Below are 72,089 nucleotides of genomic sequence, written 5' to 3'. Positions count from 1 at the left end.
AAATTTCCAAATCACATTTATAAAACAAGATAACGAAAAAACACTTATTTTTTTAAGGACTTCGAATAACCTAGTTTGGAACATAATCAAATTCAGAAATAATTGACATCTATATTTGGTTTCATTAATACAAACTAAGCATTACACAAATGTCATTATTTTGACATTATTAAATTAGTTTTCTTCATATTTGGCTTTTCAGTCCGTCGAATAAAAGTAACAACCGCTTCCCTTCGTTACCGACGTTTCGGCTTATATTTTGAAGCCTTCTTCACTGGATCAAAGGATGTTGTTCTTTGTCAAGCTGAAAAGCCAAATATGAAGAAAACTGAAATTTGACAGTCGTTGCGAAAAAATTATTAAATTAATTAAAGATTAAATTTTTCACAACATAGTTTTTTTCACTCGCAATATTAAAACGATTTTTCATTAGCTGCTAATAACTAATAAAATGCAGAACCTCAGCTCACCTTGATATAAATTTCATAATGTTTTGATAAATGTCCCTGGATGTAGCAAATGCTCTTACTCACAGCTTCAATTCATTTATTTTTTTCAATCACAGAGAGAAATCTCGATTTGAAGAAAAAAACAAAAAATAAAAAGATGTCAATTAACTTTTACGAAAAAAAATATGAATTTCGATTATTTTTTCGAGATGTTAAAACTTTGCTCAAAATTATGCAAAAACTCCCAGAAATAAATGTAAATAATGTTTTCAAAAACAAAAAACGAATCAACGCAAAACCTCACAAATATTTTTTTTCTAAAGCTTTCAAGTTTTCAATCAATTGAAATTTAATTTAAAAAACAAAACAAAATCTGACAAATAAAAAAAATCATTTTGAGAGGATATGAAATCTAACCTGAAGTTATAAAAAAATAAGCGCAGTTAGTTTTTGAAAACAAAATTGATCTTCTGCACATATTTCAAATAATATGAAAATCGACAGAATGTTAGAGAAAAAGGAAAAACTAACAATAATAACACATTATTATCTTTGAAAAGACTGCGTGAAAACTCGAAAATAAACGTTAAAAACTTTTTTTATTTCATGGAATTATTCAGCTCAATTTTTCGGAAATTCCATTTCTTTTCGATAAACATTTTTGAATTTAAGTTTTTGTCAATATTTTTCGAAACACCTGCTGCAAAGCTTATAAAATAAAAACTGCTATTGTAACTTATCAAAGAAATTCACAAATATTCAAATATATTGTGAACTCCAAAGGCACAAAAAAGTACAGATAAAGATTTATATTTTTATCAAAACGCATTGCATTTCTTATGCATCGTCATTCCCCACCAAGAATGGCCAAATTCATCCTAGGTAGAAATTCCCCACAGGCTATGAAACACTTCTATAGAGGATTTGCAGCAAAGCTAAAAGACACATGCAGTAAGAGCTAAAAGAGTTTTTACCTTCAAAATCAACATTTTTATAAAACTTATTCCGGATTCGGATGAGAAAAAATATTTCCAACAATTTGCTGTACAACTTTCCAATATGGGTAATTCTCTACCAACTCACACGAAATCGGGAAAAGTTGCCCCGACCCCTCTTCGATTTGCGTGAAACTTTATCCTAAGGGGTAACTTTTGTCCCTGATCACGAATCCGAGGTCCGTTTATTGATATCTCGTGACGGAGGGGCGGTACGACCCCTTCCATTTTTGAACATGCGAAAAAAGAGGTGTTTTTCAACAATTTGCAGCCTGAAACGGTGATGAGATAGAAATTTGGTGTCAAAGGGACTTTTATGTAAAATTAGACGCCCGATTTGATGGCGTACTCAGAATTCCGAATAAACGTATTTTTCATCGAAAAAACACTAAAAAAGTTTTAAAAATTCTCCCATTTTCCGTTACTCGACTGTAAAAAATTTTGGAACATGTCATTTTATGGGAAATTTAATGTACTTTTCGAATCTACATTGTCCCAGAAGGGTCATTTTTTCATTTAGAACAAAAATTTTCATTTTAAAATTTCGTGTTTTTTCTAATTTTGCCGGGTTATTTTTTAGAGTGTAACAATCTTCTACAAAATTGTAGAGCAGACAATTACAAAAATTTTGATATATAGACATAAGGGGTTTGCTTATAAACATCACGAGTTATCACGATTTTACGAAAAATAGTTTTGAAAAAGTTACTTTTTGCGTTTCTCTTTGTTTCGTCGTCCGTGTCTGTCGCGGGTGACCATGAATGGCCATGATCGATGACTACTAACTTTTTCAAAACTTTTTTTCGTAAAATCGCGATAACTCGTGATGTTTATAAGCAAACCCCTTATGTCTATATACCAAAATTTTTGTAATTGTCTGCTCTACAACTTTGTAAAACATTGTAACACTCTAAAAAATAACCCGGCAAAGTTAGAAAAAACACGAAATTTTAAAATGAAAAATTTTGTTCTAAATGAAAAAATGACCCTTCTGGGACAATGTAGATTCGAAAAGTACATTGAATTTGCCATTAAATGACATGTTCCAAAATTTTTTACAGTCGAGTAACGGAAAATGGGAGAATTTTTAAAACTTTTTTAGTGTTTTTTTCGATGAAAAATACGTTTATTCGGAATTCTGAGAACGCCATCAAATCGGGCGTCTAATTTTACATAAAAGTCCCTTTGACACCAAATTTCTATCTCATCACCGTTTCAGGCTGCAAATTATTGAAAAACACCTCTTTTTTCACATGTTCAAAAATGGAAGGGGTCGTACCGCCCCTCCGTCACGAGATATCAAAAAACGGACCTCGGATTCGTGATCAGGGACAAAAGTTACCCCTTAGGATAAAGTTTCACGCAAATCGAAGAGGGGTCGGGGCAACTGCTGTGTGAGTTGGCGGAGAATTACCCATATGTGTTTAATTTTTCTATGAGAAAATTGTAAATTTAGTAAAAGATAGTTATTTGGACTTTTTGGCAACAAAGTCTGCCAAAACTCAATAGAAATTGTTGAAAAAACGTTAACACATCTGTTGTCAACTATATTAATGCTTATTTCATTGATCTTTACCGGGAAACTTATTTTTTCGTGTTCCAAAACATGTTTTTTAAAGAAAAAAATCACAATTTTTTGCGTGCCCAAAAATTGATGTTCATTATTTTAAAGCAAAAGAATGTCTAGTCTTTTGCAACCAGTTTCATAAAGTTCGATGCAGGGAATCATGAGAAATAATCGATTTTGTTCTTCAATCCGGCAGAAAGGCATACGATTTTAGGCAAGTAACCTCATTTTGGCGCCACCTACATTTGAAACACAGACGCGCTGCATAACCTCAATAACGTCATGGAAAAAATATTTTGTAAAAATACTAAAATTTCACCAAAAATCCCATTACAAAATAACAAAAATGTATGAACTGAACTCCCGATCCTAAAGTTAATTAAAAATACCAAGCAAATGTCATACTAACTATTTGCCAGACCTATTTTTTTTTAAATAAATGAAGTATCATAATAAAAGCAGCAAATTTAAAATTCAAAACTAGAATAAAATATTCAAGATTTAGGATACTGTGACCTCAAAAAAAATAGCTCGTGAAAAAAAAACAGATAAAGCAGTGTAAAAGGATGATTCTGAAAATCATTTCATGATGACAAATTTATTTTGAGATATTTAGTTCTTAAAATATCAAAACAAGCTAAAATTGTTATTGGCTAGGAAACCTTTTATGTTAGGAACAATGTAAAGATTCTAAACAATGTTTCCATAAACTGATGAATCCAATATTAAAAGAAGCCCTTATTTCTTAATGTTTATTTGATTGATTTTTTAAAAAGAACAACATAATTCAGTACCACTTTTTTTTTTTTTTGTTGAGCCTTGATACCACTGCGACCAATTAGAGGAATATTGTGGTGTGACCCTTTTTTTATAGCAAATCAGGTTAACCCAACATCATGGAACGATGAGAGGCAGCTCCTGTTTACTGCGTGTTGTCCCAGTTAGGTACGACTTGTTTTATAAAGTCTATCACCCTACTAGGACGGAATATATTGATATTGGAGTTTCAGTACCACATTTTTCTTTTTGAGTTATCATCTTTAAATGGGTATTACAACTTTTAAAAATTCAATCAAATGACTGCAAATCAATAGACATCCAATAGAAAATCCAGAAACATTTTATTTGATTTGATTTGATGTGATTTCATTTTGATCAGAAAATTTAAATAATGAAAATTTTCAAGTATCTGTAAATATGGTATGTTTTAAACTATCTATTCTATTATGTAATATTATTTCATTCTATACTCTTAAAAAAATTAATCGCAATAGAAGTAGAATTACACACTTTCTGACATCATATATGTACTTATCCTCAGATGTAACATCACCATGATTTTTTTTATCATGTACTTTTTGAAGTCAAAAAAAGTATTAAAAGTGACTGTTATTCAAAATAAGGCAAATGCAAATTTATATTAAATCTTTGCACCAAAGTAATTTTACACCTAATGTCTTTTGATATTCAACTGAATGTTTATATTGATAGTACAGTAGTTGTTCGGTAACTGGGCTGAACAAAAAATAACGAGGGGATTACCAATGCTTAATATTCAAATGATGAAATTTAAAAATAACAGTGAATCAAATTTATTTGCAAAGCTTACTTTTGATATTTCTTTGATTGTGACTTAAAATTGAATAAAAGTTTGGAAATTGATTTTTTTTTAAATTAAGTGAACGTGTTTTTTGCATCCATTAACCCCTCGGTCATTTCAGTTTGTTTTGGTTTGTTGACGTTTGTCTGCTTTTAACCTGGGCTACGGCCCAGTTATCGAGCGCCCAGTTGAAAAACAGTCCAGTTGAACAACGCCCAGTTACCGAACAAATACTGTAATTCAAATTTTATGCAAACAACGAATTTAACTGCAGCTATTTTATTTTTTATTTATTTGGTTCTCATTTATTGAGAATAATGAAAAAGAGGTCAAGTTTGACTTAGTTCCTTGAATCACACAAATCCAACGCTCGCCTTTGCGTAATGTATCCCACAACACATCAAACCAATCCCTTCCTAGTTCCAGCTAGCTTTCCGACCCTTCAGAAAAGAAGGTTGTCCTGCAGAACACAAAAAAATCCCCATCGAACATCGATGCTTCGATCGAAATTTGATGTTTCCGTAGCAATCCATAATGCATGACCGCGCGGTGAATAATTGATTACATGCATTTTTATCTCACCCAAACTCCGCTGCCTTATCCGTACCTTTCCCAATGCTCTCGTAGCGCTTTGGGCTGAGTGTGTGTGTGTGTGTCCTGTGCGTATGTCACTCTGCTGGGAAAAAGGATTTTTTCCCATTGCTAAGCCCGGTGGGACTTTCCCCCACGTACTTGTCCTCCTTCCCATCCTGATTTGCCTGGAAAATTGCCTAGTCCCGGGGTCGTCGCTCAATTCGATTACCAGTCCTGACCATCAAACTCTGGCAAAACCAGAACTCACAGTACGTCACACGATGAAGTTGAGAGGGGGGGGGGGGGGGGGGATCTGTCCTCTCGAAATAAACTATGCGAATTATTCGAAATACCACTATTCTATTTCACCGTTTAGGTTACGACATCAAACGCCAAACGAACCGGTCCCGACCTGGCCCAGTCGACGACACTGGAATGCTACCCAGGACTGTCACCGGAAGGCCGGAGAACCTGTATCGTTGAAATTTGTTGTTGTTGTTGTGTGTGTGACTTCACGCTTCGTCGAGTTTTCGATTGGGGACATCGGTTTCCAGCCGATATGTGATGTTCAATGCAGTTTGGACACGGTACTGACCACACCAGCCCGTGACAGATAGAGATGTTCAGGAGGACCTGCTGTCGAACGGGGGGGCTGCAGGTGGCACCGGAAGGGTTGTGTACTGTACGTTGTGTGGAAAAGTGCGTTGAGCTGCGCTCAGCGAGTTGCTGAACAGCAGAGTTGCCATGCACGGCTATCACGAGCTCAGAGTTGGCAACACTGCTCATATCATACCACTGCGGTAGTACATGGGCTCTTTTCAAACTTTTCAAGTGCACCAACCGTGTTGAACACTTTTATTCTGATATAAAACTGCACACAAGCACACACTCACACATGCTTTAAATGGCTAATTTTATTTTATGTAGGTATAAATTTCACTTTCACTGAACTTTTCCCGGCAGACGAAAAACCTATAAAGGCCGACCTTGCCTAGAGGTAAGCGCGCACTATAGTGAGGCTGTGTGAGTCTGTCTGCGTGTTCAACATCAGCCGGCCTCGTTTTCATTAGGAAATGTGTTGGGTTGACAGGGAGTATGGTTTGGGAATGGTGGTGAGGAGTACGTTTCTATAGGATTTTCGTGCATTTTGCTGTATATTCTTCACACATCTAACCGAATGAAAGCAGCATCCACGCAGAGGTTTAACTGTGAGTGAAAAGACGGTAAGGTGAATGATAAATGTTTTCGAAAGATTTAGCATCAAAATTACAAATCTGGAGCAACATGAGAAAACTGCTCGAACTAATATCATCTTTTCTTTCTTTATGTAATCCTTCCATAAAACTCGCCAACAACAGAAAAAAAAACCCGATTTAATATCACCAGAGGTGAGCCTTTCTTACAAAATGATGAAACTCCGACAAATTATTTTTTCAATTTTTTTTTTTTCAGAAACATAATGCAGTTTATGGCGCATGTTTTTGAATGGCTTTTGTTTGAAACTGAATTCTTTTAATTTGATAGTGTTATTTGTAAAATAGTCCAAAAAATACTTCTTAAATTGTCTGACCACATTTACTGGTCGAAAATTGTAAATCAAAAAATAAAATTTTAGTCTCCGACCCCATGGCTACAAATCTGAAACATAAAAATTGTGGGTTTTACGAGCGGTTTTCCAATGATGGAAGACACAAATTTTTAAGAGCGGATACAGACATCGCACAAGTATTGCAGAAAAAGAGCTCTCAACAATCAGGCTTTGAGTTCTGGGTTTCAGGGCACAATTTTATAAAATATTCTGAGAAAAGCGTTTTTCCAAAAGCAAACCTTAAACATTTCTTTTGTAAGAAATGCAAAAAGGTAAATTGTGTATAGAACCTAATCAAAAAAGTGTCGAGAAATAGAATTGTATCTACTTCATTTTAAATACATGTTTTGCTAAAATTTCCTTCTTTTGTATTGTGACGAATAACCACTTTTCGGCACTCTAAATTGAAAAAGGAAAAACATTTTGTCTATTATTGTGCCCAGAAAAAAAATACTCAAAGCTCCACAAGCGGAAAACTTTTTTTGTTATTTTAAACATCTCAAAATTTGAACCAATTTAAGGCGAACTTGGTTCAACCAATTAGTATCTGTGCCTAAATGTTTTTCATACAAAATTGACTTTTTGAATCCATAATAACTTTTCAGGAACGAGTTTTACAGCTTTGGTATGTCTTACAAAGTTGTGGCACATTGAATAAGCAATGAGAATCTCACTTTTGGGAATATTTGGAAGCAGCGAAACGAGCAGAGGATGCATTTTTCCGATTATTTCCATACAAACTTCACCTTCGAGTATCAATGTATAATTTTGGCCTTAATTGTTTGCAGAATGTTTAAATTTTGCACAACATACATTATTTTACACTCGCTACAATTTTCAAAGAGCAATTCTCTGCGAAATCGGTATTTTTCTTAATTTTTGTGAAAGTTATTCCTTTTTCTTAAATTAGTGAACATGTTTGCCAACCTTTGAAAAAAATAGTTTTGAAAAGCTGAGAAAATTCGTTTTATTTTGCTTTTTTGAACTTTGTTGATACGACTCTTAGTTGCTGAGATATTACCATGCAAAGATAAAAAAAAACAGGAAAATTGATTTTTACAAGTCTTACCCAAACAACCCACTATTTTCTAATGTCTATATCTCAGTAACTAATGGTCCGATTTTCAATGTAAAAATATGAAACATTCATGAAATTTTCAATGTTTTTGAAAACAGTATCATTATTTGTTAAATCAAGACTAACATTTCAAAGGGGCGTAATATTGAATTAGTAGGACCGGGAAATTGTTGCTTTAATTGAATGGAATCCAAACCAATCACAGACAGAAATCGGACCCATTAAAAAAAAAAAAAAAAAAAAAAAAACAAAAAACAAAAAAAAAGGATGTCAGATATTATTTACAAAAAATATTATTTGAAGCCCAATTATTTTTCAAAAAATTAAGGTTTGTCAAAAAAAGAAGTTAAGATTCCCTGAAATTTATGGAAATATTGTTCTCAAAAAATAGAATCAACGCAAAACCACATAAATTTATTTTTTTCAACAGCGGCTCAGTTTTAAATTTAATTTATTTTTATAAAATTACCTAAATCTAAGAGAACTAAAAATAAAATCTTTGTTTTACGGAATTATTTAGCACAGTTCAATAAACATTTTCGAATCTAAGCTTTTGTCAGCTTAATTAAAAAAAATCTCAAAAAATGAAATTTAAAGAAATAAAAATTGCTGGTGTAACTTATTGAACAAATTCACATATACTCAAATTTATTGTGATCTTCAACGGTTAAAAACAGTAACAACAATTTCAATCATTTTTTAAGGACCATTCCTTAACCACGTGAACCACGTGAAAAGATAAAAATAAAAATAACTAATTTTTTACTCCACAACCTATGAATTCACTCACCGCTCTCCATTGACAATTCGACGCGTTTCAGTGGAGGAATGACTTTCGCCGACCGCCACAACGCCACCGCCATACATTGAATGGCGCGGGCTTTCACATGTGAACCTCTGCAATTTATGCACATTAGAGACAGTTGGAGTTGGAGGGGAGGGAAGCATGATTGGCTGGCTTTTCTCCAAACAGCGAATCCAAGAGGGGTAGCCATTTGGGGGACGAGACAGGAAATCATTTCGGATCTTTATATGTTAAGCTGGGCGTTCAAGTTTTGCGTTTGAAACTCGTTCACTCGGTCCTGGTACGGAACATGGGATTCTGAACTTGGGAGAGGGAGCAAGTGTCGAAGCCCAGGCTTGCAAGGGACATTCAATCGCTTCACCATAAAATGTGTACCGGAGGAATGCTGTAAAGGCAATAAATCAAGTATAGAGTGGAATACCTTTGGTTGGTGGTGGGGTTTCACCTCCTCCCATCCCAGTCCAACACGTGCACATAAAAACGGTTGACGTGTTTTATGGTCGCTTTCAAGTGTGTAGTAAAAGTTTTTGGGGCTGCTCGAAAATTGTGCGTTCGATATCTTCCAATTGTATACCGCCAGGAGTGTGTATGTCTACCTGAGCGTTTTTGGACGCACAAACCTGAGTTGCTGGATGCTGTTTACTGTTATGCAAATTTGGAAACCACCATCCCCTAACGAACACACACACACTTGTACACGGATTTGATTTCAGCGGGGAAACTGCCGAAGAGAAACGGCCTGTTCCTCACCGTCGTCCTCGTTTGGTGACAGATTTACATGGTTCGGTGAAAACTATAAATTTAATTTTGTTGTAAACCATTATTTAGAAGGGCTGATGAACGAGGTGCGATGTTTGGGGGAAAAAGGTGAAATGATGGTAACACGCTGGAAAGGATAGATGGTTCAACTTTGCGAAAGTATATTGAAGGGTGAATAATGTTGGGCAAAGTGTTTTGTTGTAAGATTTGCGGTTTAGGTTTCAGGATAGGGGATAAATGCTGTCAAATGTTTGAAAAGTATCATTTAGGAAAATATGATAATTTGCAACAAGGAAACTTTCCCAATGGATTTATTTGTGGTATTAGATGAAGACCCAATACTATAAATTCACTTGAGAAATTGTAAAAAATAGATTTAAATAAAAAAGCTTTTTTTACCACTAAACCTACGTAGCATTCATCATCATCGTCATCGTCATCGCCACCACCAAGAGTAAAAAGCAAACACTTACAAAAGCTCTGTTCAAGAGTAGAACATCAACATCCACCCACGCGCTGCCATCTGATTCAATTTGGCTCAACCGAGCGCGGATGCATAATGCATCGTTGCATTTTGCAACGGAACTCATCCTTGCTCTTCCCTACTCTGTAGTGTGCATCGCCGCTGCAATTTGCGCGCCAACAAACCGCTAAGAGCAAATCTCGAAAAGTGGATGAGTGGTCTGCACACACTCACATGCACACACTGACTGACTGCAGACTGGACAAGGTTGGATTAAAACCTCGGAAAAGCTTTAAATCGTGGTTACAATTTGCACTCTACGGCGGGGGAAATTCCGATAGAGTCCATCGCTTTTAACCCTCAAGTATCTTTCGAAAAAACGAAAAATTGTTGTTCTAAATAAATAACGCAGTTAATGATTTAGCTTAAAAGTTTTTTTTTATTAGATAAAGGGTTAAATTACAATAACCTACAAAAAAAAGGTGATTTGCACAACAGCCTATACGATTTGTACACCTTGATGGAATGTGCAGACATAATAGAATCAGAATGCAACACTCGGAGGTCAGCTTTGTGTAGTCCGAACCAAACCATCAGCCGTGCCATTCTGTCTGAGGGCCCGTGTCTGTCCAATTAGCATCGTTAGAGTAATGCAAGTTCGAGAAGAAATAACAACGAAAAAAGAAAAACTTTCAGTTGTGACGCCCAGGTCAGGTTCATTATGCGTCAAGTATTTTTGGCCAGGGGGAAGAGGTACTTCCATGATGGGTCAGTTTCACTAGGAGTAAAAATAGGGTTGTTATTGTTCAAATAAAATAATAAAATGCTTATTGTAGAATATGAATCATACTTTGAATGTATTAAAGCATTCACAATTTAAAGACAACATCATTACGATAGTTTTATCTGTTTTTTTTTCATAGGGGGAAAAATAATTTACAAAAAAACATAATTGATCATTGAAGCTAAGAAAAAAAATTAATTCCAATATCATGCCTAGGGTTAGCGATATTTCCAGATTTCGCGAACAGCGTGAAATCCGTGAATTTTGAAGACATACGCGAAATGTCATGAAATTCATATTTTTTTTTTTTTTGAATCAATTCATTGAAATAACAACATAAAAAAATTTCATCCGTGTAAGTTGGATCCATGCGTTGTTATAGTAAAAATCATATTATCGGAATTTTAAATTTTCAATAAAAAAAATTCACTACTATTTTATTTGGAGAATACAATTTTAAAAGAAATTAAAAGATTCATACTTGATTTTTCCAAGATTAAATGAATAGTATTTTTGATCTGAAAAATCGCCTTTTAACAATATTTTTGACTTTTACCGATCTGAGTCCGATATTTGATTATTTGGGTGGGCAGTTTGATTTTCGTTTTCTGTTCTGGTTTTGATTATTTTTTTTGTAGATTTCGTTACAAGTAAAACTGATTTTGACTCTTGTTTTTTTAATTTAGTTTTTGACAAGTGAGATGATAAACTTTAAAAAGATTTTTACTGCAAAAAGATCAAGTTGTTTTAATCATTTTAGCTGGACAATCAAGATTTGCTATGAATTCAATAAAATGGGAAAAGATAAAAAAAAGCAAATTAGCGAAAACTTTTCAGATTTATTAGTTGAATATCAAAGTTTAATTGAAGTTTAAGTTTATGGTTTGTAAATGTATGAAAATCTTTATCTTGAGAAGGGAGTTTCTGATCGATTTGGAGTCTTCGGCAAAGTACTAGGTTTGGATTAGGACTTTTCGAAAAAGGGTACAAGGAAAATAATTTTCCTATTTATTATTTAACTTTTTAAAACTAAAAGTTGAATTCCTACAATACAGACATCTCTCGAACCTTCGTGCGTAATAGTGCAATATCTGGTTAATTTTTACACGGCGTGTTTTCTAGAACATCCTTATCAGGTAAAAATAGTCATCGCCACTTTCAAATGTGTCTTATAGGAAATTTTCTCAGCTTTCCAATGCTTCTAAAAGCGAAATGTTTCATCGGGAAATTTCTGAGATATCTCTATTTTAAGTTTTTTGGTTTTAAATTCCTTTATTATTTATTGAAACTTTATACTAACAGTTCAGAAAACTTATCAAATGATGTGTTTCATGAGTCATTTACTCATCAAAATGTTTGCACATTTTGATGATTAAGACAAGAAACAACTTTGTAGAAGGTTGCAAACCGCTAAACATTTTGAAAATTATGTTTTGTCTAAGTTTTGAATATATGGGATTTATTCAGAAATTGAAATCATAAAACAGTGTAAAAATGTATTTTTTACAAGAATTATTTGATAATTACATATTTTTTGTGTACAAATATCACGTGTCTACTCTGATTTAGCTTGTTCATCCGAAACATTGGCAGGTTTGTGATTGTTAATAACATTATTGAATTTTTATGAATAAATTTCATATTTTCTTTAGCAAACATTAACCAGGAACATAAATACAAATATGATTTGAAATCGAAAATGTACTACATATTACTGAACTGCCCATGTTCGCATTAATGTCCCATATGCAAAAACAGCAAGCTGAGAAAAACGCATTTGAAGTTTGTCCCATACATAAGGTTACGTGTTATGTTTTCGCAAAAAAACTGATTTCTAGAACAAAGTACTGTATGTTATAGGTTCTTTCGAAAGAGCACACGATTTTGAACCAAACCATCAAAAACTCGATCTCGATGAAAATGCATATGGGACATTTATGCGATCAGGGGCAGTGTAGCAAGCTTCAAAAATAAAGATTTAATTTTATAAAATGTTTGCTGTAGAAAATGCACTTAAAAGTAGAAAACTCGAGTCTTCCAATTCAGAATTCTGAAAACACCATCACAAACATTTATTTTTGTTTGAACAAGTATTTCTCCTAAAGCTAGCAACAGTAATTTGCAGTATAATTTCGAGTATAAAACATGTTTTGTGTCCATGCAACTAGTAAGTGTTTGATTAAGGAAATATGATATTTATTCATAAAAATCTTGTAATACCCTATCGATCTCAAACCTGTAGAAATTTCGGTTGTATCAGCTAATTCCAAGCTGAATCAGAGCAGACCGGTGTTATTTGTACACATCAATTATGTAATAATCTATTTGTTCTTGTAAAATAGTAGTTTATGCAACAAGTCGTACAACAAGTCAGCACGAGTCGTACATTTATCCAACGAGGTTCACCGAGTTGGATAAATACGAAGAGTGCTGAAAAATTCAAGTTTTGTAACGAGTTCCATACAACATTTTTTGCAATTCTTAAAAACACACACTGAGTGAAATTTTTTGTCAAATTTTCATAAATTTTGTCAAAAATCGTTTAAATCAAAAAAAAGTTGAAAAGTGTTACTTTTCAAAAACAAGTGCTGAAAAGTTCAACTTTTCAGCACCCATTTGAGTGCTGAAAAGTAGAACTTTTCAGCATTTATTTTGAAAAGTGTTGCTATTCGATTCTGTTATTTTTGGTACAGAAAAGTAGGCTATTTCATCGTTCAAGAATGACAGGAAAAGTAAGTAGTTTCACGACGGAATTGCAAAAATAATATTTCAATACGGTTTTATTATTTTATTATTTGAATAAATCCCACATATTCAAAAATTCGGTTAGAACTTAACTTTCAAAATGTTTAGCGGTTAGCAACCTTCTACAAAGTTGTTTCTTGTCTTATTTTGCACATTTTGGACAGTAAAATACACATGAAACACATCATTTGACAACTTTCCTGTTATTTAAAAGTTTGCAATAAATGATCAAGGATTTTAAAAGAAAAAACTTAAAATAGAGATATCTCAGAAATTTCCCGATGAAACATTTCGCTCTTAGAAGCATTGGAAAGCTGCGAAAATTTCCTATAAGAGTAATTCTCTACGAAATCGGTCTTTTTTCTTTAATTTTAATTTTTGTATTTTTTAATCCGACTGAAACTTTTTTGGTGCCTTCGGTATGCCCAAAGAAGCCATTTTGCATCATTAGTTTGTCCATATAATTTTCCATACAAATTTGGCAGCTGTCCATACAAAAATGATGTTTGAAAATTCAAAAATCTGTATCTTTTGAAGGAATTTTTGTATCGATACACTGTCTTCGGCAAAGGTAGGTAAAATTTGGTGATTTTTTATTTAAAAAATGATACACGGTAAAAAAATTTGGTGATTTTTTTTTAACTTTCATAAAACTTGATTTTTTTTATTTTTTTTTTTTGATATGTTTTAGAGGACATAAAATGCCAACTTTCAGAAATTTTCAGGTTGTGCAAAAAATCATTGAACAAGTTATGAATTTTTTAATCAATACTGATTTTTTCAAAAAATCGAAATTTTGGTCGCAAAAAATTTTCAACTTCATTTTTCGATGTAAAATCAAATTTGCAATCAAAAAGTACTTTAGTGAAATTTTGATAAAGTGCACCGTTTTCAAGTTATAGCCATTTTTATGTAACTTTTTTCAAAATAGTCGCAGTTTTTCATTTTTTTTAATTAGTGCACATCTTTGCCCACTTTTGAAAAAAATATGTTTGAAAAGCTGAGAAAATTCTCTATATTTTGCTTCTTCGGACTTTGTTGATACGACCTTTAGTTGCTGAGATATTGCAATGCAAAGGTTTAAAAACAGGAAAATTGATGTTTTCTAAGTCTCACCCAAACAGCCCACCATTTTTTAAATGTTGATATCTCAGCAACTAATGGTCCGATTTTGAATGTTAATATATGAAACATTCTTGAAATTTTCCGATCTTTTCGATAAAAATATTTTCAAAATTTTCAAATCGAGACTAACATTTTAAAAGGGCGTAATATTGAATGTTTGGACTTTTTGAAATGTTAGTCTTGATTTGAAAATTTTGAAAATATTTTTTTCGAAAAGATCGGAAAATTTCACAAATGTTTCATATATTAACATTGAAAATCGGACCATTAGTTGCTGAGATATCGACATTAAAAAATGGTGGGCTGTTTGGGTGAGACTTAGAAAACATCAATTTTTCTGTTTTTAAACCTTTGCATTGCAATATCTCCGCAACTAAAGGTCGTATCAACAAAGTCCGAAGAAGCAAAATATAGAGAATTTTCTCAGCTCTTCAAAAATATTTTTTTCATAAGTGGGCAAACATGTGCACTAATTTTAAAAAATGAAAAACTGCGACTATTTTGAAAAAAGTTACATAAAAATGGCTGTAAGTTGAAAACGATGCACTTTATCAAAATTTCAGTAAAGTACTTTTTGATTGCAAATTTGATTTTACATCGAAAAATGAAGTTGAAAAATTGTTACGACCAAAATTTCGATTTTTTGAAAAAATCAGTATTGATTAAAAAATTCATAACTTGGTCAATGATTTTTTGCACAACCTGGAAATTTCTGAAAAGTTGGCATTTTATGTCCTCTAAAACATATCAAAAAATAAAAAAATTAAAAATAGTGTTTTTTTGCAAATCAAGTTTTAGTGATAAAAAGTTAAATAAACAAATCACCAAATTTGTTTTACCGTGTATCATTTTTTTCCAGTGTAGTCCATATCCATACCTACAACTTTGCCGAAGACACCAAATCGATCAAAAAATTCCTTCAAAAGATACTGATTTTTGAATTTTCATGCATCATTTTTGTATGGACAGCTGCCAAATTTGTATGGAAAATTATATGGACAAACTAATGATGCAAAATGGCTTCTTTGGGCATACCGAAGGCACCAAAAAAGTTTCAGTCGGATTAAAAAATACAAAAAAAATCGAATGACCGAAATCCTAGAGAACTGCTCATAAGACACTTTCAAAAGTAATGATGACTATTTTTCCTCCTTAAGGTTGCCCAGAAAACACGCCGTGTTTAATTTTAAAATTTGGAAATCAAGCTGAACCTTACTTAAAAAGGTCTAAAAAAAGATATTTTCCTTGGTTCATATGTTGGACCAAATTATTATTTTTTAAATATTTTAATTAAAATAATAAAAAAAATAAATCGGACAAATAGTTTTTTCGGAAAAGTCCTAATCATCACCTACAGCTTTGCCGAAGACATCAAATCGAGCAGAAAATTCTTTCTCAAGACACATAATTTCTTACATTTTTTTTGTATGACCAGCCCCTAAAATTGTTTGAAGACATGTATGGAAAAATCAAATGATGCAAAACGGCTTCTTTATAGATAGGGATTACACGGACAAAGTTTCATCCAAATTCAAAAAATCAACGAAAAGTCAATTTGCGAAATCATAGAGAAAATGAGAAAATTTTCCAAAATATCAAAAAATTCCAAAAGTAGGCCGAGCAATGGTCAAATAATGAAAAATCAAGTCATTGATTGAAAAAATTTGATACACATAAAAGTTATAAAAAAATTAAGTAACATCACTGCCATAACAGACATTGATTTTAGGATCAGCAGTTTTGAATTATAGTTGACTGTTAATATAATATTTGTTTTTGCTTAATTACATCCTTACTTCATTGCTTCAATCCATTCAATTGTGGAAATGATTTTTTTTTCAAATCCAATCCGTATTTTACATAAATTACATGAAATTTAGATTTTTCATTTATGCCTTTGATTATTTTTTTATTTTTTATTAAATGTTTATCCCTGAATTTATTAACTTTTTTTTAACTCTTCCAAGAGTTCTTAAATGTATTAAACTCAAAGGTTATTTCATTTTTCCACATTTTTTTTTTAAACAAACTCAAATTTGATGGGGCTGTTGAAACCATAAAAAAAGCAAGAATTGAGATTTAATAATTTCTTATTTTCAAAATTCAACGCATCATCAATTCTATGCTGTGAATTACCCTTGATAAATTTAATTTTTTGACAGTTATGCTATATTGTATTTTTATTAAATAGTTGGTTCAAATAAAAATAAATATAACGCCTGAAAACTCTATTCCAATCATCATTTAATCACAATTCCAAAGTAGCCCAAACTTCATCCTGATGCAAATCAATCCATCTCGGGCTGCTGGTTGTTTGGCAAAAGCACGCGCTCTTTTGCCCTCGAATTGCACCCCACCAGTGAAAATCCGTGCCAAATCAGCCGAAGCAAACACCGGAACACACCGGAAACGCCACCATTTTCTCGCTCGTTCGAATTTTCCTACCCCCCTTACCAACCTCCTCTTCCACGCGAAAAAAAAAAATAAAACTTTCCCTTGCAACAGAGTAGCAACTACTGAATAAAAGATAATAATCGAATAATAACGAGTTTATAGTGCACTGTGCAATAAAGCTCGATTCAGCGGAATAAATAAACTACCCAAGAATGTCTGCAGCGAAACCACTCCAACTGGTAGAAGGGTGCGGCAGTGGCGGTGACAGGGTGAAGGGAAATCTCGGGAAAAACTTTTTCCGCCCGCATCTCCCTGTTGTGTTGTGAAATTTTCCCACCGCCTTGAAGGCCGCCGCCAGGAAACAAAATCGATTCCGGATTGAATATTCCTTTATGATGAGAGCCGAGCGCGAAATAAATTGTGAATGTCTGTTGAATGGAAAATGAAATGAATTAATAATCATTGCAAGCGGCGAGAGGCTGCCCTTCCGGGAAAGAGGCTTTTCACTGGGAAGAGAGGGCACTGATAAGTATTTGCTTCAAGCAGGAGTATGCTGATGATGGCGTGCCCCGGCAATGTTCTTAAGCAAGAATAATAATAAGGTAAACTAATTATTAGTTTCATTAAATGGAAGAAAATGTTCTAGAAATTTTGTGAACAATTTTGTAATTGCTTCCTAAATTTTGTTTCTAATTTCTTGAGCAGTATAAAATTATGAAAATTTGAACATTTGAACAAAGGATTCTTTTAAAACATATGGGTAATTCTCTACCAACTCACACGAAATCGGGAAAAGTTGCCCCGACCCCTTTTCGATTTGCGTGAAACTTTGTCCTAAGGTGTAACTTTTGTCCCTGATCACGAATCCGAGGTCCGTTTTTTGATATCTTTTGACGGAGGGGCGGTACGACCCCTTCCATTTTTGAACATGCGAAAAAAGAGGTGTTTTTCAATAATTTGCAGCCTGAAACGGTGATGAGATAGAAATTTGATGTCAAAGGGACTTTTTTGTAAAATTAGACGCCCGATTTGGTGGCGTACTCAGAATTCCGAAAAAACGTATTTTTCATCGAAAAAAAAAACACTGAAAAAGTTTTAAAAATTCTCCCATTTTCCGTTACTCGACTGTAAAAAAAATTGGAACATGTCATTTAATGGGAAATTTAACGTACTTTTCGAATTAACATTGACCCAGAAGGGTCATTTTTTTCATTTAGAACAAAATTTTTCATTTTAAAATTTCGTGTTTTTCTAATTTTGCAGGGTTATTTTTTAGAGGGTAACAATGCTCTACAAAGTTGTAGAGCAGACAATTTACAAAAATTTGATATATAGATATAAGGGGTTTGCTGAGGGGTTTACGAGTTATCGCGATTTTACGAAAAAAAGTTTTGAATCGGGCGTCTAATTTTGCATAAAAGTCCCTTTGACACCAAATTTCTATCTCATCACCATTTCAGGCTGCAAATTATCAAAAAAAACCTCTTTTTTCGCATGTTCAAAAATGGAAGGGGTCGTACCGCCCCTCCGTCACGAGATATCAAAAAACGGACCTCGGATTCGTGATCAGGGACAAAAGTTACCCCTTAGGACAAAGATTCACGCAAATCGAAGAGGGGTCGGGGCAACTGCTGTGTGAGTTGGCGGAGAATCACCCATATCTTAATTTAACTTATGAATAAATCTGCTCTTTTTTTCTAAATTGTGCGTTTAAGAATGCAAAATTGAGGATTTTTTAATTTATATCTATTTTGAAAAGCGCTTTTGGTCTAACTTGGCAGAGAAAAATAAGTTAATCGACAAATAACCTTCAGCTCAGCTCTGATTGATTTCCTTCAGAATCCTCTTTCCTTGAGAATAAGCTAAAGACGATTAAAGTGTTATTACGGTATCTCAGAGGCAAAACCGTCCAAAAATAAAAATAAACAATTTTAAAAAATAATTTCCAAAATTTTGAAACTAAAACAATCACAAAATCCTTAAAACATTATTTCAGATGCTACTGTCACGAAAATTGGAGAATGTTAATCAATGTACAAATGCAAATATTTACTTTCCTATATTTTACCATCATTTTTCAATTTGAGGATCCCGAGGATCAAGCTAAGTTACAAATCTTAAAAAGCTATATTTGATAAAAAAAATGTGATAATGAAAATCATTATTGACAATTGATTGCACAAGTTTGGCTTAAAAATAAAAATATTGTTTTGACAATATTATATGGCTTTTATTTTTAATAAAATTTGATAGCGTGAGGGTAGAAACTTGGGAAAACTTGAAACAAAATTAGCATTGAAGTTACACGAAAATCTTTTTAGAGAACAGAGGCTTTCGTATTTTTTTATATTTTTTTCAATTTTTCGATTTTTTAACCTGTAATCTTGAAATTGTAAGTTGTTGACCAAAAAGATTACCATTTCTTCGATTTTTTTTTCCAAAATCTAATTAAATGATCACGACATTGAAAGTTATTGAAATATTAGAATGTTACATCTCGTTTTAAATATTTTTTTTTATTACAAATGTTGGCAATGAATATCTCTTGAAAATAAAAAATAATCAGATTCATTTTTGTGGTTCAAAAAATGAACATTATATAAGATTAAAAAGATCAGATAGTTTCCAAAACTAATTCTAAATTACAGCAAAACAAATAGTTGAAAGTTTTGATTTTTTTTAATTTTTTTTTAAGGAAGTGAGCATTACTTTAAACAATTTAATTAAATGTCTTGATGTGTCATCTTTTCAGCGCAGTGATGAAGTATAAAAAAAATGAATTTGGTAATTATTTTATAGTCAATAAACCTTTCAAATTTGGCTTAACTGATCACAGAACTCAAATTTGATGTAGAAAGGAAAAAAAGAAATTTTAAAAGTATACATTGTTTTCAAAATTTATTATGAACTAAGATTCAGTTTTTCTATATTTGAATTTCAATATTTAACTGCTTTTGTGTCGCTGTTTGTGTGCTTGGGTGAGCGGTTATTATAATTAAATAATGGCATCATTAGTGCGCTGACCACGGGGACGCGTTGTCTTGTGTTTTTGCATGCTTATTTTCATTTCTTTTGTGTCGCTGTTTGTGTGCTTGGGTGAGTGGTTATTATGATTGAATAATTACATCAAAAGTGCAGTGCTTCTGGGAACGCGCAGTCCTGTTTTTTCGCGATAATTTTCGTCTTAAATGATCGTAAAAATTTATTCCAACTGGCAGTTTTAGTATTAACTCATCAAACTATCGATTTTATGAAGAGTAAAGCGTCATTTATTTACTATTTTTGAAATTTGCTCGCGTTATCTAAATTGTAAAAACAGTAAAAATATACTGATAAGTCCAGCCCATAGCACTACTGCTCGGCTGGCACGCGTTTGATTAAAAAAAAACTTTTTAAATAATCAATTTTCTATCTTTCCGCAGCCGGCTGCCTAAGATTTAAAATTTTCAACCGATAAACAAAATGCTCATGGTCACATCACTGCCACTCGTGACTCCTGACCTCATACCCATCTACTAACCCCCTCAAAACTCATGTGATACTTTGTCGGAGATGCAGTCGATTGGGCGGTCTCTATCACTCAAGTATCGGACTAACATTCCCATCCACTTCCCCGTGACCCTACCACTGGTCGTGGCCGGCGCCGGTATTGATCAGCATGATAGGGGCCTTTGAGAAGTTGCGAAGCGAGGAAAGATAGCTCCCACTTATCTTCCACGGCTCGTGGATGTAACTTCTGGAGGTCCTGGTCAATAACGGAGTAGCAACTGCGGGTGGGCACCTATGCTTATGCTTATGCTTATTTGAATTTCAATATTTAACAGATTAATTTTCATTTAAATAGTTAGACCAGTCACTGCGCTGGATGAAAAACTTAACCATGCATAAAAAATAAAAAAAGAAAAGAAGAAAAGGTGTAAAGTTGCGAATTTCTTTAAACAACGTTAAATCGATAGTTCTTGTAACTATGTTCTATTATGATTTGTAAAAATGTTTATTCTTTAAAATAAAAAGATTGCAGAAAAAACTAATAAAATTGCAGATCGAAGATATTCTTTTTTTTCCTTTTAAAATTTACACACTGCAAATCTTTTTAAGTGAAAGAAAAGAAGAAATAATTAATATAAAAAAAAAACAAATTGAAAATTTTTCCAAGTACAAAATCTTAGTAACAACCCAAAACCAATATAAAAACAATTTCAAAGCAGAAAAAACCCTGTTCAACTTTTTCTTGAAAGAACGCTAACGATGGTGCGTGGAGATAAGTATTGGAAGAAATTAGCATGACAGACTAAACAGAAACTCGTGGCCGGTGGCGGGAGTAGCAGAAAGAAGAAGTCATAGTTAAAAAGAACGAAAACTCATCGAGGAAAAACACACTGCACTGTTGGAGGATGGGAGTTCCTGCAGAAGACAGTTTACGGAGCATCTTCTGAAAAGTGAAAGTGGAAGTGGAGAGGGGGAAGGATAATAAAACCGAGCTCATTGAGTGATCAAAGAAAATTGGTAATTTTTAATTAAAGAAAAATAATGTTGGTTTTCCACTGCGTGCTGGGTGGAAAGTGGAAAACTTTTGAAGGAGCTTTTCCTGGTTGGGTGATGGCAAATCAATAAAGATTCCTTTTTTATGCCTTTTCAATAGCCAATGTAACTGGTTTGAAGATTGAGTTGAGAACTTTTTTTTTTTGTTGTAAAACAAAGCGAACAAAAACATTTTTCGAATGGTAATTGCTTCATCGTTTCGTCGGTCGACCCCCCTCAAGGATCAATGTCTGATGACCTGCCTGCTGTTGCTCGGTGCAGAATAATTGAAATTCATGATGCAACAGGGAAAAGGAAACGACTTCGATTACGATTGAAAAAAACGAGAATTGTGCAAATAGCTTCAAATTATTTGTGCATCATTTAAATTCATGCAGTGCTGGCGATGTAACAGAAATGGGAAAATACTGTTGCCAGCCGTTGCACTTTGTTTGGACTCACATTCGTAGTGCAACACATGGTGAATGCTATGAAAACATTGTAGTTTTTTGTCAGCAAGTGCAAATTCAACATTCAAGGCACGCTTGCTGATTACTTAGAAAAATGAAATGAAAAAATTAAAAAAAAAACTTCAGCAATTACCGGTCAATTTAGGTCCCAAAATCAAACACCTTTCCACTCTATGGATAATTATGAATACCCTTTTCCTGTGCATCCACACCCTTTAATTTTCCGCGGTCCTTCGAACAAAATGACACGACAGCGCGCCAAACCGGAGCAAATCCGGAAGTTCAAAGAAAAGGGTAATCGTCACTTTTCACCACATTTAACCTTTTGCCACTTTGACCAACCATCATCGTCATCCACCTCGAAAGGTTGAAGGGGGGAGGGTTGACAAAAGTGACTTTTGGTTTTCTGGCCATGCTTTTTGATCCTTGATGAGTTTGTCGCTTTGCGCGCGAGGAAGATTTTCCAGTTTTCCAAGAGTGTCGTGGGGCGAACCGGGGGTAGCTTCTAATTTATTTTACACCCAGTCAAGCTAAACATGATCTAACGAAGCGATGAAGCTCTCCAGAAGGGCGGGGGAACTTAAGGGACGAGGAAGGATTAAAATAAAAAAGGACGGGGAAAATACTCTTGGTTTTTGCGTCCTTTGATCCATCATCATCCCGTGACAGCGGAGCGTTTAGCTATCGATGGTCCTGGGCACTCAGAAAAATTGGGTTAAATGTTTGAAAGTCTTTTAAAAATGTTTAAACTATTGTTCAAAATATTGTTCGAAAAATTGTTTAAAACTGTTCAAAATATTGTTCAAAATATTATTCAAAATATGGTTCAAAATATTATCCAAAATATTGTTCAAAATATTGTTCAAAATATTGTTCAAAATATTGTTCAAAATATTGTTCAAAATATTGTTCAAAATATTGTTCAAAATATTGTTCAAAATATTGTTCAAAATATTGTTCAAAATATTGTTCAAAATATTGTTCAAAATATTGTTCAAAATATTGTTCAAAATATTTTTCCCAAAATTTATATTTTTTAAATTATTGTTCAAAGTATGGTTCAAAATATTGTCCAAAAAAATATTGTTCAAAATATTAATTCAAAATTTTGTTTAAAATATTGTTCCAAATTTTGTTCAAAATATTGTTCCAAAAATTTATATTTCTTTTTAATTATTGTTCAAAGTATGGTTCAAAATATTGTTCAAAATATTATTGACAAATTATTGTTCAAAATATTGTTCAAAATTAATTCAAAATTTTGTTCAAAAAATTGTTCAAAAAAATGGTTCTAATAATTGTAATATTTTTAAAATTATTGTTCAAAGTATGGTTTAAAATACTGTTGAATTTTTTTTTTTTTCAAAATACTGTTCAAAATATTGTTCAAAATATTGCTCAAAATATTGTTCTGGGATCATCCATAAACACACATTTTTGGGAATGTTCAAAATACTGTTCAAAATACTATCAAAATATTTTTCAAAATTTTGTTCAAATATTGTTCAAAACATTTTTTAAAATATTGTTCATTCTATTGTTCAAAATTTTGTTCTAAAAATTGTTTTTTTAAATGATTGTTCAAGTTATGGTTAAAAATATTGTTAAAAATTAATTCAAAATTTTGTAAAAATATTGTTTTAAAAATTGATGATTTTTTTTTAATTGTTGTTCAAAGTATGGTTCAAAATATTATTCAAAATGTTGTTCAAAATATTGTTTCAAAATATTGATGAAAATATTGTTCAAAATATTGTTCAAATTATTGTTCAAATATTGCTCAAAATATTGTTCAGAATTGTTCAAATATTGTTCAAAATACTATCAAAATATTGTTCAAAATACTATCAAAATATTGTTCAAAATTTTGTTCAAATATTGTTCAAAAAATTGTTTAAAATAATGTTGATACTATTGTTCAGAATATTTTTTCTAAAAATTGTTTTTTTTTTTTAATTATTGTTTGAAGTATGGTTCAAAATATTGTTTGAAATTAATTCAAAATTTTATTTTTTTTTTTTAATTTTTGTTCAAAGTATGGTTCAAAATATTGTTCAAAATATTGTTTCAAAATATTGTTGAAAATATTGTTCAAAATATTGTTCAAATTATTGTTCAAATATTGCTCAAAATATTGTTCAGAATTGTTCAAAATTTTGTTCTAAAAATTGTTTTTTTTTTATATGATTGTTCAAGGTATGGTTCAAAATATTGTTAAAAATTAATTCAAAATTTTGTTAAAATATTGTTTTAAAAATTGATGATTTTTTTTTAATTGTTGTTCATAGTATGGTTCAAAATATTATTCAAAATGTTGTTCAAAATAATGTTTCAAAATATTATTGAAAATATTGTTCAAAATATTGTTCAAAATTTTGTTCAAAATATTGTTCGAAAAAAAAATTATTCAAAATATTGTTCAAAATATTATCAAAATATTTTTCAAAATATTGTTCAAAATTTTGTTCAAATATTGTTCAAAACATTATTTAAAATTTTGTTCATACTATTGTTCAAAATATTGTTCTTAAAATTGTTTTTTTTATTATTGTTCAAAGTATATTTCAAAATATTGTTCAAAATGAATTCAAAATTTTGTTTAAAATATTGTTTTAAAAATTTAATTGTTGTTCAAAGTATGGTTCAAAATATTTTTCAAAAAATTGTTTAAAGTATTGTTTCCAAATATTGATGAAATATTGTATAAAATTTTGTTCGAAATATTGATCAAAAATTGTTCAAAATACTGTTCAAAATACTATCAAAATATTTTTCAAAATATTGTTCAAAATTTTGTTCAAATATTGTTCAAAACATTGTTTAAAATATTGTTCATACTATTGTTCAAAATACTGTTCTAAAAATTGTTTTTTTTTTTTTAAATTATTGTTCAAAGTATGGTTCAAAATATTATTCAAAATTAATTAAAATTTTTGTTAAAATATTGTTTTAAAAATTGATGATTTTTTTTAATTGTTGTTCAAAGTATGATTCAAAATATTATTCAAAATATTGTTCATAATATTGTTTCAAAATATTGATGAAAAAATTGTTCAAAATATTTTTCAAATTATTGTTCAAATGTTGCTCAAAATATTGTTCAGAATTGTTCAAAATATTATTCAAAATACTATACTATCAAAATATTGTTCAAAATTTTGTTCAAATATTGTTCAAAAAATTGTTTCAAATATTGTTCATACTATTGTTCATAATATTTTTCTAAAATTTTTTTTTGATTATTGTTTGAAGTATGGTTCAAAATATTGTTCAAAATTAATTCATTTTTTTTCAAAATATTGTTTAAAATATTATTTAAAAATTGATAATTTTTTTAAATTTTTGTTCAAAATATTGTTCAAAATATTGTTCAAAATATTGTTCAAAATATTGTTCAAAATATTGTTCAAAATATTGTTCAAAATATTTTTCCCAAAATTTATATTTTTTAAATTATTGTTCAAAGTATGGTTCAAAATATTGTTCAAAATATTGTTTCAAAATATTGTTGAAAATATTGTTCAAATTATTGTTCAAATATTGCTCAAAATATTGTTCAAAATTGTTCAAAATTTTGTTCAAAATATTGTTCAAAATATTATTCATAATATTTTTAAAAATATTTTTCAAAATATTTTTCAAAGTTTTTTTTCAAAATGTTGTTTGATTTTTTTTCTTTTGCTTTGTTTATTCATTTTTTAGAAAATTGTACACAATATTGTTTTTTCCACATAGTAATGCACAAAATATTTTTCAAAACGTTTAAAAAAATTAAAATCTTGTTTGAATATTTATTTTAAAAATCATTTTTTCCTCAATTTAACCATTCGGAAGTCGCGTGTTTTGGCGTTTCATGAAAGTTCCGATACAAAGTGTGTACAAAGTACTCTTATTCGGCTGCCGGTGGGTTAACAATGTTTCCTAATGCATATTTTTTAAATTTCATAAATTATAAAAGAAGTTTGAAAAAATGCCTAAAATTTCCTTGCGTGTTGGAAACTGTTGATGTTGGTAGCCGGATGATGATGTTAAATGGCTGATAAGTGATACTCTTTATGAACCAGCAGTCACTTTGGATATAATGCTGCTGACTGGGTATCAAAGCTGGATGCTAATGCTCAACCAGTGGAAATCCCTGGGATGAGGGGTTGAGAAAGCCTCCCCCATTGGTTTCACCTCTCACAACCGGATCAATTGATTGTAAACATCCCTTTGAAGGAAGGATTCATCGATTTTTTTTTCCTCAGGATGCCACAAGTCATCTGAGTCATGTTTTTTGGTTCGGTAAAATTTTCTACCAGAGGTCGACAAACTTTTTATCAGTTTTGGGCAAAAACAAAACAACTAAACAAAAAGCACGACCGTTGCAAAACTAGGTTCCGGGTAAAAGTTCAAACAGAAACAGTTCTGTTTTGCCCTGCGAAAAAGTTTGCCAGCGTTGCTAAATTTAGTTCCCCAACTTTCGGGAGTTATTAGATAGAACTTTTGCTTAAGCTTAGGTTGGCATTGGGGAAAGCGTTTTTCTGGGAGTTTCATCAGAACTCTATCACACGTAGTGAACTTTTTCGCTTTCGTCTGTATCAGCTAGAAGCAGTTTTGCAAAATTCCAGGAATTGCATCTCTACTCTAGCAAATATAGCTCGGTTTAGTGTGTGCAGTATGCATTAGAATGTTAAACTTTTCGGGCACGTGCTTTTTTCAATTTTGTAGTTTTTTCAACCTGCAGCACTTCTTCGGTATTTGGAGCTATCAATATTTGGCCAGAGTTCAGTGACACGAACGATGATCAGGTCAACTCGGGTTGGACAAAATTTCTAGCAAAACATTGTAATGGGGCCGAAGCCGAAGTATAAACAAAGAGTCTTTCCTGCTCGTTCCTAATATAAACATCAACTGACGAGTGCAGGATAGACTCATTGTTTACACTGTGGCCTAGACTCTTTTACATTGTTTTGCTACACAGAAAAAAATAATGTAAATTTGGAAGCTGTAATTTTGGAAGGTTGAATATTACCTCTTTTATGATGTAATTTTACCTCAATTTAGACTGAAAAAGTGACATTACACCAGAAAAGTGGTAAAATTACACATTTTCAGAGGTAAAATTACACCTTTTTTCTGACATAAAAGATGTACCCCTTCCCAGATGTAATATTACCATGATTTTTTTTTCTGTGTAGATATGCTCGGAGAATCTTTTAAATGTTACTAGTCTGGTTTTTTTAATTAATTGTATAATTTTTTTAAACAATTTGTTCATGGATTGCATTTCTTTATTTTTTCTCATTTTTTCACATTTCCCCAAAGAAGATTCAATGTACCTACTTACCGGAAAAATCCTTAAATCTTAAAAAATGAAAACTTTAATTTTTCAAACAAATTAAATCAAACTTTTACGTTTTTCGAAATTACATGGACTTGATATTACTCACAGGCTTTAGTTTTATTGAATACTTCCGTCAGGTGTCTCCAACCTCCAGCATGATAAACAATAAACATAATAACGATTAACAAATTTTAGTGACACTCAGATAACAAAAATCTGAGAACATAGATTCATTTGTTGTTTATGTCCATGTCTTTTATACCAATCAAACGTTGCAAATTTATTTTAATTAAATCTATCATTTGGGTTGGTCTTATGTTTTATTATATTCATTGAAAATATTTTTTTTTAATGTTATTTCAATATTTTTTATTTCGATTGAATTCTTTCCTATTCAAATACATATTTTGTCACATCTTTTATATTAAATAATTATATAATTATTGTATTTGTCTTTTATTGTTTAAAGAATAATCAATGTTTTGAAAGAATATGTAAGAAAGGCTATCTTTGATTTTTTGTAACATTTCTTTAAGAACTACCTTTCAAATTTTAGCAATAAAATCTTGTTAGAAAATGCCAGCAATAGCAAAATATCTTATTGCAATCGATAGAAAACTATTCAAATAGTTTTAATTTAAAACTTTTAAATATAACAAGTAAAACTTCGATTCGATAATATTTCCCACATTTCAAAGTAGGTTGATGTTCAGAAAAAAAAAAAACAAAAAAAATCAATAAAGGTGAAAGGGGCGCCAGTTCTGGGACAACTTCTGATCAACTTAAAATTTCTGAACTGAACAGATTGCTTGCTATCGACTTATTTAGCCTCCGCTTTTTCTTAGAGGTGTAGGTGTAGGTGAAGTTAAAATGGCGCCGCCTTCCCGTTTCACCTTATACAAATTAATTCAAACATTGATTTAAAAACTATTCCATCACTTTCTTTTGGAAACATTAAGACATCACCTCAAAAATTCAATTTGACTAGCAAGGTCACAAGGTTGGATACCACTTTAAAGTGTAAACACTGTTAAAAAGTACCTCAAAAAATGGTCCTGGCCTTCTATCAGATGGGGAAGTAAAACGTCGGTCCATTTGCGTTAAAGAAGTTTTGGGTGACTCACCCCTCATAACCTTCGGACGCCTAGAAATGAGCAGAGACTTTGCTTTTTTTAGTCTCCCAACAATCTTTTCGGTAAACTAATGAGGTCTAGGGGAACTCTACCCTTTTTCAGCCTATTTCCATTATCGGCCTATCAGCACTTTGATCATGAATTACAGCTTAAATAAAGTGTTTTTAACTGTTCCAAAGGAATAAATAGCTCAAATAAAAGTGAGCAAGCAACTCTTCATTCTTGGCACATCTGTAAACGTTGATTTAATAGCGGAAAACGGCAAAAGTGATGAGAATTGGTCGAACGGCTTAGTGTGATTAAAATGGGTATATTTCCCCTACTCAAGTTTTACAAAATACCTAATATCTTTTCCGTAAAACTCCAACCGAAAAAAAAAACGATAAATAACGGTCAGTTTGAAAATCGCAGTACTAGAGGACCTGCGCAGAGCGCGTGAATTTTAGTTCAGTGCTGGCAGCACGTGCTCGCGCTGCTTTACCGACCCGTATGGGAGCTGTCAAATGAACGCAGTGTTATTTTATGAATGTAAACAATCCTAATAGCGGTAAGTTGATTTCAATAAATCATTTTTTTAACGGTTTAATAAAATGTTTAATATCTGCGATTTTAGCAACACTGTAAATATCCGTTCAAATACCGAAATATTAAAATGTCCGCCACGCCGGACCGCCTGAACGTCTCCAAAACCCGCCTTCAATCGCCCCGTACGCCGGCGTCCCCTTCCGGCAGCACGGTAGGTGCCTCACGCGTATCGGATGCGATCGCCAAGTTCCTTGAACTGTTCAAAAAGTGGCAATCCACCGTCCAAAAGGGCTCCCAGTACTGCAACGCCATCGAGAGCGTCAAAAAGGGTGTGCTGGATGCGGGATCCGGGAAAGAACCGGAGGCAAATCCATACCCCGCGAACTTGGAGTTGTACTGTAAGAATTTGTCCATTTTGAACACGATTCTGGAGGATGTGCTGAAAAGCGCCGAGACCCTGGTGGAACAGCTGAAGGTGCTGCACGTGCTGATGAAGGAGGAGATTGTTGGGCGCAGTTGGAGCTTGGGGAGGGTCATCGAGGGAATGCGAAGCGTTTGCGGCTGTATGAGGTCGGAGTTGGAAGTCAGGAGGACGATTGCCGGTATGGTTCTATGGTTTGAAGGCTTTTTTTTCAACGTAGGTAATTTTCTTTCTCTTGTTTTAGAAAACATTGGCCACTCTATCACCCCAGCTGAATTAATTTTGCACGTGTCACTTTGGGAGCAGCTTTCAAGTAGAAATGATGTCAACTATTTTTTAATAAAAATGCTGGAGATGGAATTTAAAATTCCACAATAGTTGAGAATTGTTATTCGCTCAAACAAAGCTGCAACAAACTGTGATAATGAAGAGAATACGAATTAAACTTCTCTTGATGAAAAATATAAATGTTTTTTTGTTTGATTGAGAAATGAAATCACAATGTGTACTCCAACAAAAAAAAATGAGAACAGAACGCTGAGCCGTTTTGCTTAGCTAAAAATTAGGTGGGTTTCTTTGCAATCGCAAAAATTTAGTAACATTTTCACCGTTTTGCTATACTTGACAAGCCGCTTCTATTTCCCGTATCTCGCAATGCACCCTTGTGATCAGGGTTGTCAGATAAATCAGGAAATGCCAGATTTTCAAGCGTCAGCCTGAATAAAGATTCTTCCTGTGCCAGATATTGAAAGATTTTGTCAGGTTTTTGACTTAAGTTCATTTTGAACAACTTTTTTAATTTAAAAGAACGGAATAAATTAAATAAATGCATTTTACACTAGTTTAGTAGTTTTGCAATCATTAATTTTCTAAAAATAAAAGATTTAACGAAAACAAAAATTAAAGCGAACAAAAAACTTAAACATCGAAAATATTCAAAACTTCTAAGGGTTTCTAAATCAAATCAAACATGCTAAAAGTGATTCTAAACGCAGAGAAATGCATTTTAAATTGATGTCAGCTGATTGTACTTAAATTCCATTTAATTTTTGAAGTTTAAAAAAAATTACTGCCCCAAAATATGACCAAAACTCGATTCTTTGACATAACTCAATTCTGATTTCAGATTCAGATTCAGCGGGCAAAATTACATGGTAAACATATAATTGGACATTTCTCGAATTTCGTTAGGGGGGTCCCATGCAATTTTCCTATGAAAATTAGACATTCTCAATTTGAAAGAAAATTACCTCTGGGATTTTTTCAGCGTTTAAAGTGCTTAACTTTAAACGGTTGTAACTTTTAACCCCACTCAGTCGCCAGCCAGCGACAAGTTAAGACGTGTTTTGCTCGTGTTGTCATCTCGCGTGCTTGGAAGTTTTTGACAGATGGAGGTGGAGGAATCCTCCGAGGAGGAAGATTTTCGTCCCGTCTGCGGGAATCGGAAGCGGAAGAAGTCCAGCGAGGTCACTGAAATCGGCATCGAAGGAGAAAAAGTTGAGAAGACCCTGCTCAACAACAACAAGTTCAGCTCGCTAGCGGATAACAAAAACAACAACAATGCCAGCCCAGCAGGAGGAGGGGACGCCCCGGCGGTTCCACCACCCGGCCAGTCGGCAGGTAAACAAAAGCAACCACCTTTGGTGGTGAAGAACACCACGGATTTTTACAAGCTCGTGGCAATAGTGGAAAGTTGTAAACTTGGTTTCAAACCGATTTACAAACTAACCCGATTTGGAACCAAGGTGACCTGCTTCTCTGTCAAAGATTTTGATAAGTTGCAAGAGCTACTCAAGAAGAAGAAAGTGGAATTCTACACCCACGATCGGCGGAGCAAACGAAATCATAGGGTGGTTCTTCGAGGTTTTCCTGATGAACTGAAACCGGACGAGGTCAAGTACCTTCTGAAGAGGGATCTCAAGCTGGACGCGCTGGAGGTGCATACCATCAAGCGGAAGGAAAAGTGCACCTTGGACGAAACTCCGTACATTGTGGTCTTCCCCAAGGGATACACCAATCTGAAGAAGCTCTCTGCAATGAAAATTGTGGCAAGCACTATCATCCGGTGGGAGGCCTACCGGAACAAGCGGCCGAACGTGACCCAGTGCAGGAACTGCTTGCAGCTGGGTCATGGAACCAGGAACTGTCACCTGAAAGGCAGGTGCAACAACTGTGGGGGTCCCCACAAGACGGACGAGTGCAACGTCCAAGAAGCCGAGCCGAAACGGTGTGCCAACTGCTCTGGAGCCCACGAAGCCATGGACCGCAGCTGCCCTAAGCGTGCGGACTTCATCCGGAGGCGCCAGCAGGCGTCGAAACCGAAACCGCCGGCAAGGAAGGCGGAGAAGCAGAGTCCAGCAGTTCCGGCGTTTACGCCGGCGGAGTTCCCTCCGCTGCCGGGCACAGTTTCGGACGGAAAATCCAAGGATCGCCCTCGTCCCGCAGGAAGCAGCCAAGGTGGCCCCCAAGACGGTGGAGCCACGGAGAAGGAAGCCGAGGAGGTACTCTACAATTCGGCTGAGCTGTGGGGGATTTTCTCCGAGTACATCGGCAGGTTCAAGACCTGCAAGACCCGCTTGGACCAAGTAACCCTCGTCAGTTACATGATCTCCAAGTATGGAGTTTAAGGAGTTGTTTATTTTTTGTTATGTATTAGTTATTTAACGATCCTCGGTCCCAACCTGGTCACAGCACCTAATAAAAATAAGTTAAGAAAAAAAAAAACTTTTTACCCTTATATCCAAATTGGCCTGTCAAAATATAAAAATGTTTCAGAGGTCTAAAAGTACCCGAAACATCACTTATCTCTAAAACTTAACCCTGAATTGCTACGTAAAAAACAGATTTTTAAAGGTTTGCTCAGATGCTTTCTCTAAATTTTGTCGTAGATTGCGTGCTAAAACAAAGTTGCTTGGATTGGCGAACCTAACAACTTCCTAGAAGACGTAAAAATTACCGAAAATATTCCGGTAAAAATAGATTTTCAACATCACGCTAATCGTGAACCACCCTATTTTTGAACCAAATTTTAAGTTGCCCTTCCTTATTTGCAACATCTTTTCTGAAGACACCATAGCTCCAAAACTTCATCATTTTTCGGAAAATTCTTTTTCTTTTAATTTTGCGATCTGAACCACTGTGCAGCCCTAGCAGATGGAAATAATTTGGGAAAAAAGGTTTTTTGATGTTTGAAAATACTAGGCCAATAACATTTTATGTTATTCATAACAAGATTTGTTATTTGTCATTATGATTTTTTTGTTGTTATTGGATTATTATACCAATAACATATTTTGTTATGAAAACATAAACTGTTATTAAACTCTACTGTAAAAATGGATTTTTCAAGAAGATTTCATAACACTTTCTGTTATTTTAACAGTATTTGTTATTGAAATGGTATGAATTTTGTTATGACCGTCTGCCCGGGAGTGGATAAATCTTCAAATGATCAACATGACGGCAGAGTTCACCAAATTCGTTACGTTAAAAGTTTGAAAAGTTAAAGGTTAACAGAAGTACCCTATTTCCTGTTCGTTACCAGCCTTACAAAAAACATTTCATGATTAGGATTCAGGAAACTTCCATCTTACGTCAGTATCTAGACGTCCCATTTGATTGCAAAAAATACTCTATTCCAACAAGTTAATGGCAAAATCAAAGATTTCAGTTTACGTCATCCTGCTTAGACAAACCACTTCTTAGTAAGAGATTTAGATAAGAGTGTTTGGTTCTGTTAACAATTTAGATTGCAATTTCTCAGAATTAGTTCAGTTGAACAAATTTTTCTCAACAGAAGCATACGATAAGCCACAAAAGACTCACTGTGGGCTGTGATATTTAGAGTTCTTAGCTTCAAACGTTCCGTAACTTTTATCACAAAGGGTCATTTTTATTCTCACCTTAGTCACATGCGTATCATTCATATCCCTCATACGCATCGCTAAATTCGTACATAGTTTCGTAACAAACTAAATTGACTGTTCGCCTATCCTAACTATAACGTGATTAAGTACAATCGTCGAACATTCTTCCTCTATATTTACACTGCAGGTTCGCTCTAGCTTAGCCTCGCAACGCACTTCAGGTCACCGCGCAATCTCTCCCAAAAACGACCAACTCTTCTGACTTGGCAACACCCCGACCAGACCTGACCGTCGGCGCCCAACTTCTTGTGTGGGTTAATGCAATTCACTGGCGGGTGCGATAATTCGCGCGCTCGATTCTCCAAGCCTTTCGACTAACTATAACACTGGCTTATAAGCAGAGACACGATCACCATTCACTCAAGCGAATTGTTCCTCTCTGTTTTTTTTTTTTTTTTTAAACGGGGGGCTCCAGCCATGTTGGATCGTTTAGCACCATTCCTTTCCGGTTCCAGCTTGGCACGAACCGGCAAACGAACAGGTTTCGTGCGGAGTTGTTTTCTTCGATACGGATCGTTTGGCCTAGTAATACTGCGTTTTGAGAAAACACACCGATTTGGGCTTTCACCTGGGACGTTTCTGTGCGATCGCGTTTGTTCTACACCACTAAGGGCTAGGTATTCTTAACCGATTAAGTAATAAGTAGTTATTAAGGTATAAACAAGTTGAGCACAGCCTTAACGTTCACTGCTTTTTTTTGGCAACGCACACTCCCCCTCTAGCGAAAGAATGTGCCTTCCGGGCAGTATTTGAGGACTCCTTCCGTATCACTTCCGCTTCCTTCAGTTACTGCCGGATACCGGCGACTGGACCGGAATGGCCGCCACTATGCTGGCCGGAACCGGTGCCGACGCGTCATACGGCGGTGGCTTCTCCTGCAGGTACTGCTGCTTTTCGTTCTCGGTACCGAAGCTGGCAACCTCCTCACGCGGAACGGCCCGACTCGCTTCCTGACTCGAAGATCGGCCCAAAATGCTCGCAAAGTTGAACGTTCTGCTGGTCGTCGGGGCGGGAGTTGTGGCCTGGGTTGTCGGTGGTGAACCGGCTTCGGAGGGTTGTGATTGTGGCGGTGGCATCGAGACGGACATGGACAGATGGAGTAGCGCCGCCGGGTCCAGCTTGATGGCGTCGTCGTAGCTGGGTGGTGCCACCGCGACGCTGTCATAGTCTGGTGGCTTTTCGCAGCGACGCTCCTCGGCCGCGCTGATCACGTGCACCGGGTCGTCGTTCTGGAATGGGTTTTGGAGAGGTGGAGAAAGAAAGCAAAATTTAGTGATACAGAATTAAACGTTACATATGAATAGACTAGTTCACCTTGACTCACATTGGGATGAAAAAAGAAACAACGGAACGACATTTCATGAAGGTGTGATTTTCGGGCGTGATTGATAAATTATTACAAACGAGTTTAAGTCTCTATTCCTGGAATGGAAAATTACAGAGTTCTGATGCAATGTGACAAAAATGTGATTTCATTGCAATTTCTATCAATGCTTACTATCTTATTCAATGCACTCAATTGAAGTACTTTAACCACAGTGTACTCTCTGCTTTAACCCTTTCAGGCCTGAATTTTATTAAACATTGTTTTTTTTATTAATGATGGAAAATGATTCTTATGAGTTTATGACCAAACGAGAATTATAGGCCAGTTTTGGAAATTTTGATTTTTGGGTCATATATGACTTATCAGGCCTGAAAGGGTTTAAAACAAGTATACTATTTTTAAAGAGTAAACATTATCATCGATAATATTAAGAACATTTTATTTCTGAAAATTTAAAATTATTTTAAAATCATGTTCGTAAATATGTTTCGAAATACTTGTATGGAAGTCATTTTTAAACAAATGTATATATTTAATATCGAAAAGGATTTCTAGACTTACTTAAGCATGACATCTCGAAACAGTGCTAATTGAACACATAGATTTCATATCAATTGAGCTTTTTGAGATATTAATTGCTTTCTTTTTATTTGAATAATAGATTTTAATGTCACAACAAATCATTGTACTGAAAAAGTTATTTTGACCTTAGTGTAATAAATATTGAGTTTTTGAAGGTCAGAAATTTTCACATAACTATCGTTATTTAACATTAATTTTAAAGCAAAAAAAAAACAGAAGTATTGTCATTTTCAAATTTATTGCCTTTAGTGAGCATTCAAAAAAACATTTTTTTTTCTTCAGTTGATGTGATCAACCAGGTCAAAAATGATTCAGATATTTTGTTATGTCTTGGCAATTTAAAGTTCCGTTACACAGAAATTAGGAACTTAAAAATGAAAAGCATGAGTGAAATGTGTCAATTAATAAATAAGTAGGCATTTTGTATGGTGCATAAAATGTGCATTAGACCGATTCTTCGGCTCCTTTTCAAAAAAAATCCAAGTTTTTTTCAGCGTTTTGGCTGTAGTGGCAAAATAAAAGAAGAAACCCCCCAATTTTTTTACATATTTGGAAAGATAATTGATTTTTCTATAAAGAAATATCATGCAGAATGAACCATATACTACCTGTGCTTCCCCTGAAATAAAAATGTAGCGTGACGGGACAACATCGTAAAACTGGACTTTTAAAAGGCACACTACAAAAATCGCTACAGTTTTGCCAGTTTGGTTTTAAAAAACTTTTGCTCTTCTACACATTATCACAAATTAAAAAACGAATCTTTTGCTCCTTGAACTGAAAGAATTGGATGAAATTTCAGTTTTTGCCAGCCATTTCTTTTCGTGACGGGACAACAAAAGGAGCAGATTTATGAAAAAACTCCTCTCCCGTACAATGGCTTGCAGACCACTTTTGGTCAATTTTCTTGGCTTTTAAGGTAACAAAGGGCATTTAAAGCACATTGCAATTGTTGCATCACAATAAAAATGATTTTTTTCATATCAAAAATCATATTAAAAATTGAAAAATGTGACATTTTAGTGTAGCTTCGCTAAGAATCGGTCATTAAAATTATTAATAAATTTTCAAAAACATTTTTATTTTTTAAAAAATCGGTAAAGTTGATTTCAAAACATAAATTGAAAAAATGACAAATCGCTCAAAGAAATTTAATTTTGCATTTTCTCCTTTACTTTGGCATCGAACTTTAAGTTTGATATTTTCCTGAAAACCTTTCTTTTCAAAACTGTGTTAAACTTTAGGAAAAAATAACCTTATTTTTGAATTTCAAATTGTTTCCTTTTAAATGAAACATTGTCAATTGAAAATTTTCATGGTTTGGTTTGAAAATGGTTTTTTTTCTTATCAAATCAAAAATATCAAAAAAATGTTGCGGTGAAGTTTCATAGCAAAAACATATGCGTAAATAGAAAAGTTTAAAACTTCATGGACATTTTTTCCCGAAAATTTAATTTAACATTGAAAAATTATGTATTGACTTGATCAATTTTTTTATTTAAAAAAAAGTTCTGCCCAAATTTTTGCAATGTTCTTCAAACAATGTTAAATCTAAAATTACCACATCAATATACAAAAAGACTCCATTAAATACAAAAATGTGTGTTTAAATTTGTCCAAGTAAAATAAACTATAACAAACATTGATCGTTGTCTTCCCGTGTTATATTTTGTATTTTCTTCATTTTAAACAGATTTTTTGATTTGATTTTCACAAAAAAAAAATGTATAATAAAATGTATCATGGGTTGTGGTAAATTAGGGATATTACCTATAAAAATATATATATTTTTTTTTTAAAGAGATCATTTAACAAATGATTCAGAAATTCTAACAGCCACACTATATTTTTAACATTTGATTCAAGCTGACAAAATTTCAAATTCAATAAGGCCGTTGCAAATATTTTTCAAAGTTTATGTCACCCCCCCCCCCCTTCAAAATCGGTCTGAAAAATCAGGGGGCAAAAAATATGTTTTCAAAAAACTTCAAAATTTCAAAGGAAACAAAAGTCTAACCAACTGAAAACAAGTATAAATGCATTTTCCTGCATTCAAAATCATATTTAGCATGTCTGGGATCGATCAAAAATATTTTCAATTTTAGTGAAAAAAATCTCTTCAATACTTGCATATTTTTTACACTAATGATTGCAAAACAACTGGGCAGGTGTAAAATGCATTTTAAAACACTTTTGGCATTCAAATGTTGAGACCATGGCTTGTAAATTCAATTTTTATATTTTTTTATTTTTTTATTTTTTTGCCCCCCTCCCCTCGACCACGACCAGAGTCGAGGGACATAAACTTCAAAAAATATTTGCAACGGCCTATGGCTGGTACAAATATTTTTAAAGGTTTTCGGCACCAACTAAACCTCACAATCGACCCGAAAAATCGAGGAGCTAAATAATTTTTTTTTTTCAAAAAACTTCAAAATTGGATGGAAATGGATTTTTTAGTGCAATTCCCTTGCGTTTAGAATCATTTGGGTACGTTTGGGTTTATTAAAAAATCTTTTGAATTTTTTATAATTTTCGATGCACAGTACCGCAGTTTTTTTTTTGCTTAGATTTTGTTTTTTTTTTAAATCTTACATTTTTTGAAAATGATTGCAAAACAACTGCATTCAAATGTATCTGACTGTGGCTTGTTTTTAAAATTTCATACTTCTTTTTTTAACCCCCATGAATGTATAGTATAAATACACAAAACATTTGGCATGCATACAGGCCGCTGCATTGCCTAATCGATTTTGTAGCTTTTCAGAATTTTTTTCAATAACTTGCTTTGTTAGGATTACATACTGGCTTGCTTCACCATACGTAACATTAGTTGATTGAGGTGTGTATTTTGATTATCAGAAAAACATGTTTATTCAAGTGTTTTGAAAAGACAATAAAAATCCATTATTCAATTGATTTTCAATACTGTTTCAGTTTGTTTATATAATTTATGTTAAATTATTGATTTTTTAAATCATTCTGCTCAATATTAAGATCATCGTCATATCACTCCTAAATGTAATGCAGGTTTTGTTGAGTTCTATTTTTATCACCTCAATACCACCAATAATCACCTTCTTTCACAAGCCCTCCAATTTCATAACACCCGCGCGCTCATAGCGACAGAGCCACGGCACTTCGCGTATGACGTACCATTACACTACACTACTCTCTTCCCACTGAATCCCCCTTGCACTTGAGCAACAAACTCACCTCCGCAGAAGACCCGGCTCGATTTGGAGTATGCAACCAGCAGCACATCGCCGTACAGATCAGACAGGCTCCGGCTATTCCATAAAAGAAGGGAGAAAAAAAAAACACGTTGAGGTGGTTTCCCACACAGATTAGTCAGCTTCATTGAATGCGGTCACTCCAACCAGAACTTACCCAAAATGCACGCCACCCCGGTGTACCGGATCGGTTCCGCGTAGTCCTCGGCCAGGCCCAGCCAGTTGACCAGGGCGCCCACGCACAGCAGTATCATGCCATACCGGTAGGGGCGCTGCGTTCGGCGCGACTCCTCTAGGGACATTACTGGAAATCAAGAGAGAAACGATCATAATTACAATTTGATTCAAAAATGATTTAAATTTCAAGCAGTTAATCGCACTCCAAAACAGCACTCACTTAATCAAAAATTCAAAACGTGTTTTAGAAAATCACTACTTAAAATAATTATTCAATCTTCACAATATAGAACGACTCTCTATCGAGCGAATCTCGTACGGCAACTGAGCGCTCCCGGTCGGAGGCAAATGATATTATACAGCAGCAGTTCTGAGGCGTGAACAGCCAACGTCGCGACGCGTCAACACTGTGTGACGTAGTAGTGTGTCGAACGCCGTGGCGGAGGCGGCGTCATCGATTAGCAGGTGGTATTTCCTCACCCAGAGTGATGATTTGCGTGCTGGAAATTGACGCCCCCCGTTTCGGGGCTCGTTGGAGTAAAAGTACTTTGGACATGGAAGTGATGACGTCCGAGGTGAGATAGTTTTGTTTTGTTTTGAAACTTTTCGTGCATTAGTTACGGAAGTTTGGGGGTTAATGGTTTCAATAGACCATTGATCGAAATATAATCGTTGATTCTAACAGTAGTAAATGAAAATGTAATAAACCAGGAGGAAAATGATTTTGTGTATTTTTTCAATAGACATACAATAACATAATCAAAAATATATTTTGAAAACAAAAAAAAATCAATGAGTTATTCGAATTTTAGATTATGGTCGACAAATTTTGTAAATAGATAAAAATTCAGAAAATAAAATAAAAACGATATGAAACTCAGTATTTTTCTATTTTGATAATTACAAATATCTCATTGTTATGAAATGTACAAAACTATTTAAAATTGTATCAACTACAAAAAATTCTGCTCTCTGTATGAAGTAGAAATGATCCCCTATTATAAAAATTTTTAAATTAATAAGAAATTGTTTTTTTAACGTCTATTTTTTTTTTTTGAAAACCAAATTTAATTACAACGAAGATTTACACAAATACCAACTTCTGTCTTGAATCAACAGTTCTCATAGAAATAATTACAGAGAAACCTTTTTTTACGCGATGCGTTACGTTGTTCTAATTTGTCGATTTTTCTAGAAAGACGCAACATTTTTCCAATCTGATTAAAGCTACTTGTGAAACAAAAAGCGTAACGCCACCGCGTAAAAAAAGGTTTCTCTGTACCTTGATATTCATAAATATTGTTGATAAATTTGAAAAACTCAATTCAATTAACAGAGTTTTCCTCAAAAAATATTGAAATTTTGTCCTAAATTTTCTGAAATTATTAGATTATTTTCGAAAAACAATAACAGTTTAAACTTATAGATTTTTTTGGAATAAAACAAAAAGTCAGAACATCAAACTTATAAAATAAAATTTAAGAACAAAAAACAAATAAGCTGGAAACAGTGAATAAATATTACAAACTATTGGGTGACAACTCTGGAAAGTATTAGTATTTCTCGGGAAAAAAGAAGCATATGCGACGATATCACGGGTTTTTTTTTAATTGTTATTTTATTTGATACAATTTAAAACTTTATCCCATAATTTTCCAAGCTCGTAGAAACGCTACAATTTGTATGATATTTCATAACATTTCTTAACGTTAATTTTTCTCTTGAAATTCAGAAGATGAATTTAATTATGTATCATTAGCATGTTTCCTTTTTTAATTATTATTATTTATTGAATATTTACATGCATTTAATATAAAGGGTCATTCCAAGTAAACACTTTTGGACTCGACCTTCACCGATTTTTACCTAACTTGGAGGGAACGTTCATCTATCGATAATTATCAGAAATCCCAAGTTTGGAGCTGTTTGGACCATCCCTCTACTTTCGACTATTTTATAAGAAACTTTTTTCTTTTAATCATAACTTTGCAACTATTTAAAAAAAAGACTTTCTACAGGTTGCATTTGTCCAATTGTCCTAGAAATTAGATGAAAATAAAATGTAACCCTTAAATGCCCACATATATTATATTTAAATGTTTTTAGTGTTAATATTCAGTTTTGACCAATTCCTTATACTTTTATTTGTTTTATTTTATCACCATCGTGTTCCCCGGACAATTTTACAAATAATCAATGTAGAACTCAAACTAAAATGAACTATTGGCGAAAACTGTAAGTTTGTAATAGTTAAAATAAATTGTATACCTTTCATTTCTCCATAAAATTTCGGATAATCTTTTCACAAAAAATAAATATTTTTTTAAATAAGGCTCAAATTCTGCAACCTCGAAACCATGTATTTTACCAAATGAATAAATTCAATATTATGCAACCGCCATATTGGCCGCCATCTTCGATTATATATTTTCAGTTCACTTTGGAGCATTATTGTAACATATTTGAGCTGAACAAATAGAAATGAAATGGAATTTGTGTTGATTTGAAAATCTATTGAGTTTTTGAAAGTTTTTGATGTTTATTATCGCGTAAAGTTAATTTTCGTAAAAAATTTTGTTTTCGTCAAATATTAAATTTTTTAGAAATTCATCATTGCAAAACAACTGAACTAGTGTAAAATGCATAAAATGCACACTTTTGCCAAAAAAGCTTGAAATTTTAAAATCGCTGCACTATTTTTTAAAACTCTGCCTATTTTAAGCCAATCAAAAACATCCTAATATTGTACAGTAACAGCGTTCAAACAGCTGTCCCGTTTCGCCCCATGTATTCCAATTTGCCCTAGATGACAGTATGATTTCAACTTATTTTATGTCAAAAAAAAAACATTCAAAAAATTTGAAAGTTGACTGAAAAATTATGAAAATCAGCAAATAGATACAAGACAATCATTAGAGGATGTAAAATATGAATAAGAAAAAAACTCAAAAAAAAAATTTATAAATATCATAACAAAGAAGAAGCATTTTTTTGTACTTAATGTTTGTACTTAGCATGGGAAAAATAAGAAATTGTGAACAAAAATACAGGCAGTACAAACAGTCACGTTAGACTATGCCAAAAAATATATTTAAAAAAAATCAAAATAGCACGTTTTAGTGCCTTCGAATAACAATCCATATGTTGAGGTGGAAGGCATACGAGCAGTTGAGGGTTAAACCAACATAAATTCCAATAGAGAAAAGTTACCCTGGTCAGTTTCCAAACTTTCTTTAAGGTCAGCCTGTGCCATTGATAGCAGCTGATTTCATTCTCCCGGTTTCCAACTTGCAATCACACACATTCAATCAGTAAGAGTGTTGTGAAACACTCGATCCAGCGTGAGAATTCCTCAAACCGCCGGGTAATCCGTTATGAATGCGATTGCCCGGCAAGTTTTTTTTTTTCACTTAGCCCGATGACGTCGTATTTGTCCGTTGTAGGCGGTTAGTAGCATCTCCAAGTAACTGCCTGAAACGGGTAACAATGTTCCACACGGTGTCGACCCGAACTGGATTTTGTTTACCAGCTTTTCGAAATGGGATGTTGTTTGCTCTCCCCCCACCACATTCTGGCCGATGCTTTCCGATTTGATTAGCGCACACGGCAACTTATCACCTACGAGTTAAAAGTTGGCGCGCGAATCGATTTACTCAAGTACTTGACGACCGGGCTGTCAACAGTGATGACGACGCTTGTTTGATTTAAGATTAAATGTGGCAAAGTTGTTGAAAGTGGTGAAATGAAAACGCAGATTCTGGTTCTGCTGTTTTAAATTATTCGAAATCGTCTGCAAAACGACTCTTTTATTCTAATTTACCTGTTCGGTAGCAAATACCTGCCGTACGGTGATGAGAGTTGTTTACCAGCACCATCGCAGCCCTGCTCGGATTGAAACTTTCCTTAAACACCTGTGAGCCAGTTGGGTTCACAACAAACACTAAAATGGAATGCCGGCGAGCAAATCTGGGCTGGAGGAGATATAGAACGACAAAGCAAATTGAAAATGATATACCTCTGATTGGTAGAAGTTTGCAAGGTGCTGTGAAATTTCAACCCTTGACATGTATTGGCCAATCCAGGTGGGGTGTTATTTTTAGCACTGATTGGACAGCCTGTTGCAAACAAGATAGAACATGTCTATCAGAGTTGAGTGGGGGAGTGATAAGATAACCCTTCAGTGAAGCCAGTAGAACAATAATTAAATTGAACCTGATCAACAGAGAGATTGTAGTCCAACTAAAAGTATAAAAATGTGCACCATTTTTTGTTGCAAAAACGGGACAAAAATTTCTTTAAAAAATCTCTAAATAGTCCAAATCAAGGCATGAAAACAAGCGTACAATAGGGTGACAATTAAAAAATCGACATCAGGATACCCTCGGATTCGATTCCTTAGGCAAAAATAAGTATCTGTGCAAGGTGTGAGATTCTTGTAGGAAATTTAATTTCCTACATCTTTGTCGATGGGTACAAAACGATCCGAGTTGATCCTGATTTTTGGTGATTTTTTTAATAAAACATATTTTATTATATACTTCCTTGTATACTTTCAAGTAAATAAGCCAATTTCTTTTCATCTCATTGCTAATAACTCATCAGGATCAACTCAGATCTTCTTGCACCCTTGGACAAAGTTGTAGGAAATTAAATTTCCTACAAGAATCTCACACTTGGACAATTTTGGGCGAGACCTGTGCCACCTGCTGCCAAAATCCTGAAGCGATGTTTTTCCCATACATTTTAGCAATTTTCCCCATATAAACTTCAACGATACAAAGCAACTCCTTAACCTGAACCGATTTGGCTCAAAATTGGCCCAGTTACTTGTTATTTCTTATCAAGCCAGGAGGTATCTCTTCAGATTCCTCCAAAAATTTCAATTTTTTGTGTCAAAAAATTTCAATTTTTTGTGTCACCCTAACGTAAAATCATAATGCTAAAACGAAGATAGGTTTTTAAAAAAAAAAAATCTCTTTTTTTATTTTAATATTTTTATTTGTATTGGGAATCTCTTGTTTATTTTTTATTTAACAGAAATTCCTCACGAAAACAGCCAGATTCGAAAAAAAAAGTTGTCCAGTCGAGCCCAAAATTCAGGTGGCGCGCTGTTTTGGCCCAAATAATAAAATCCATATTTTTTTTAGTTTACTCCTCTATTTTAAGCTATGTTATGAAAAGTTGTCCGAGAAATTCAAAAACTGTAATTCAAGTTTTATAAGACCTCTTGAAACATTTGACTAGAGTTTAAAAAGCCAAACTATTTATCTCTAAAAGCCCAATCACTCACCTTTCCTTTGCATGTTAAAATTGGTTTAAATGGTACCAAGTTATGATTTTTTTTTTGAAAATTGTGGTTCTTGTTAATATTCCTATTTGATTTATGACAAAAGGATTATAGTAACCATTTACATTTTTTTTTTTTTTTTGAAATATCGTTCGATGTAACTATGAGGATTGAATGGCATCCTCCTAACCTTTAAACAAGCTTTTATTCAAAATATCTCCATAAATCATTTATTGATTTTCAAAAAGCATAGGAAAGAAAAAAAACGAGTTGGTGATTTGACTTGCCTAATGCGACTTTCCCAACTTTGAGGTTTCTGTGATTAATATCCCCATTATTTTGATTTGATTTGACGCATTTTGTTGCGATTGAATATTTAAAAAAAAACGTAACTTAATCCACCTTTAGGTGGTTGGTGCCTTCCTCGCATTTATAAAGTGATCACACTACACAGCCTCAAACAAGTGTATAAATAACACTTATATTTATCAAAATATCTGAGATCCGGCCTCAAAAAAGTTTATTAAAAACACTAAAGTACTTATAATTTTTAATGGGTTTGTCAGATCTTCAATCTGTTGGGCTTGTTGGATAGGTCTTTTGATTACCTATCTAACGATGGGTCGCATAATAGATCCGGACAACTTTTTCAACAAGATATTTGAGATCCAGCCTCAAAAAAGTGTATAAATTACACTTGAGTGCTCATAACTTTTTATGGGGTTGTCAGATTTTCGATTTTTTGAACGCGTTGAAAAGGTCTTTCAAATACCTTTCTAACAATATATAGCATGACGGGTTTTCTTATAAAAACCACCCTTTTTACAATCTTCCGAAGTTTAGCTAAAATCATTTTTTTAAGTATAACTTTTGAAGTACTTTTCTAAACTTAATAATATTAACTAGGGTCTTGTGGGACCCCAAGACATATCGAATGAGACCAAAACGGTCCAAATCGGTTAAGCCAGTCCGGAGATAATCGTGTGCATATTTTTCGGTGCACGGACTCACATCCAGACACACGCACAGACTTTTGTTCAGAATTTGATTCTGAGTCGATAGGTATACGTAAAGGTGGGTCTACGAGGTCGAATAAGGAAGTTCATTTTTCGAGTGATTTTATAGCCTTTCCTCATTGAGGTGAGGAAGGCAAAACATATGAAAACAAAAAAAATTGATAGGGAATCTGAAATACAAAAAAAAAATAAATGGACAAAGGATTATGCTTTAAAACTGTAGAACAGAGCAAATACTATCTCAAAAACAATACCTCGATAAATTGTCACCAACGTGCTAACTTGTCGTACGTGCATTTTTGGCCAGATTTAGTTAAGAACGCCATTTTGTGCAGCTAACCATGCCTCACCTGTTGATCTTCACAGATCCTCAAAATTCGGTTTGAATCCTGAGATATTCAACGAAATCCGAAAAAACTCCGTGCATTTTTGTCACTTTACATATGAAAGTAGTTTCAATATTGTCGCGCTATCTTGTCACTCACTGAAAATTGATGTAAGTGCGACAAACTGGCCAAAGGGATTTCAGGTCAGAACGCGTTTGACGCACTCGGGACTCCAGCAACCAACTTCAACCAAACTTCGGGACAATGCACATAAGCGTCAGCCAAACAAAACGTGTTTGTTATTGTTTACATTGCGTGCATTCGTTTTTGTTTCTTCAAGGTCAAACATCAAAACGCGACGTCGAAATGCAAATCAAAATGATTGAAAATTTAAAAAGAAATCACACAAGTTAAATGGAAAAATAAAATTCAGAGGTAACAGATAGAGAAAAGTAGGTAAATAAATTCAAAAATAAATATCTGCATATTTGAAAACTAGTCAATTTGCGAATATTTTAAAAATTACAAAAAGGATAGTTTTTTTAATTGTAGATCCAAAATAGGGACAAAATCTTTGTGATTTTTATGATAATACGCCCAGCAAAAAAAGTGTAACTTTGTTGGAAGGTGTAATTTTTGAAGATTGAATATTACCGCTTTAATGTTGTAGTTTTACCTCAATTAAGACTAAAAGAGATTTTTGATACATGAAAGATGTACCCAGATGTAATATTACCATGACTTTTTTACTATGCAAATTATCAAGGATTGTAGCGCTATCTTTTAAAATCGACTTCCATTCAAGAATCCCCGAACAACGCCCTTTTCCTTGTTTACAAACAATTACCCCATCCAGTTCCTCTTAATTTGCATCGGTTCACGTAATCCATAAATCACATCTCACACCTTCCAAGAGATGCTGAGTGAGCGATTATTTTTTTCATCCTCAGCCGACGACGACTAATCATCACCCCTTTGAGACTGTTCAGCGATAATAATGGGCGATATCGGGCCCGGGCTCAGATTTGCACTTCATCAATCGGACGGTCGAGCAAATTATCAGGATTTTCTATGCTCGACGGAGGTAGGGCCCACAAGTCCGACCAGTTTTGCTGGGACTCGAGTGGAAGATGGGGCTTCCAAACAACGGAACCAAAATAAAGGCAAACTGCCTTCGGCAAGAAACTGTTGTTTTCTTCTTGGTACAGTGTGGTTCGAGTTGTTTGAGACAGATTTATTAGAAATTACTGAAAAATTCAATTGTTTTGGGGGAAAAGAAGTTGAGAAAGTTAGTCAGAAGTTTTTTTTTTAACTGTGATTTTTTCACTTTTAAAAAGCTTATCCCAATAATTTTTAACTACACCGTAGACAGCTCTTTTACGAATCTACTGCGCTGCTACCTCAGACGCGTTCTCCGCTCGGCGGCCGTATCGAGTTCGGTGGGAATATTTTAATACCCTTTTTTGGGTGTATAAGTTGATGACCAACAGCCCGTTATCCATTTAGCCGACCGGAGCCCATTCGGAAGTGGTCGAAGCAGCTGTTTGGGGTTTGTTTCTGTTTCGAAGATCATCTCTTGAATAAGATGGTTTTAAACGCGGAAGTTCGCTGCGGAATTCATTGAGCTATAAATAGTTGACGAATATTGATCTTGAAATGCATGAAAAGAATAAATTGAAGAAGCATTCTATAAAAAGGTTTGTGACTTGAATTCAAAAATGTACTTAAAAAACATTGGTTAGTACACTCTGAAAACCTGTTTCATTAAACCACAAGATAAAACAAATGAAAAATAAATTTAAAATTGGCACTAAAAAATCCACAAAATTTTAATTTGTCTCAATCAAATTTGTCAGCAATTACTTGAATTTGCCTCATTTTCCTACCCAATCTGCTACCGGGCCGGCGACTGTAAGTGTGAGCGATCATGACTCGACCTGTTTTGGGGCAGGTCTACAAATCTACGTGATACGGGCCGAGCCAAACATAAAAGGAAATTACAGGGGGGTAGTTAAACTGAGGAAAAAATAGGTCTTGAAGATTTGGGTAGTTAATACCGTGGAACGTTGAACTTTTTTTGCGAAGGAACTGAACTAAATCGTGGGGTTTTGTTTAATGTGTTTTTTTTGTGTACCAGAGTGATTGCCGATCGTTTGAAACCGGATAAATTAACTTGATTCTTTTGGGAAGCAATTCGATTGAAACTAAACGATGAGCAGTTTTAATTGAAAACCTTAATCACTTCCTTTTTAATTTCATTTAATTTTGGGAATTGGGAAGTTTATAAACTTTTTTTTTTTTAAGATAGGAAAAATAATACAAAAAAATGGAATGTTAGCTGATCAAAATATAATATCCATCGTTTGAAAATAGTTCCTAATAAAAGTTTTAGAAGATTTCAAAAATTTTATTGTAAATTTTGAAAGTTACATAAAAGTTTGCTAAATAAAATTACAAAATCGCCTCAAACTTTGTGATGTCCTTCTCCATGACCCAATATGCCATTTTGTGTCATTGCTTCACACAAACAAGTCTCCAAACTGTTTGACAGCTGTCCATACTAAAATGTATGTTATTTTGGAGGATTTTTTTGCTAGATTTGGTGTCTTCGGTAAAATTGCAGGTATTTATGAGGATATAAAAATGTTACACGAATTATTTTTTTGTATTTTTTTTTATTACACAAAAAAATATTGGCAAAATTTGTATGTCTTTGATTTTTGAAATGTTATGATTTGTTTTAGGAGACATAACCCCGAAACTTTTGAGCCATAGAATTACGGCCAAATTTTGATGTAATTTTGATTGACGTAGAAAAAAATAAGCAGGAAAATTGATGTTTTCAAAGTCTAACCCATGTCGTTCCCCATTTCCTGCTGTCATACCTATTTTTATTTTTTTTTTGGTTCTCAGAATTAATGTTTTAATGTTAAGAAATTAAACGTTTGTGATCGTTTACTGATCGTTTCGAGAAAAAAAAATAAAAATTTTGCAATCTAAACTAATACAAATTTCATAAGAGCTCCCTTTTGAAATGTTTGTCTTGATTAAAAAAAATCAAGATATTTTTTAAGAAGATCACAAAATTTCACAAATGTTTCATTTTTTCATTGAATATTGGACCATTAGTTGCTGAGCTATTCGCCATAGAAAAAATTGGGAGTGTCTTCAAAAACTTAAAACCTTCATCAAAGTATGGATTAAAATCTTAGTTTAACAAATGTTTTCAAACAAAATTTTAGAGCAGACAATAACAAACAAATTATATGTAGAAGTATGAGGTTAGCAAATACCGTTCAGACTCGATTGAAATTTTCAAATATATTCAAATCACAAAAATGGGTTTGGATGTTTACCTATATTATGATACGGTTATTTTACTGACTTAACTCTCTACTACCTAACCCCACCTTTGAATCTATCTATTTTTCAACCAATTTTTAATCTTTAAAAAGCATTGGAAAGGCGAACTCTTTAAATTTTAGTAGATTTTGGGATGGAAAATGTTTTGCCAATGTTTTTAAAAATGCCTTTTTAGGGGTCAACTTTGTCTGTGTTTTTTATTAACATTTCCTAGATTTTCAGTAAAAAGAAGCATGCAGTAATTTTTGTAGTGTCCAAGACAATGTCTCTACGCATTTTTTTTTACAATTTACCAAATACTACCAAAACCAAACACAAACTAAACAAGATTAATGCAAATTGAAACACTGAAAATACATCAAGAAACACATAAAACAAGAGAAGTAATGTTTTTCGTAGCACAAAAGTTGCTCAAAATGACCTCCTGAACAGATGAATAATTAAAAAAAATCGAAAAAAAATTGGGCAATAGAGTATTAACCTGAAAGCTAGAAAGCTTTTATAATTTGTTAAGGACATATTAGACTATGACAAACAAACAAACAAACTCGTGATACATAAGTTTGCAAGTTTGGCTAACTGTCAAATCAAGTTTTTCGATTTGTTTATGTAAAGATAAATAATAATATTTTAATAATATTCTAATTTTTTTTTGGCAATAGGAATTGATAGATTAGAGTTATATATATTAAAATGTTGAGATTCTTATCTTTAAATTTTTAGAACAATATTTTTCCTAAGAAAAATCGAGCTTTCAAAAATGACTCACTCCCAAATTAGTATCGACCGAAATAGGTGCTCTTTTCACTGCCCCTTATTCAAGCAATTCAAGTGCAAACACACAAAGCTCTAGCTTCCATCTGTCACTTTGGTCACTTCGAAATTCCGCGCGCGAGTGTCTCTCGTGTTAGCACCAAATATTGGTTCATTAGAAGGCACACACACGCTCAGCATGCCGCAAAACTTGACAATAAATAAGTCCTTGAACCAGTCTCAAAGCGATTCCTTCCAACAACTAAGCTAATTCAGATATTAAAAGAACACACAAGCAAACAAAAGAACACACACACGCACACTTCGGTGTTAAACAGAACCTAGGTCACACAGAACAACCCCACAGTTGCACAACCAAGAACACCAACGCTTGAACTCGACGCTCACCTGTCGGCACCACCGGTGGGTTGTTGGTCACGTACAGTGTTCTACTCCTCTGAACCATATCGCCCAGCATCGACATGTTGATGAACTCTGTCTGTATGTTCGCGCTCTTGTCCGTCAAAATCCGCCGGACTCTCTTTGTCCGGGCCCGAACCGGTGTCAACTGGTTTGCACTCCTCCCCCCAGGTGACACACTCTCGCAAGTCGTTGACTGCTTCCTAAGAGGTGTCGTCGCTTCAAGTGTGTGTGTGTGTATGTCTCGATCGTTAACCTATTTCCGACAACTCTCGACAGTGAGAGCTAAACCCGATTGAACGGTTTACACCGCAGCAGGTAAGGTAATTGAGCCCAATTGAGCTACCGGGGCTCGAAAGACACTTTCACAAATCCGCTCCACTCCAGATAGGTTCAATGCGAAGATCAACGGGAAGATTGTCGGCCCAGCCACTCGCGACGCGGTACAAACTCACTCTGGCGGTGCACGAGATACTGCCGGCACCGATCAAGGCGTATGCATATGCAGAGGAGCGGGTCTTGCGGGGTGAAACGGTACAAGAAACTTATTTGAAGTCAGGATTACGTAAGACATCAACAGCATCGCTTGAACTCATGATCCCGGACCTTAACTATCTACGAATGACCCAGTTGTCCCCAGAATTGATCGCGTTCAACGAGATCACACCTTCAAAATGCTGAATTGACCCCCACCTGCCCTGAAACTGTTAGTACGACAAGATGAGCGTGATAGGCCTATCGTGTGTGTACAAAAGCCACCCAAGCGAGAAGATACCCTAGCATCAAATCTTATCTTGAAACTAGCTCAAACCTGGAGATGTCGGTGATGGGTTTGCGCACTACTTTGCGCGACAGGTTGGCGGCGTGTAACTTTTTTTTGAAGAGAGTGTGATGCGCAATAGTTGTTGGTGCTAAAGTGCGCAAGATATCGTGCCAAATGCACGTACGATATACAATGGGAACAACACTATGCAATATCTTGGTCCAACAGTGCACTAAAAGTTTGTAAACAACAGCTCGAAACTTGAGGAACACTCCTCCACCGGGTTGAGTCATATGCAAGTTTAAGAACGCAAATCAGAACAAGGGGATTTGAGTTTGCGCTCTGTACTTGGAACCGGTTATTAGTTATGAATCGGTGATTTTGCCAGCGGATGCACTTAGAAGGGCAATCTAACTATGGCAGCGGAGCAGACAGCGATTACGGCTAGAATGTGTTATTATTTACGGATTTACCAGCGCTGAGAATATGCAAGTGGTATTCCCGGCAAATGTGACGGTGTCAACGATGATCCACAACTCGACATTTTTGAAATTGATGTCAATTAATGCTTCAGTTTCGTAAAACTATGATTTCATTAATGAAATGGGATGTTCCAGGTCATCCGAGAACTCCCTGGAGTTAATACCTGTTGTTCTACCGCCATAACAAGCAAGAGGTCGTCGGATTTGGACCCCGGAACATATCCGAATTGCCTCAAAAAAAAGTAAAGTAAAAGTAGTAAAAAGCATGGTAAAAAGTAGTAAAAAGCATGGTAGACTACTTTACTGCACCCAAAATTCAGAGTCGAGATAATCGTTCTCTCAAAATTTATTGAGGGCTCAGTGCCAAAATCGATAGAATAATGGTACCAACTCACACCATCATAACAAATGAGTTCATTCGTTAATTGAATCAATAAACTTGTTGGAGTGTCATACATCGACTTCTGACTTCTCCTTGGTCACCAAGCTGTGGTAGCCGAGGCAGCTAATTCATTGGATTGGTTTGTCAAAGGTCTCTGGTTCGATTCCCGTTGTCGACACTTTCGGTTTTTTGTTTGACGGATGAACTTTTTTTTCAAATGAACCTCGAGAGAATAGTTCTATCGCCCATCTCGAACTGTGTTCTCTGCGTCCGTGAATGGTACCACTATTATCTCGACTCGAGACCATCATTCTCTCGGACTAGCGCTGCCAGTTTTGGGTGTGCTGCAATGAGATGTTCTAAGTCTTTCGAGGAATTTCTCAGAGTTAACACTCAATTTTTTGATAATTACGAAACTTCCTGCCCATTAGTAGTCTTCTTTAAACAGCGTGCTGATAATACTTTCAAATATCTGCGCACACACCTTTCTGTCTATCAAGTACCCATCAAATTCACCGCCAATTGGCAAATGTTTACCTTTGCTGTTGCAGTTCTCAGCTGACTGCTCTCATCGCTGCAACCGTTAGACACTTGCTCGTGGCTTTGCACAGACTGACATGAGCCGACTTATTAATAATTTATCTTATTTATTCTATTTTCCCTCTATCTTTCGAAAAAACCAACCTGCAACCTTCTATCTTCGAAATTGCATCAGGATTATATCATAAATTTCAGCTACATATAAGTGAACATTTTCCCTCGCCATGGCGAGAGTGTTACACTTTCGTTCCCAGCTCAAACCGTATCCCATGATGATGATGATAACTCTCTCAGAGGTGTAGCGCGCTGTGAACAAGTATAACCAAACACAGATCGTTTATCTGCGATCTGAGATGGGTTTATCTCGCGCCCGATGAGCTTTCAGCCAACACTGACGTCTGTTTGTGAACTGGTTCAATTGTTTCCCTCGCGCGGGCTGAAGCACGCTGCTTGTGACCAAATTTCTTGAAACTTTATCACCTGAAGCTATAAGCTCGTACGGAGATCCGACAACGCGGAGGAAGAGCCATCTTATCGTGAGCAGCCTGGCGACGTGACTTTTGCGAGCTTTTCGTCGAGCGGCGAGCCACTTGACCGGTTTGAAGTGGTTCTAGAATTGCTCCGGTATGATAAGCGATATATACGTATAAGAGGAGCGGGGGCGCTCTAGCTTGGCGTGACGCAATTTAGGTTAGGTGACGGAACGGCGCAGATAAAGGATTTGCTGTATTGCGACTACGGAAAAGACCTGTTTTTAATGCGTAGATTTCCAGGAAAACAAGACAATGTTGGATATGTAACGTGAACTTAAGAAGAAGTAGTTCTGATTGATAGAATACCACTGTTGAACTTAAAGGCTTGAACATTGAAATCATTCTTGATACATCAAAAGCAATGAAACAACAGTCTAGAGCCGATTATCCGAAGCCGCGATTATCCAAAGTTTCGGTTATCTGAAGTTTCTTTTGAGCTTTGAGGCATTTCCAATTTTGTTTTTTGTTGTTTTTCATGTAAAATTATCACATAAACCCAAAATATGATCAAAAATCAATATTTTGACAATTTTGGTCAATTATGAGTAAAGATTCGGATTCAACGAGCAAAACTACATGGAAAATCATATAGTTGGACTATTTTTTAATTTCGTTAGGATGGTCCCATACACTTTTTCCTTGAAATCATATATTTTCAAATTAAGATACCGTAAACCGGGGTTTCAATTCAATTTTGAAATTTTTTACAACTGTCAAGGTTTTTCTCAAGATTATCATTTTTAAAACATGAACTGAGGTATGTCACACAAGGTCCATATACTATTTGTGGAAAAAATGTTTTTCAATACTGTTTAAAAATTAGTTGCGTTGAAAATTCTTATTTAGAATTCTAGGGTGACCTTGAAAGTTATAGTTTTTTTCTGCTAAACACAGATTTAAGGTGTTCAAATTTTATTTTTAGTCAAATGTACCATCACCATGGTGTTCATATGGTTCTTAAGGTAAAAAATCAATGTTTATATTTAGTTAACTTAGTTTATAAGATTAAAAAAAAACATTTAAATTTTAGGTAAAATTGTTGAACACTCACAATTTTTCCTACACAGAAAAAAAATCATGGTGATATTACATCTGGGAAGGGGTACATGTTTATGTCAAAAAAAATGTGTAATTTTACCCCTGAAAATGTATGATTTCACCACTTTTCTGGTGTAATGTCACATTTTCAGTCTAAATTGAGGTAAAATTATATCATAAAAGAGATAATATTCAACCTTCCGAAATTACAGCTTCAAAATTTACACACTTTTTACTGTGTAGAATTCGTTAAAACTATAAACTTGTGAATAAACATGTTTATAAAATTATCAATTCATATTGCATTTTAAACTGAATTCTAAGAACTAATCAAAAGTTTACACATTTTACATGATTTTTTTCCACAGAAAATGACTATAAATTTGAAGAGTTTTTGAATTATATTTTAAAAAATCATAAAATTTATTATTTACAAACATATTTTTTCCAAAAATGAGAATATTAAAAAAATGCTATTCATCAACATTTTCTTAATTATAGCTAACTTACATTTTAAACTTTTCAAAATTTTATGAAAAGTTCTTCTTGATGTACTTTGAACACTTCTCTAGCATAGTCAGTATGATTCCAAAGCATTCTGTACGTAATTAATTTTTACTCTTCATTTAGCGGAAAAATCTCAAACCTATCAAAGTCACCCCGTCTATCAAAATCACCCCGTTTTACGGTATTTCGAGTTTAAAGAAAACACTCCTGTGATTCAAAAAACTCATTTTTGAAGGTTTGCTCAGATGCCTTCTCTAAATTTAGTCGTAGAAGGCGTAGATTGCGAGGTAAAATGTTGGTGTCCTTGACAAAGTTGCTTGGATTAGCAAGCCCAATAACTTTCTGGAAGACCAAAAAATTCCCAAAAATATTTCTGAAAAGTTGAGTTTTGAAAATCACCCTTACCAAATCAAAAGTTGCAACAACTCTTTTGAAGACACCTTTTTTGAAAAGCTCCATAACTTCATTACTTCAGAATCTCACACTTGAAATTTTTTTAGCGTGACCTGCGCTACCTGCTGCCAAAGTCCTGAAGCGCTGTTTTCCCCATACATTTTCGCAATTTTGCCCATATACACTTCAACCATAAAAAGCTACCCCTAAACCTTAACCAATTTGGCTCAAAATTGGCACAGTAACTGATTTTTGCTTAAAGAATCGATTTTTTTTTTTTTCATTTTCATCCTCTCCTATCTTCAATATATTTGAAGCAAATTTAAAGGAAAAGAACAGAGATTGTTAAGCTTGGTCATGACTTTTACAGCTGGTTATAGTCACGTTATCAACAAAAACAAAAAGAAAAAAATATTTGTTACCTCGAACAAGGTGCAAATTATGTTAAGTTGTATTCCATTCCAAATTTGATATTAAATCTAAAAAAAAACTATTTTTTCGACTTTTTCTCCACTTTTTTCGTCTAATAGTTAAATCGGTTAATTTTAAAAGGGCAACACTGCCCAACGATTTTTTTTCCAATTTGCGCCAAACCTCAACAGATCTAATGGGTGTAGCTATTATATTCCTTAGAAATCCAAAACAATATCTACAGCTTTGTCAAAACACCAAAATCGATAAGAAAATCCGATATTTTGAACATCTTTAATCAAACTTTAATAATCCTCAGCCAGTTACATGTTAACTGGGCTGAACAAAAAATAACGAGGGGACCACCGATGCATAATATTTTCCAGATGAAATATAAAAATAAAAGTTACTCAAAATTATTTACAATGCTTACTTTTCATATTTCTTTAATTGTAACTTGAAATTAAACAAAAGTTTGAAAAAAGTTTTTTTATTTATTGAATATGATTTTTGCATCCATTAACTCCTCGGTCATTTTGGTTTGTTTTGGTTTTTTGACGTTTGTCTGCTTTTTAACTGGTCTACGGCCCAGTTAAAAAGCAGCCCAGTCAAACAACTGCAAATATATACATTCTGACTGATTTTATTGTTTTTTTTTATCAAAAAAGAGCAAATTCAGCTCAAGTCAGGATTTTTTCTGGTGCTTTTGTACCTGCCCCTTTTTGATATCAATGAAACTTAGTAGACATGTTATCCTCAACAATTTTTGTGTTTTGTGTACGTTATTCAAATATTTTTTATAATTCGTAATTTGAAAATTACTGTCGAAGCCATTGCATCGTAAAGAGGAAAGATTGAGGTCAAATTTTGTACCGAGCAGCAAAACAAATGGTGTGCTAGTGTGCGTGAGCTCGGATTTAGATAACTCTTTCTGAAAAAAAAAAAAAAAATACACGCCACTTCTATGAGTTATTTTGATTTTTAAGTTTAAATCTTAAATTTTTAAGTGGTGTCACGATTTTTTCGCTCAAAATTTTCGAAGAAATAGCCTACAAAAAGACTCACGAAAAATGCAAGATGGTATGTCTTCCCTAAAAAATAAAAAATCATTTACTAAAAGTGTTTTTACGCCAACATTTTCAATAACCGGTAGTGGAAATCGATTCTCCAGACAATTTTACACGAAAGTCTTCATATTGACCAATGACCTATGTCCAATCCTTGTGAGATACAGCGGGTTTAAAAATAAAAATGTAGAAAAAATAGTTTTTTTGTTGGTTTTCGACAATTTCTTAACGACAGACTTTATTTTTCTGGCTCGGAAATATTTTTACCAGAAAGCTCGTCCCATTTCCCATAAGTTTGTCTTTGACAAAATTCAAAATAGCTTGCTCTGGATTATATGATTTGTGTTGGCAAATTTCAGTGAATAAAGATGTAATATTCCAGATTTTTTAATTATTCGAATTGTAAAAACAGTGTAAATAAAAACAGAGAAAATGATTATCCTTGCGCCCTGTCTTGATACTACCATCCTGCGCTCGTAGCACTATGATAAGGAAGTAAAACACGAACCAACAATTTTGGGCTCAAATCCCGATAGCGCAAAGATATAACTTCAACTCACGAAAGTGTTAAGGTTCTAAGTGTGAGAGTGAGTGATAAATATCACGTATCTCACCAACTACATTTGGCACCCAACTTCCAAGAAGATTTCAATTAACACTTCGTATGAAATCACCCCCCACATCTGTCGATCAAACCCCGATATCGATGATAATGGTAATGACGGGCGCCACAATATCTGTTACCACGCGAATCGATGCTGAAAGTAAAATTACTACTTCTACACCTACCCAATATGTACCGCGAGACGCCGTTATGATAGTGTTCCGCGGAAGTCAATTACAAGCAACGCCATGTGGTGGCTTGCTGGAAATTGGCTGGTGCTTGAAAGATGACGCGATAGAGACTTCTTTGCGTATATCAAGAGAGTGAAAGTTGGATAACACACATAGCTATGATGTTGTGAGGTAGATTTGAAGATTTGCTAATTGCCTTAATGACACTAGGAAGTTTTTTGTTTCTTTGCTTATTTTTCGGGGTGGTTGCGTTACTCAAGCGGATGTTTTTAGCTTGAAAGTTGGTTGAGAAAGGGAACGTTTTTAAGGGTTCACACGTGTTATGCAAATCCATTAAGTATAACATACGCGGAGATTTCCTCATGTCAAGAAAGTGAGATTGATCTTCAAGCTGCGTCACCCTAAGCCGCCCTCCTTAGAATGTGTATCCCAGTCGACAACGACTTGTTGGAGTAGCGGTCAGGAAATTAATCAATTTGTAACGCCCCTGAAGTGGCACTTTGTCACACACAAGCCACCAGCACCACCGGGCTTGTAGATCGAGTACGATGTGACGCACACGCGTGATTTTGCCGGCCGGCTCACAAGGAAATCAGACACTGGAACGAAAACCGCTAGTTGTAGCGGGCGCCGCCGCCGTTGGGTAGACCCAGCGGCTGTAATTACTGCGGGTATACTAATCGAAACTGTACCTACCACCAGGCTAGTTAAGCACAGGTTCACTTTCGAAGGTACCGTTGGGATAAATGCGGCACGATACTGCGGACAGCTGGATTTGAAGACGGGGAATGATTGAACTGAACTCTGAGTTGTTTTAAGAATTTCATTTGGTTAAGCTTATGTTCAATAAGGTCATCTCAATCAGCAGATCTGCACCACTCGTTAGGTGTAGCTTCCTTAAGGTCTAGGAAGAAACGTTGTCGAAGATCGCAAGTCGATACGACATCACCTTGCAAAGTTATAGCCATTTGATTAATCTTTAACAAATTTTGAAAGGGAAGTTTATTGTAAACTCGTGAATTAACTCTAAAGTATAAATACATCTTCTTGAAGGTATTTAACAGGTTGAGATCAATGCAGTCTATCCAGCCTAGAAATGATGAAATTCACACGACATTTCTGCTGGACGTGACTTCTCTCACGCCGTAGCACCCAACACACCCATGATCAAGTTGCGCCGTAATAATTACACAAATCACGACTGGCGAAGGTCGTCATCAAATCAAGCAGTTTGATCACACTTTCTCCCAGTTTAGTGACGCGCCTTCGCGAATGATTCAGCATGGCCTTCACATTCCCCTTTCATCCAGTACCCAGTCTAAAAGGGCTTCCCAGAACTCCACGTTGAGCTAATCTGCACCACCACTGAAGTCACCGGCGTTGATGAACTCACGTTTGGACTACTCAAAAGCTCAAACGTTGATCGTATACCAAAATTGGACCACCGCCCCTAAGATCAAGTTCCCACCGCGGGGACGGCGCAATAAAAAGCTGCTGGAAAAACACTCTCAAGTTCTGAAATGTTGTTCCCGGCTGGTCGAACATCTGTGGGCCTGTTGGCGGCGTCTGTCACCTAACGCGTCGTCATCTACATAGCAGCGCTCACTAAAATATCATTAGAACCGGCTCTGGCCGCCGGCACGGCGAGAACAAGTCCGCGTTGATTATGTATACAGTAGGAAGTCTCGCGCCAAGTCGTAAAGCGATCGCATCAGAATGGTCTCGCGAAAAATTAGAATTCTGAGCTCGCGTGGAAAAGTTTGGTGTTTTGTCGAAAGAAGTACCAGGAAATTGAGCCTCTTTCAGTGAATCTGTGAACGCGCAAAAATGACGAAAGGTTTCATGAAGAGTTTCTCCAGGGCAGTTCTGCCTGAGCGAGGTTTGTGTTTCATAACACTGGTTTACTGTTTCTGCGCGGTGTATGACTCATGGGAGCTGTAGAAAACTTCCCCAGGGGAGTTACTGGTGGGTCGAAACGGGATTTTTTCAATCTTTTCAGAGAAGACAACCGTGTGATTGTTTTGATTTCCGCTCGCTGTTTCTTTTTGTTAAGATCCGGTAGTTGAAAACTTTGCATTAATGCTTACTACTTGTTAAATTAGGTACCACATATTGTAAAAATATTTCAGGGATATTGAAAAACACCCAAAAAGCAAAAACTGAAAATTTGGTTTATTGGACCTTTTCAAAAAAAAAAGTTCAGATATTTTGTAATACTTTTGGATTTTTTTTAAATTAAAGCATAATTTTTTAAATAAAGTGTATTTCAATAATATAATCCAATGAAATCGTAAAGACCAACAATTCATAAAACCATTGTTCATAAAAGTTCCTACAAAAAAATTAATAAAACTCAAGCAATATGTCAGAAAAAAAAATATTTGAAAAAAATGATCTGGATAGGCCATTTATCGTCTCTCGTAAGAAATTTAAGAATCTAAAAACATAATTTCAAATTTCGTACCTAATTTTCGTAATTTAAAAAAAAAACTACTAAAAAATTATTTCAGATTCGGATTAGAAATTGAATTTTCTGCAAGTAGTAGTGTTGTGCTTCAACAAAAACTTTAAGGGGTTACATACATGTAAAAAATCACAAAATTTCATATTTCAGAAAATTTATTAAATAACCTTAAAAAATGATTTTCAATCACTTCTGAAAGTTTCATGAAGATATTTTATGATTTAAGTAAGTAACAGACGATTTAAGCTGAAAATTTTTATCCTTTTTAAAATAAACTTTTTGAAAATCGGCCTTTGTCATGCACACAGGACCGGTTTAACGAGTCTTCACCAAAATTTTGAGCCGATTTGGTCAATGCAGTGTTGAGATATCGTGGCACCCGTTTTTTTGAAAATAATTCATATAGCTGTATCTCGGCGAAGATACAACCAAATGTCTTCAAATTTATTTTGTTAATAGTTGAAAATGTATATTTTAATGTCTTGAAAACAGATTTAAAAAAAAGTTTAAGTTTGTGCTCAAACCAACCTCTGACATTTATGCCGATTTACATGTATGTAACCCCTTAAATAGAACTTGGCCTTAACACTTATTCGTTAATATGCCATCGTGTAACGAGTCCTATCTTTTAAACAAAGTAGCACACAATCGACGACTTGTTAAACTTTTTCAATTTATATCAGAACATTATTCTAACATTATTTTTTAAACCTGAAAGTTGTATTTTATGCAAAAAATAATAGTGTAATGATAGATTTTTTTAAATCTTATTTTGACACAACCATAAATAGAAACAAACTTTAGAATTGATTTTCAAAAATGGTTATTTATTTCAATTAAAAAAAATTGGTGAAAGAAATATATTCGGAAACAAATCAGTTAAATGAATCAAAACTTCAAATTTCCAAGCCTAATTCCAATATAAAAGACCCAAAAGTATAAATAAAAAAAACTTCATACATTATTTACATTTCTCCACTAGTACAACTTCTCAAAAAAAAAAAATACAAAATATGATATTTGTATATGCCCTTTTATTTTTTGAAAAAAAAATCATGGCGAGGGACAAAAACATAGAAGAACATAAAATTTCAGAAGCCTAATTTGAAATATTGAAATCCGGTATCGGGGTATTTATTGAAACCTTACCCAATTTCTGAAGCAACATTTTAGGAGGACGGTACGACAATGCTCCAGTTCCAAATTTGGTCCGTCCAATCTAAAGATATCGTAGAACTCTTTAAATAAAATTTGTCTTTCCAAAAAAGAAATTACATGTTTGATATTCATTGCCATCATTTCAAAAATCATGAAATATTTCGAAACTTTCTGAAGTGATAGAAAGTGTCAAAAGAGATGATTTTTAAAACATTTCATTATCTGTTGACTCTACATGTTTGTAATCCTTAAAGTTAAAAGAGAAACATACAGGCCAACGACCACGATTAGTTTTAGAAAACGGCAAATATTATCAATATTGCAATTTAAGCATAATTAAATGACTATTGAAGTTAATATCATAATTTTCATAAGATTTCTTAATCATATCCCTTATCCATTACACAATGTTTTTGAACCCAAAATAGAACAACAACATAATTTCTGATCTTGTAAAATATTGTAACGACCTTCATTAATATGATTAACCGAGAAAAAGAATTCAAACCACTTTACATAAAAATCATGATGTAACAACTCACTTCCTACTACATTGACACTTTATAACTGTCCGTTTTTCTCACACAACATCGGTTCACCATGTGCTCGACAAGAACACAATCCAGAAAATTACGTCAATTTGTTCTAAAAATAAATTCACACCTTATGAAAAGCCATTTGTACTACCACAATTTCCATTAGAATTTGTAACTGGATGACGCATTAAGGAAGCTGAAACAGTAAATTCTAGATTAAATTTTCAAAATGTCCTATCTGCATAGGAAACCCATGAGGGATAGGTTGTTTTGAGAATTAAATCTAGAATTAAAGATGTTTGCAGAATTTTGCAGGTGTCTCCCCCCTAAATTTTAAACCTTTGATGAAGTTAAACATTTCACACTCACTTTTTCCCTTCTCGAACTTGTTTTTCTTCTTGAACAGATGCTGTTCGCTAGCCCTCTAAGGCCGTTCTATTTTTAACTCCAAACAAACCAAGGTACGATCGGTATTATGAAATTGGCACTTGTTTTCACCTTCTGTGTATGCGCAGTGCTTTCTTCCTGTCAGTTTTCTTCCCCGTACCTTCTTTGCAATTTAAATGTGTGCCAGATCGGTCTCAGCTGTGTTTGTTTTGAGTTGGTAAATTAGCTCACGGCTGCTGCTTGCACTATTTTCTTCTGCTTCTCTTGCAACGGTAAATAGTATCACACACACGCACACTCTTTCACTCGTAATTGGTGTCACTGCGAATGTCGAATGCCATCTTTCTTTATCTTGTCCCAATGACCATCGTGTGCGCAGTGCACACACACACACACACACGGTGACACGTGCCAACAACGATCTGAAGATCAAAACAAAACTTCTCGAACAAAACCGTTTCGCTCTCTCTGTCTCTCTCTCGCTTGGTTCGGACGATTCTTCTCTCCCCACGGCGGAAGGTACCGGTGTGAACGCGTTCGCGATCTGCGATCGACTGATTCTGGTCGATGATTTGCGGTGCGCCTCAAGTCCAAGTTCGGCGTCGTCAATCGGCAAGTTGGGCTGGCGTACGCCACGATGCATGAATCCGCAGACCGTTTGATGTTTTTTTGTTCTGTTGCTTTTTCTGCGAGCAGAACAGCTGAGTGGGTGGTATGGGGTGCAATTTAAAAAAAAAAATCAATTCAATCATAACTTTGAGGAAAAATTAACTTATCATATGTTTGGTATTTCTTTCCATCCAATTTTATTGAATCTAATAATAATAATTTACTTTTTAAAAACAAGACTGAAAAAGGAAAAAAACTATTGCAAAGTATATTTTATTATGTTTTAAATCTGTTCCAATAACCTATCAAATAAAATGATTAAGCTTTACCATCATTTAATTTTCTTGTCCACAAAATTTGATAAAATGTTGCATGTAGGTTGGATATTTTTTTAAATAATTATTTAAGCATGCACGGCAACCATGGAAGTTGATATCTTCCTATTTTAAAATTGTCAAACTAACGGACTCAATTCAGCAATAATATGATTGATAAAGAGTAAAACTTTGTAGTAAAATAATTTTATAAATAGTAATTTAGGCCGTTGCAAATATTTTTCAAAGTTCGAGAGTTTCAATATTTCGATGTAATTATTTTTTCTCGTTTTGTCCTCATCCATTACCAATTTACTGAAGACACCAAATCGATTTGAAAATCTCTTCCCTTGATACTTATTTTTGAATATTTACATGCCATTTTTGTATGGACAGCTGCAAACATTAATGGAGACTTGTATGGACGAACAAATGAATCAAAATGAATTCTTTGGTCATTAGGAAGTTCCCCAAAAAGTTTCCACTAAATCAAAATAAGATAAATAAAAATTTCACGATATCTACCGATTTTATAGCGAATGAACATCTGGGATAAAAAAAAAAAGATGTCAGAAAAAAGATGTAATGTTACATCAGAAAATTTCAGTCTTAATTGAGGTAAAACTACATCATTAAAGAGATAATATTTAACCTTTCAAACTTACAGCTTCCAAATCTTTTTTTTTTACTGTGTAGATAAGTATGACAAAAAATTCAAATTTAGAAATAATACATAGGTAACATTTATTTTTCAGAATCCTTGGCCTAATTTTATTTTTATTTATTTAAAATAGGATAATGTCCTGGGGTGTTAATCGTCGATTTAATTTTTATTTTTTGACAGAAAGTGTTGTTGACTTGATAAAAATATGATCAAGTATGAGAATCTAGTGTGAAATTGATAAAGATTTTTGCATGGAAAAGATTCTCTCAATATATTTTCAATTTCCTGCAGCGTGCATTAAATTTCAATCTATTTTGTTCTTATTTTGCCTGACAAATCGATCCAATCACGAGTTTGAAAAAAACTTTTAAGATTATAACTTTATTTCTTTTTATAAATTTTCTTAAAACAATTATTTAAAAAAATGAGATTATGTCAACTGTTCAAAAAGCATGTATAATTGAACTTCAGATAATCGCAAAATTTAAAAAAGCGAGGATTCGTATAACCAAGGAGAATTAATCAAGGATACTTTTGGTCCAGTGCGTGGCCGAATGGTTACGCTGTCCGCTTTGTAAGCGGATGATTCTGGGTTCTATTCCCATCTGCTCCAACCTTCCATCGGATGAGGAAGTAAAATGTCGGTCCCGGCCTTGGTTGTTAGGCCGTTAAATCATTCCAGGTGTAGGAGTCGTCTCCATGCCATAAGTACAAACAACACACCAAACCAAGCCTACTCCGGTGGAATCGCTGGCGGCGGTTGGACTCACAATCCAAAGGTCGTCAGTTCAAACACTGGGGTGGAAGGTTCCTTGGAGTAAAAGAGGTTTGGGTGCTCTCCCCATTCAAGCCTTTGGACTCCTAGGTTCGAGCAGAAACTTGCAATAGAGACCACAAAAGACCCGGGGGTCGTTAATGTGGATGTTTTTTTTTTGTTTTTGTATTTTTGGCCCATTAAAAATTCTTTCAACCTCATTACATTTGATAAATTTCATCAAGTTTGTCAACAATGTGTGAATTTTCAGGATTTTAGCACTGAATTTAAACTGTTTAAAGATTTTTTTTTCTACAATCAATAGGTGCTATGGCAAGCGTAAAAGTCAAAAGAACCTCGCTAATCTGCGATCAATCAATTCTTGTCTGAGCGGAGAATTATCTCAAAAAGTAATAATAAAAAATCAATAGAATTGATTTTAAGAAAACTGTTTTGCCATTTAACCTCAACTTCCACACATTGCTCGCGTACAGCCTGTCAAAAATTGAGAGCCAATCGAAGAGAAACAGAGAAAAATACCTGAGAGAAACTAACCACATGGGCTTGAACTTGAGTCGTGGCCAAAACTTTGCTCTACACTTTTCTCAGCTTAGGATTAGACGGGAAGTGTTGCTTGCTAGCACTAGCCAGATACTGATTTTATTCGCATAATGGTCTTATGCGGAAAATCGCTTGTACATTTGAGGAATTCAAAATATAAGTTTATAATTCCAACTTATATTTTGATGATATTTTTTGTGAAAACCTAACGGCAATTTAAATTGAAAATAAAAAAAGGCAAATGAGACTCCCATGTAAACCTTGTAAAAATTATCGAATCAGAACTCGAGCAAACCCACGTCAGACTCCTACGAGCGACTCAGAGACCACGCTTAAACACAACTACAAGAGAGGCTTGCTCTAGGCGTTTACGTTAGTCAGCGGCGCGTGAAGCGTGCCTCTCTGCTCTCTTTGAGTGGTGGTTTGTGTGTGAGTGTGTGTTTATGTTTTAGCAGCTTAACCGACCAGAGCAAGTGCACTTGGCATGATCATGACCGCGAAAAAACGTCGCGAGTGTCCACCTCGATTGACTCTGACGAAGCTTCTTCGGTAATTTTAGCGGTTAGAATTACCACGCTTAATGACAACGTCGAATGAATAATTCATGCTTAGTCACATTCTTATGTCATTATGTTAGAACTTCCTGTACGGAAACAAGTCTTTTTGGCATTTTTCTAAAAAATATTATTGTGAACAATTTAATTGTTTATGAAAAAAGTCAGCTTCAGATTCGCAAATAATCCTAATTTTTATCACATAAAAATTTTCCTGCGTGTACTACACATGTCATAAAAATGAATCCCCTTAAGCGGATGCGAATCTCTCTCCTGGGGGGTTCCGCCCAGGGGGGCGACATCTATATCTCACTACAGGCAGCTCGCCCGCAGCCAACACAAGTTGTCAACTTCGGTACCAGAACAAAAGGGAAATGTCAACTTCGGCTCCAGCACAAAAGAACAGCTGTTCGTTACGGAACCAAAACAAAGCAACTGCGCACTGTAAAAAAAAGTGCAAAAACTGCAGGCATAAAATGGAAATAAAGTAATTATTGTTTCTATGTAAAATGTTACCGCAATGCACGTTTAAGAGTTAGTGTATGTATGTGAGGTGATTTTTATCATTTTTTTTTTTGCAAAATAAACTACTAAAGTTGGGATTATTAAGCACACATCGGGCTGATGACCTCATTTAAAGTTGTACTTTTATCACATGAAACGTTTAACTTAACTACTGTGTAATTTGACTTTTACTAAAGTAATTCTTATAACAAAAATTGAATTATTAAAAAAAAGAAATATTTTTGTTTTCACTGTGCGCAGTTTGCGCGCGTTATCAATCTCAATCACCCAAGATGGCTGCCGTTAGCATCCCCCTGGTTCCGCCACTTGAAGGGACAAGCACTCTGCTGCGCGGCTGTGTTGTCGTGGTCGTGGTCGTAGGTCTAGGTCGGTCAAAGCCAGTCTGGTCCAGCTTGGAGGTGTTTGAGCGAGATATACGAACATGACTTGCTAAACTGCGACGGAGACAACGCTTGTTGGAGTTGATCGCGATCGTACGAGGGAGCCGCAAGAATCGTGTCTACTGCTAATAAATTAGGAAATATGGATCACCACGAGAAGGAGTTGGTTCTAAATACGGACAGAATCGTGATTTAGTAGCAGATTTCGGGCTGTAGTTGCTGACTGAAGCGACCTCCGGTTTCATGAAAAGGGGTGTCATGGTCAGAGATTGGCAAAAAACGGTACTTTGGTTGAGGTGTATCTTTTATACTCAATTTAAAGCAGTTTAAGTTAAACTATTCAAACGATTTGGAACTTGACTCAATCAACTTGATCTAACATAAAAACAAACAATCAATATGGCGCGACATTCCGCAAAATAATCCTGACATTACACAACAGCTCGTATACTTGATACACTATACCGTAATAACATTTCGTATTCACCGGTTGGCAAGCAATCTGCCGGCACCCTGTCAATTAATATTCTTCCAATAAATAAGTCCGCTGAATGAAATTGACACTCCAAACGGCGAGATACGTTTTGCATATCTGGAGCAACATTTGAAAAGGGCGGATAAGCATTTTGACAGTTTTAACTATTTTGCTAATTCTTAAGCTTTAGGATATTTTTTCACAAAACTCGAAGAGAAAAGCAATAGCTGGTCTCCCCAGCTACCTGTCAACACTTATGGATTTGTTGTCTAGGATCTTGCAAAAAAGTTGCAGCTGTCAAAATGTTTATGCGCCTTTTTCAAATGTTGCTCCAGATATGCACGAAGGAAATCCTCCTTCATTTGAGCTTGTGTTGTGTTTGCCCTTTTGGTATAAATGAGACGGTACATGTTTCCAGAATTGAACAAAAATTTAATTAAAATTGACTTTAAAAAATGATTATAAAAAAATCATTTTCTGTTTGTTTTTCTATGTAAATGTTTTCATCATGTGTTTAAACAATTAATAAACAATAAATAAAAATATAAATTAAAAGTTTGAACCGTGATGCATGTCTACAAATAGATATTATCATTTTTCTTATTTTATATTTTAGGCCAAATTAAAAAAAATAAATTATTTCTAAAACAAAAGATCTAAAAATTTCGCCAAATTCCATTTTTTAACATTGAAAACGAACCAACAAATAGGAAAGTGGAAGGTTCAGGCTAATCATGTGACACTTAGAAAAACTCATTTTCATTGATTCGAATTCTTTTTCAGGCTGTTTCTCAGAACTGACGGATTTTTAAAGTTTCAGTGAGAAAATTTAAGAAAATTTTCCAGCGCTTCAAATTTATAATTTTTTTGGGTGCCTTTCCTTTGAAATTAAAGAAAACAGAAAATGTTTTCGAAACTAACTTGTGATAAAAAAAACCAAAATTTTAAAATGGAAGTTAATCAAATTAATTACATAATTCGCAGGTTTTATTACAGTTGTTTGCAGTAGTAAAAAAAACTTATTTAAACCTAAATATTATTTTAAAAGTGTTGAGTTCAAATACACATCCAACAGCAATTGGCAAAACGACATTTAACGATGGATAAACTATGGTTCCCTTGTAACCAGTGTTGCAAATGAGTGATAGAAAAGCAATTGACAGCGATGTCATTCTCTCTCTATCATCTCCTTCCCTTTTCCTCGACTATGCGCTCTCACCGCTGAGTCTCTCAATCTCTCTGAAAACTGCAATGAGAGAACGCGAGATGGCGATTAGGATCCGACCACGCATGACGTCCCGTTAAACTGCCTTTGCAAAATTGGTTTTGTGGCGGCTTTTGTGATTAAACGCTGTTGCGGTAGGATGCTCGTGGAAGCGGGAAAGAGAGAGAGAAAAGGAAAATGTCAATCGCGAGTGTGTAAACACAAAAACGTGTTCGGCTATGTTCGGCACTGAGAGTTTCAATAAGGAGAAAAGAGCAGTTGTATTTGAGGCATGAATATTCAGGCGGGATAATTGTAGTTGCTGAGAGCTGATATTTTGATGTTTTAACAACCCTGCTTTTAACTAGCTGTCAAATTAGAGAGTTTCTGTCAAGTAAAGCTACGTTGCTAATTTTTCATTTTAATTAAATAATCAATTTTAAACTCTTCAAGATCGTAAGATGTGTCGTGTGAACAAAAAACTCTGCAACATCGGATGAATGTTAGAACCCAACTAACAACACACTCAAACCACGATGGTTTGACACCACCTGTTGTCAAACGAACGAGGTCACTTTTTAGTTTGACACCTCTTTTACACGAAGTTCACACATACTAACAAACGTTTGTTTTGATAGTTTTCGTGAGCGCCGTGTAAAAAGTGACGGTTCGTCACTATAAAGTTCAACTTTGTCAAACCAACAGGGTTCAAAAAAAAAAGTGTCAAACGAAAAAGTGACCAACTACCGGGGGTGAGTGTAAAACTTAAAAACATTTTTTTATATTTTTAAATTACTTGCTGCACCCTAACGAGGAGGCGCGAACCCAGAACGTAAACAACGCACCATTTGGCGCAGGTTCAGCCGCAACGCCTTCGTCATCGTTGCGGGTCGATTTACGTTACAGCCAAGACTGATTTAATGCAAACCCACGCGATCACTGCAGCGCATTAAAACCAGTCAACGGAGGAGGAGGAGATACAGATTTAATGAACATATTTTCAAGTACTCAAGTACTAAACAACGAACACAGAACAACAACAAGATGCAAATTCTGTTGTTTTTGCCATATCGACGTGCAAAAAAATGAATCTGTTGTTGTTTGTCGCAAATCGACTAGATACGCTTGAGAAGATTTTAAAGTTTGGCAGGTGTTCGCAAAAAAAAACAGTTCATTGAACGCAGCTGGAGTTGTTAAAAATCTCAATCAATCTGACCAAAACTAGCCGCCGGGGAGCTGTCTGGTTTCCGTTTGCAATTCGTCAACCCAAAATTGATCACGACGATCATCCGCAAGATTGATAGCTATAAACCCCCAACGACCTTAAAGGTCGTCTCGACTGTCAAACGAAGAACTATTCTAGCAGAAAACAACCAATTCTTCCATCGTCTCTTAAATTTGTCTCTCTAATGGCCCGAAAACCTGTCTGACGTGTTTGAAACAAAAGTTAGCTTTTTCCTTGTTCAGAGAGGGGGTCTGCGCATGAACTCCGTGAAGTCCACGAACTTGACTCCACTGGCGGGAGTTCGCTCTCCGTTTCGTTTCTGCTGGTTGCTGTTGTTTGGAACAGCTTATCAACAGGTCATTATTAATCGGTAGCTACCCCGGCTTAGTCATTGCACATCGAGCTGCAAGCATGTGACGTCTCGGTTGTGGTCGCTTGCCGCATTTCCGTGATCTACGTGAATGATGAAAATTAGAAATTTTGATTTTAAAGGTTTGAATTCTCCTGGGTAAAACAAAAGATACACTCGTGTGGCAAGCTAGCACAACGCCAACGAAGTCGTTGGAATTCCACCCGTAATCGTATGGCATGGTGTTGTATCAGCAGGTATGACGTAGTAGTTCTGTCTGCACAGCCAGAACGTCAACGTCGGACATTCACGCCTAATTGAAGAATTAACATTCGACTACACTAAATCCCCTAAATACGCTCCCCCCGATTGCGCCTCCCCCGTTTTGCGCCCCCCGAATTGCGCTCAAACCCCGAAATAACGCTCCCCCCAAATAACGCTCTAATTGGCGCAAATCGGGGGAGCGTTATTGCGGGGTTTTGGCGTAAAATGGGGTTTTCTTTTTAAATGTACTTTATTTACATATAAATGAAATATTTGTATAAGGGGTCATCCACAAAACACGGATAAGGGGCCATCCTCAAATCTGGGTATCCAAGAACTCCCGGAAGTCATGCCCTAGATATCTACTTGATCAACGGAGGTCTATATGGGTGAACTAACCATCTGTATAGCTTCCGGTAGCTTCACTGAACCACAATGGATATTCTGGGTTACGTTAAAATGTTATGGGTCCTCCAGGAACTCCCGGGAGTTATGACCTGATGATCTACCTGATCAACTGGGGTCTATATGAGTGTATTAACCATCGGTATAGCTTCAGGTAGCTTCAGTGAACCACGATGGATCTTCTGGGATACGTTGGATTGTTATGGGCCCTCCAGGAACTCCCGGGAGTTATGACCTGATGATCTACCTGATCAACTGGGGTCTATATGAGTGTATTAACCATCGGTATAGCTTCAGGTAGCTTCAGTGAACCACGATGGATCTTCTGGGATACGTTGGATTGTTATGGGCCCTCCAGGAACTTCCGGAAGTTATGACCTGATGATCTACCTGATCAACGCGGGTCTATATGGGTATATTAACCATCGGTATAGCTTTCGGTAACTTCAGTGAACCACGATGGATATTCTGGGGTACGTTGGATTGTTATGGGTCCTCCAGGAACTCCTGGGAGTTATGACCTAATGATGTACCTGATCAACGGGGGTCTATATGGGTGTATTGACCATCGGTATAGCTTCAGGTAGCTTCAATAAACCACGATGGATACTCTGGGGTACGTTGGATTGTTATGGGTCCTCCAGAAACTCCAGGGAGTTATGACCTGATGATCTACCTGATCAACGCGGGTCTATATGGGTATATTAACCATCGGTATAGCTTTCGGTAACTTCAGTGAACCACGATGGATATTCTGGGGTACGTTGGATTGTTATGGGTCCTCCAGGAACTCCTGGGAGTTATGACCTAATGATGTACCTGATCAACTGGGGTCTATATGAGTGTATTAACCATCGGTATAGCTTCAGGTAGCTTCAGTGAACCACGATGGATCTTCTGGGATACGTTGGATTGTTATGGGCCCTCCAGGAACTTCCGGAAGTTATGACCTGATGATCTACCTGATCAACGCGGGTCTATATGGGTATATTAACCATCGGTATAGCTTTCGGTAACTTCAGTGAACCACGATGGATATTCTGGGGTACGTTGGATTGTTATGGGTCCTCCAGGAACTCCTGGGAGTTATGACCTAATGATGTACCTGATCAACGGGGGTCTATATGGGTGTATTGACCATCGGTATAGCTTCAGGTAGCTTCAATAAACCACGATGGATACTCTGGGGTACGTTGGATTGTTATGGGTCCTCCAGAAACTCCAGGGAGTTATGACCTGATGATCTACCTGATCAACGCGGGTCTATATGGGTGTTCCTGGAGGACCCATATCAACCCAATAAGGCGAAGGATATCCTTTGTGGTTCACTGAAGCTATCGGAAGCTATACCGATGATTAATACACCCATATAGACCCCCGTTGATCAGGTACATCATCAGGTCATAACTTCCGGGAGTTCCTGGAGGGCCCATAACAATCCAACGTAACCCAGAAGAACCATCGTGGTTCACTGAAGCTACCTGAAGCTATACCGATGGTCAATACACCCATATAGACCCCCGTTGATCAGGTACATCATTAGGTCATAACTCCTAGGAGTTCCTGGAGGACCCATAACAATCCAACGTACCCCAGAATATCCATCGTGGTTCACTGAAGCTATCTGAAGCTATACCGATGGTTAATACACTCATATAGACCCCCGTTGATCAGGTAGATCATCAGGTCATGACTCCCTGGAGTTCCTGGAGGACCCATAACAATTTAAGGTAAACCAGAATATCCATTGTGATTCACTGAAGCTACCGGAAGCTATACCGATGGTTAATACACTCATATCGACCCCCGTTGATCAGGTAGATCATCAGGTCATAACTCCCGGGAATTCCTGGAGGACCCATAACAATCCAACATGGCGAAGGGTATCCATCGTGGTTCACTGAAGCTACCTGAAGCTATACCGATGGTTAGTTCACCCATATAGACCCGCGTTGATCAGGTAGATCATCAGGTCATAACTTCCGGGAGTTCCTGGAGGGCCCATAACAATCCAACGTAACCCAGAAGAACCATCGTGGTTCACTGAAGCTATCTGAAGCTATACCGATGGTTAATACACTCATATAGACCCCCGTTGATCAGGTAGATCATCAGGTCATGACTCCCTGGAGTTCCTGGAGGACCCATAACAATTTAAGGTAAACCAGAATATCCATTGTGATTCACTGAAGCTACCGGAAGCTATACCGATGGTTAATACACTCATATCGACCCCCGTTGATCAGGTAGATCATCAGGTCATAACTCCCGGGAATTCCTGGAGGACCCATAACAATCCAACATGGCGAAGGGTATCCATCGTGGTTCACTGAAGCTACCTGAAGCTATACCGATGGTTAGTTCACCCATATAGACCCCCGTTGATCAAGTAGATATCTAGGGCATGACTTCCGGGAGTTCTTGGATACCCAGATTTGAGGATGGTCCTTTACTCGTGTTTTGTGGATGACCCCTTATACAAATATTTCATTTATATGTAAATAAAGTACATTAAACAAGAAAACCCCATTTTACGCCAAAACCCCGCAATAACGCTCCCCCGATTTGCGCTCAAACCCCGAAATAACGCTCCCCCCGTTTGCGCTCAAACCCCGAAAT

General features: G+C 34.9%; 2 protein-coding genes across 7 annotated transcripts; one reads left to right on the top strand and one right to left on the bottom strand.

Moving 5' to 3' along the window:
- Positions 1-28,877: 28,877 nt before the first annotated feature.
- On the top strand, positions 28,878-29,775 carry LOC6045093. Its single transcript, XM_001862468.2, has 3 exons — positions 28,878-28,922; positions 28,989-29,502; positions 29,566-29,775. The coding sequence occupies exons 2-3, from the start codon at positions 29,028-29,030 to the stop codon at positions 29,697-29,699; spliced, it is 609 nt and encodes a 202-aa protein (XP_001862503.2). The 5' UTR covers positions 28,878-28,922; positions 28,989-29,027; the 3' UTR covers positions 29,700-29,775.
- A 3,413-nt stretch (positions 29,776-33,188) lies between these two features.
- Positions 33,189-61,754, bottom strand: LOC6045096. 6 transcript variants are annotated; one of them, XM_038254303.1, is made up of 5 exons: positions 61,170-61,754; positions 49,720-50,249; positions 38,547-38,693; positions 38,373-38,446; positions 33,189-34,476 (listed from the first exon to the last, which is right to left on the bottom strand). In XM_038254303.1, exons 2-5 carry the CDS (start codon positions 49,793-49,795, stop codon positions 34,030-34,032), a joined length of 744 nt encoding a protein of 247 aa, XP_038110231.1. In that variant the 5' UTR covers positions 49,796-50,249; positions 61,170-61,754; the 3' UTR covers positions 33,189-34,029. The 6 variants fall into 6 exon arrangements, with proteins under 6 accessions (XP_038110231.1, XP_038110232.1, XP_038110235.1 ...); XM_038254304.1 differs by having other exon boundaries at positions 49,720-50,205; XM_038254307.1 differs by lacking the exon at positions 49,720-50,249 and having other exon boundaries at positions 61,170-61,753.
- Positions 61,755-72,089: the final 10,335 nt, after the last annotated feature.

Source organism: Culex quinquefasciatus, chromosome 2 (assembly GCF_015732765.1).
Source record: "Culex quinquefasciatus strain JHB chromosome 2, VPISU_Cqui_1.0_pri_paternal, whole genome shotgun sequence".
In the NCBI taxonomy this organism is placed as follows: domain Eukaryota; kingdom Metazoa; phylum Arthropoda; class Insecta; order Diptera; family Culicidae; genus Culex; species Culex quinquefasciatus.
Note: the sequence above shows the minus strand (reverse complement) of the source record. Positions and strands in the feature narration are given on the sequence as shown.

Bases quoted from the DNA above. Each gene is read 5' to 3' on its own strand.
- LOC6045093 (XM_001862468.2), top strand. From the start codon at position 29,028: ATGTCCGCCACGCCGGACCGCCTGAACGTCTCCAAAACCCGCCTTCAA. The intron at 29,503-29,565 runs GTATGGTTCTAT...CTCTTGTTTTAG, and splicing joins AGTCAGGAGGACGATTGCCG to AAAACATTGGCCACTCTATC.
- LOC6045096 (XM_038254303.1), bottom strand. From the start codon at position 49,795: ATGTCGATGCTGGGCGATATGGTTCAGAGGAGTAGAACACTGTACGTG. The intron at 38,447-38,546 runs GTAAGTTCTGGT...TTTATGGAATAG, and splicing joins CGGGGTGGCGTGCATTTTGG to CCGGAGCCTGTCTGATCTGT. The intron at 34,477-38,372 runs GTGAGTTTGTTG...AACCCATTCCAG, and splicing joins GAGCCGGGTCTTCTGCGGAG to AACGACGACCCGGTGCACGT.